The sequence below is a fragment of the Neospora caninum genome, chromosome IX, assembly GCF_000208865.1.
Source record: "Neospora caninum Liverpool complete genome, chromosome IX".
NCBI lineage: Eukaryota > Apicomplexa > Conoidasida > Eucoccidiorida > Sarcocystidae > Neospora > Neospora caninum.
The window spans coordinates 4,092,588-4,160,241 of NC_018390.1; the positions used below are offsets into that span (position 1 = coordinate 4,092,588).

Here is a 67,654-nt window from a genome sequence, read left to right on the forward strand (position 1 = left end):
CCGCTGCCTCTTCTTCCGCAACCGCAGAATCGAGGAGAGACAGACTGCAGCCTGCAAACAACAGGTCAAAGAAGAAGAAGAAGCGACTGAGAACGCGACTCGCAGGCCGAACTTGTGCCTGCCGGGTTCTCGCCTTCGAGAAAGATGTGTGAGCTCCAAGATTCGAATTAAAGAAACTCTGAAAAAGGATATCGACATTCCTAGACCGATGGTACACTTCGCTTATCCCCCTCCCCCCCCCCCCCCCCCTTTAGCCAGGGGGGAGAAAACAGCCTGTCTCCGTGTGTGTCTTTTATCCTGCGAGCGTCGACCCCCCTCGGACAATTTCTCGCGGGGTTTCGCGCGTCTCACCCTCTCTTTTTCCGCGTCTTCGTCTGCCGGGACCAGTCCAGGACTCGCGAGGCTTCGTTCGCCGTCTTCGCCGCTCTCCCTCGCGGGCTGTCGGCGGTCTCTCTGCTCAGACATGTCCGCGCCCGAGCGGAAAAAAGAATCTCGACTGGCGACGGTGGGCGAGGAGGCGCTGCCTTCTCCTTCGCGCGGCTTGTCCTTGCCCCGCGGCGAAGAGATGCCCGAGGCGTGGGCTGACGAGAGCGAAGACGATGAGCGCGGCGACGAACACGTGAGCGAAGCCGCAGGCGAAAACGAGACGAGCGACGCAACCTCCTTCCAGCGAAGTTCCAGCTCTTCCCGCTGAACACACGGCGACACACACACGCATGCGCAAGGGGTGAAAGGCGCGTCCGCTCTGTCCTAAAGTACGTGGTGGTTTGAGTCAGCGCGATCGCCCGAGGCGCAACCCGCAGCACGTCCTGAACACCGGTTCCCCCCCATGAAACGTTGGAGACTCCCAGAAACAGGAGAACCGATTTGACAGCGAGAACGACGTCTGCAGTCGTCCTCAGCCGCTGCTCCTCGGCCTAGTCCCCCACCACAGCCTCGTGATCTCGAGCGAAATTGCCTCCGCGTTTTCGCGGTTCCTCCTTCTCACCGCCGCGGCGACTTCTGCTTCGTCACCCGCCAGCGCAGCCTGCGCCGCGAGCATCCACCTGGCGACGAACTGCTGAACGTCTTCGCCTCTCTCTCTCTCGGGGCCTTCGCTCGCGCCCTTCTTCTCTCCGTGCAGCGCGAGGACGAGCTCGGCGAGGAGCGCACCGGCGGCCAGCCACGCGCGCGGCTCCGACGGACACGCCTGCAGTCTCCCGACGAGACTGAGCGCGGTCTGGACCGCGCTCGTCGCCTCGAGACCGACCCGAGCCTCCCGGCAGACGTGCAGGAGCTCGGCCTCGCCCTTGGCGTGAGCAACGAGAGCCGCCGGAAGCAGCTGAGAGCTCCCCGCCGAGCCGGGCGGCGCCGGCGACGCACTCGCAGGCTCTGCGTCCACAGAGAGAGAAGCAACACTCGGTGAGGCTGAAGACGCAGGGGCGGCGGCGCGCGTCTCCGCCAGAGTTACTGCGAGGCAGAACGCATCTCGCGCGCGGTGAACGAGGGCTCGGAGCGACTCCCTCGTAGACGCGGCGGCGCCTTCCGCGGAGCGCCGCTGGGCTTCCCCGTCGTCAGCAGCGAGGCGCGCCGTCACCCGCCTCGCGACAGCCACCAACCCCTTCGCAAAGGCCAGCTGCATTTCCACGGCGGCGCCATCCGCGGGGGAAAAGGAAGGTTTTGGAGAGCGAGGCGTGGCGAGCAGAGCAGGCGGGAGGTTGAGAGCCTTCACACATGCAGTGTCGCGAATCGTCTGAAGCTGGTCAGCGTTCGCAACGAATTCCGCCTGGAGAAACAAGACACGCAGACACCCTCGCCAGATGAGAGACGCTCCCACTCGCTCTCGCGAGAAGAAGAGGGCGCTTCGGCGAGCCCCGCGACGAGAAGTCGGGGGGACCCGAACCGGCGCACTGGAGATGCCACAGACAACAAGACGAAGCATATCGCTGGAGAGACACGCACAACCACACCGAGGGAGAGATGGAAATAAGGCTTCATACAGAGAGAGATTTGGGGTGGGGGTGGGGAAGAATCCCGCGGAACACCGAACGGCCGCCACCAAGTGTCGCCTCCTGTTGAGCCCGGTCGTGGGTCGGTCGCAGGCGTTGCGTTTCCCTTCGAGACGTGTGCAGGCACGACGCATCTGTCGGTTCGGACCGAACGGCTTACCGAGCACTGGATGTACCGAGTCCAGAGCGAGCGGTCGCGCGGGAAGTGGCGAATGCCTCTTTGGAGCAGAACCAGTTCCTTCTCGAGCAGCCAGCGGGAACAGACCACTCGTTCTCGACCCTCGTTCGGTTCTTCGTGCTCCTCGTCTGGGAGGAGACACCAGCCCTCGGCGAGCGCCCACTTCTTCTCCGCGCCTCGCCTGCTTCGCGGCTTCCTCTCGGATTTCGTGTCCTCTCCGTCTTTGTCCGTCTGCGCGCGAGCGGCGAACTCGAGGGAAAGCGAGTAAAACGCGTCCGCCGAGTCCTTCCACAGCTGCAGGTGGACCGAGCCGAGCTCCTCGAGCGCACGCAGCGTCGTCGCGTAGAACCGCCGCGGGTCTCCGGAGCGCCTCTCAGAGGCCAAGTACGCTCGCCACACGCGAGCTGTGCACTGCGCAGACGGAGCGGAAACGCGCACGAGAAGTGAGGACTTCCACGAGACGAAGTCACACGAGGCGAAACGCGAGGGAAACAGAGAGAGATGCGAAAGACGGCGGGGAAGAAACAGGACGGCTGCACCAGGGGAAGGCAGAGCGCGCAGAAAACACCACGCAGAAGTCTCGAGGCAGACGAAAGAGAAATCTCCAGAGCACCAGACGGCAGGCAGGAGAGATCAACGCGACAGCGAAGACGACGAACGTCGCGTGCACGTGCGGCCGTTGCAGAGAAGGCCAGCAGCGCGAAGGTCCCCGGCTTCGATTTCGACACCTTTCAGCTTCGATTTCGACACCTTTCAGCTTCGATTTCGACACCTTTCAGCTTTGAAATTGACATCTTTCTCCCTCCAGAATGGGAGAAAGCGGCAACTCTCTGAACAAACCCCAACGGTCTCTATCTTCGGCGCGCGTGCCGTCGCGGAACTCACCGAGATTTGCTTGTTCGCCTGGTCGTCGTCGAAGGCGCTTTGTACCTCAATCTCGAAATCCTTTCGCTCGCGCTGCCACACCGACAAGCCGACTGCATGCGCCGCCTCCGCCGCCCCCAGCCACTCGCGGCGACTGCGCGCCTCCTCGCCTTCCGCCTCGCCGAGGGGCCGCGGGAAAACCTCAGAATCCCACAGACTGCATGCGCAGCAAAGGAAGCCCGTGGGCACAGAAAGAAGAGACACCGTAAGCTCAAAAGAGGACGGACAGCTTACCGGCAAGGAACGGAGACACCATAGGCAAGGAAAGGAGACACTGCAGACAAGGGACGGACAGATTACCGGCAAGGAACGGAGACACCATAGGCAAGGAAAGGAGACACTGCAGACAAGGGACGGACAGATTACCGGCAAGGAACGGAGAGGACTGGGAGAAAAGAGAAACAGGGAGAACAGAGGGACACAGAAGTGGAGAGAGCGGAAAAGTGAGTGAAAGAGATTAGGGCAGGGAAGACGAGGGGAGATAAAAACTGCATAGACGAGACGAAATGGGACTGCCGATGCTTGAAGGCAACAAACACGAAGAGCACTAGCAGACAGACGTCAAAGTTGCAGGAAAAGGAGAAGACCGCCTCCCCCTCCTCTTTTTCGCTTCGCCTTCTCTTTCTCTTCCCCCTATCCCTGCGCCTCTCTCGTCTCTTCCTCTGTGTCTCTCTCAATCGCGTCTTCTTCCCTTTTGGCCTTTCTTGTGGGTGTTCATTTGCTGTACCGGTATTCGTCGAGGAGGTCTCCGAGCCCGGCCAGCGGGAGTTGCAGCTGCCTGCAGAACAGGCGGTGGATTCTTTGCATTTGCTTGGCGATTTCTTTGTCCAGTTCGCGCGCGTCCTCTCGCGCGCCGTCCTTTCCCGCGCGCTCCGCCTTCTCGCGCGTCTTGCTCTGTGCGTCCAGCTGTTCTCTGCGCCTGCGCAGCTGGTCGAGAACGGCGCCCTCAAAGTGGCGGAACGCCGCCCAGAGAACGGGGCCCTCGAGCGCGTGCAAGGCAAAGTCGTCTAGCGCCTCTTCAAACATGTCGCGGATCTTCCGCGTCGACGCCCCCGACGGCGAAGAGGACGAGCCGGAGACCGCGCCGGGGAAGGCGCCGGGAAGAGACGCGAAGACTGCAGCCTCCTCGAAGCGCAAGTGGCTCAGCGCGAGCGAGACAGACGGCAAGACGAACCGCGACAAACGGTAGAGGCGCTCGATGTGCCGGTGTTGCTCGCGAGGAAGCGGCTGGTGCGAAGGAAAGGCCGCGGAACACGAAGACTCAAAGGAAGAACTGGAGAGCAGACGCGCGACGCGCTTCTCCTCCTCTAGCCACGAAAGAAGAAACTCCTCGCCCACTGGGCAGTAGACGCAGCACAGGCGCGCCGTGCGATTCAGCTGAAAAAACACAGAAGTACAAAGACATGCACATATGCATGTACTGAGGTGTATGTACAGTCGAGAGGTGTCCGCTTTGCTTTCTGCGTGCTTGCTCACTGCAGCGGTGTCTGTAGAGATGCAAAACGAGGCAGCCTGGACACTCTGCACGCATGCGCACACACCTAAGTGTATCTGTTTGCATGCCTCCTTGGAGAAAGTCGGTTGCCTCACCTTTTCGTATTCGCCGAGGTGTCTGTACAGCTCGGTGAGCCGCTGGAAGGTCAGCGCGCCGTCTGCGCCCCGCCAAGGATTTTGTTTCACTTCCGCGGAGAGGTTTTTGGCTTCCGCAAGCATAAGGCGTTCCTGCGCCTCTTCGTCATCTTGTTCTTCACTATCTTCTTCCATTTCTTCTTCTCTCTCTTCGCTCTGCTCTTCTCGGCTTTGCATGCCTTCCTCGCTCCCCATTCCTTCTTCCGTCCCCGAGCCCTCTTCTCCGGAAGAAGAAACCGTCTTTCTTCGCGCCTCACTCTCGCCCCCTGACCGCTCGCCTGTCTTCTCCATCTTTGCCTCTCTTCTTCTCCGGTTCCCTTGCGGTGCCGCCCTGGCCCTTTGCTCCTCTCAAGCCGCAGAGCAATTGCCGGCCCGCCTCTTGGGTCTCCGAGTCCCTGTCCCCTTACTTCTCTATTCTCCTTCTCTCTATGCCACAAGCTGCGTTAGTATCGTGGCGAATCCTCGGCGGTTATGAAACTTTCCTTTTAGAGGCGAAGGACCGGCGGCGAGAAATTGGCCTTCCTCCCGCAGACAGGAAGGGACGCGGCGTCCGCGTAACGGATCTGCACGCGGAAAAGAGAACGAGCGAGAGCACGAGGCGAGAGGAAAAAACGGAAAAAAAGGACAGTTTGGGGTTTCCCTGTGCTCACAAGGAAAGGCGTGAGGAAAGGAAAAACAGCCTGCACGTCGCAGTCTCGTACCCAAGAAGAGAAGGGACGAGAGAAGAAAGGAAGAGGAAGAGAGAGAAGAAAGGAAGGGGAAGAGAGAGAAGAAAGGAAGAGGAAGAGGAAGAAGAAGATGAGTAGAGAAGAAGACGATGAGTTGAGAAGACGACGATGAGTAGAGAAGAAGACGATGACTAGAGTAGACGATGACGAGAGATGGCGAGACGAATGACAACGAACGCTTAGACAGAACTTGCGGCCGATGTATCTTCGAGGGGTGTTCGCTGGAGAGACGAGAAGGACCGCGAGAGAGAACAGCGGCTTGGAGGAGCAAAAAGGAAGCAGCCCTTTTCGCCGCCTGATCGACGAGTGCGCGGCGGGCCTCTCCTTCTCTCTCTTCTCGCGTTTCCCTCTCTCTCGCTCTGTCTCCTGACTCGGTTTTCCAGCTGTCCAAACAGGCACCGAGTTTGCGCTTGAAAAGGCGGCCTTGTCGCCTTCTTCGCTGCTCAGGTTTCCCAGCCTCGCCAGTTTTTTCTCGTCTCTCTGCACAGCTCTCGGCCTTTTTCGTCGCCTCTCGCCATCCTCGTTTCTACAGTCGCCAGAAAACTCGGCGCGCGTCGCGGAGAGACGGCGGCCGAGACAGAGCAGCTGACGCTCTCTCTCCTCTCTCTCGCTCCAAAAGCGGACCTGGAAACGCGGAGATGATCCTCAGCCGTTCCGCCAGGCGCGAGCGCTTTCGCGGGTCCAGCCTGCGTTCAAAAACGACCGGAAAGCGACAAAACCTCACAGGGCTTGCGCGCTCGGCCTCGTGTGCGTGGAAGACGCGAGAGCCGTGGACTGGGCGTTTCCCCGTGAAACGGTTTTTTTCATGAACATGCAAAGATCGCTGGTCCTCGCCGAGCTCGCGACCGGTCGATATGCTCTCTGCCCGTGTGCACGGCTAAAAGAAGGAGAGCGAGGTGGTGACCACGGATGTGCGAACGGAGCGCGGCGAGAACAGAGGGGAAGACGGAGAGGAAGAGGAGACGAGCTTTACAGCGCTTAAAACCAACGCGAAACACATCGGAAAGGAACAAAACCAGGCGCGTTTCCGCGGTGATCCGCGCGAGGCGAGAGAGCGCGCACAGGAGCCGAGAGAGGTTCCAGCCTTGCCGTGTCGCGCCAGTGGCTGGTTTGAGAGCGCGACGTCTAATCTTTTTTTCACGTTTGTCGGCTGCTCGCAAGGGGGGTGCGCATGCACCTCAAAAAAGCGCGAGGACGCGACGGCTCTCTCGCAGTTTTCTCGGCCAAAAGCGACGAGTCTTGGAAGACAGAGGGGCAGCTGTGAGGCGAAAAGACAGTTTTCCGAAAGCCCGGTCTCTCTCTCGCGGATAGGGCCCAGTTCCTCGTCAAACAGTCTCTGGCGCGAGCAGCCTCTCTCTCGCGCGTGAATCTGCGAGGCACAGCGAACTCCCGCGCGTCTATCCTTTTTCTTTTTCGGGAAACGCCTCTCCACACAAGACACACACTCGGACGCGAGAGCGGCAGTCTCTCAATCCACACACAGACTGCGACCGCGCACAGAAAAACCCCGCTCGCGCTGGGGCGCTCCTGTGTCTTCTCGGTCTCAGTTTCGCGGTTTGCGGCTGCTCGATTCCTTTGTTTCACAAATTCGCTCCTTCGTCTCACGAGCATTCCTCGACTGCTTCTCGCCGGCCCAGGTTTTCTCTCCCGTCGTTTCGTCTCTCCCCCTCCTTCTCTCGCTTGTCTCGCTGTCTCGCGTTTCTCTCCTCTCGCTGGCCGATCTTCTTCCGCCCTCCGCCCCGTAAGCCGGTCTCTCTTTTGCTTTGCTGTTCTTCTGTCCCTCTCGGAACGGGCGCGTGCCCCGGCGTTGCCTCGTCTGGTGTCGTGTCTCTCCCCGCTGCTCTCCCGTCTTTTTTTGCTGGCTTCGCGCGGCTCTATGGCGAAGGACGCCGCGACTGCGCCCGCTTCGCGAGGCGAGAACGCACCTTCCTCGGAGAAGAAGTCTCCGGCGCCTTCCCCGCTGCTGAGTCTCTGCCTCGCCCTCGAGCAGCTACGCCAGGGCGTTGAGCAGCAAGACGACCGGCCGATCACGCGCATGTTTCGGCAATTCAAGACGCTCCGCACCGCCTGCAGTCCGCAGATTTTGCTCCTCGTCTCTTCGCGTCTCCTCTGGGACGCCGACCTCTCCTCGCCTGCGAGTCCAGACGCTGACAAAGCTGCCCCAGGCTCGCCCCCAAAGAGCTCCGATGCACCACCTGCGAGACAAGACGAGGCGACGCTCGCCTTCTGGAAGGCCATGAAGGACGCCCTCGAGGCCTCCGTCTCCGAGGAACGCAGCCAGGCGATGGACGTCGATGAAACGGTACAAACGCGGGAAAAGGCGTGCATGCGCCCAGCCCCCTTTAGGTTCCTTTGCAGCGCCGCTCAAAAAGCAAGTGGAGGGCCAAGACGGACACCCCTGGGCCTGTGCCGAGAATGGCACAGACAGGCAACCCTTCCGATGCAAACACTGCATCTTCTTCTTTCTGCACTCTTGTTCTCCTGTTCTCTCTCCTGCTGCCGTTCTGTTGTCCTCTCTCTCGTGTTCTCTTTCTTATTCTGTCGTCTCTCCTCTCTGCTCCCTCTCTTGTTCTCTCCCTTGTTAGCCCTCGCGCTTTCTCTCGTGGTCTCTCTCTCCCTTGTTCGTTATCTGGTCCTCTTTCGGTCTCCTGTGTTCTCTCTCCTGTCTTCTCTCTCTTGTTTTCTTTTTCTCTCCCTCGTGTTCTCTCTCTTTTGCGGCCTCGTTTGTTCTCTTGTTCTTCATCCCTGTCGTCCTCTCTTCCAGTTGTTTTTTCTCTCTTCACGCGTTTCGTGCTTCCGTCTCTCGCTCTCCGCTCTGTTCTTTGCAGCCGGCCGCGCCTTTCCCTCTCGCTGCTCGGGAGTTCGCCTTCTGCTCGAGCGAGGTGGAGACGCTCCTGGCGCTCTTGCTCCTCGTGCGCCTGATCGACTCGCGCCGCTACGCCCCCGCGGTGGACTTCGGAGACCGGTTGGTTGACCGCCTTCTGGGATCGACGGGCGTGGACGAGCCGCCCTCCGCTTCGCCCGACTTGCCCCGAAGAAGAAAACGCCTCGACTTCATTGGCGCAAAATGCATCTTCTACTGGTACAGGGCGCGAGAGCTCAGCCAGTCCCTCAACCAAACCGTCCGAGCGTAAGTAAAAAGTTCCCCGAAACTTCACACAGACACACCTTTCCACATAAGGAGACAAAGAGAAATGCAGAGATACATATTTATATATAAATATATCTATCCATATATCTATCTATATATATATATATATATGCATGGAGGAGGTAGTCCTAGGTGTTATTGGATAGGCATATACGGCTGCCACATGTGGGGCTTTAAATGGGGGCGTTTTGGATAAACAGATTCTGTTGATTCGCTGATGTGTTTTCGGCTGTCCACTGCTCTTCTGCGAGAGAGTCTCTGAAGCCGGAAGCCGTTCAAAATGCTGACCAGTTCACGCATCTACCTGTGTATGTTTACGTAGACACGTTTCCACCGACATCTGTGTAGCTGTCTTCAGCTGTATCTGTCGATCTCTGCATAAATACACTAACACATTTAAGTTGGATTCTCTGTAGAGATCTGTTCTCCCGATCGTTGTCGATCTGTCTGTATCTCTATGTCTCTGCATTTGCATATGTACGTCTACCTAAGCGTCGGCCGCCGTTTCTCTGAATCGTGTTCAGAGAGTCGCAAAGGACGAGCCGTAGACGCTTCGGCTTCGTGTCTCTGCGAGGGAAAAAGAGAAACGGTGGCAGTTTGTCCCGACAGTGAGGTCTGTCGCCAGCGAAGAGAGAGTGGGCATGGCGTGGATCTCTCGTGGGTTTGCAGAAAACTTCTCTCTGCATACACGGTCGCAAGTGTCCAGCACGACACCATGTCTCAAGCGACGGTGTTGAATCTTCTACTCCGAAATTACATTTCCTGCAACCAGTACGAACTCGCTCTGAAACTCGTAAGTGCCTCCCTTTTTCTCCTGACGCTTTTGGAGCGGGGTCTCGGAACTTGGGGAATCCCGGACGGCTCCCCGTTTCCGATTTGCCTCTCCATATCTCGCTTTCTGTTCCGATATTCCATGCTCGTGCAGAGCGCTTCTGTCTCCTGTCGCGGGCTCGCGCGCTGTGTCTCTGGCCGCGTGCAACGAATGCGTTCCTCTGGACATACATCTGAAGTCGGCTGCGTCGCCAACGCCGTTCCGGGTTCTGGTGACTGCCTGCACCATTGGGTGGGATGCATGGATGCGTACAGTCGCCAAGTTTTGCAGACAGTTGCGTGGATGCCTGTGGATGCGTGCCTGTTGACGATTGCGGGAAGGTTTTTCTCGCGTCGTTCTTTTTGTTTCACTCTGTGGCGTGCTTGGAGGAAACGCCAAATCGGGGCTGGCGGTCGTCGTTGCTTCGGCTTCTCTACTTTGTTTTCTCGCGCCTTTGTCTTCTCTGCGTAGAATTCCAAGGCATGCTTCCCCGAGAATCTCCGCTCGAACGCGCAGCAGGCTCGCCACCTGTACTACCTGGGTGAGATTTGTTCGTGGCTTAGCGGAAGCCGTGAGAGACGGCGAAAACTCCTTCAAAGCGCGCCTCGCGTGTTTTCAGATTTTCTCAGTCGCGATAAAGGAGGAACGGAGTTTTGAAGTGATCCTAGCCCTGGGTTCTTACGTCGCGTCGGACGGAGAAGAAGCGGCGGGAAAGCGGAGTGATTCGCGCGCGTCTTCTCTCAGTTGGCGGGTTCTCATCTTCCTTGCACCACGCCGCTTCGGTCTCTTCGGTCTCCGTTGCTCATTGAGAAAGCGAGCACGAGAGAACGTTTTTTCCGCACGGCCTTTGCTTCTCGCCGTCCTCGTTTTCTCCATGCCTTTTTTCTGCCTCTTCCACCTTTTCATTTTTCCAGGATCTATTCAGGCTGTGCGCCTCGAATATAGTGCGGCCTTCGCCAAGCTCCAAATGGCTCTCCGCAAGGCCCCTCAGCAGCCGCGCGTCGCTGCCGGCTTCCGCTTAGCGGTGAGGGAACAATCTCTGCAACCATATATAAGGGAGTTAGTCCCGAACAAGGCTGTGTCCTTGCACCCTGTCTCTTTCTTCTCTCTTCTTTGCATCTGTGCATGTGCGGGAAACTCGCACTGCCGGCTTCGCACGAGAAACATGAAAGGCACAATCGCACTTGGATCCGGCAAACAAAGACATTTGGGTGTGTGGTCCGACCACCCGAAGAAGCACAAACAGCAAACGCAGGGTACACAAACGAGACAACTTGGGCGCGCTGCCGTTCTCTCTCCTCTCTCTCGTTTTCTCTCCTCTCTCCCGTTTTCTCTCCTCTCTCTCGTTCTCTCTTCTCTCTCTCTTCGCTCTCGCTGTTCCTCTCTGGTAGAAGCATGCAACGAGTATGACCTGAGGAGGGATTGCAGAAGAGGAAGCGTGTGTCTCTTTGTCTCCGTTGCCTGTGTCCCTCACTCTCCTGGGGGGTTTCGAGCCTCTCCGTACGTCTTTTGAGAGAGACGGACCGCTTCATTCGGGCGTCATTTCCCCGACGATTGTGGGCGAGTCTCTCAGGAGCGGACCTGGCGGCGCGTGCAGTTCGTTTTTCTCCGCTTTTTCGGTCTGCGCACAGGTGCTGAAGAAAGCGATCGTCGTAGAACTGTTGATGGGAGACATCCCGGAGAGGGCTATCTTCAGCCGCAAAGAGACGCGCGCCGCTCTCTTGCCGTACAAACACATTGTGCTGGTGAGGCGCGAAACGGCAGTCGACCATTCTGTGTAGATGGTGTACAGACACAGCAGCATGCGTCAATAAGTGGGCATGAATGCAGGCGCGTGAATAAACCTAGACATACGTGCAGAGCGCGGAGCAAAGAACTATATATATAGACAAATCTATACCATTTTTTGTGGTTTCAATTCTCTCTTTCTTAGGCAGTGCGGAGCGGCGATTTGCATGCGTTTGCGCGCGTCATGTCCGACTTTGAGAAAGCATTCATTAAGGACGGGACGCTCTTCCTCATTCGGCGACTTCACCACAACGTCATTCGCGCCGGTCTGCGTCTCATCTCTCTCTCCTACTCTCGCATCTCGCTGGTGAGCTCTACTTTCTAGTGCGCAAGAGGAAGTTGGCGCCTCTGCGCTCTCAACGCTTCGTCCGAAAACACCTTCTCCAAGAACCTGCAGGATGAAGAGAAGCTTTTCAAATCTTTTTCGCATGCCGCCAAGGCGGCCTAGGCAGTCTCGCCAACGAAGAGAAAACGGGAGAGAGAAACTTGGCGCCTCGGTCCCTCTCGTCACTTCTCGGATGGTCGGCGAACTAGCCGTCCTTAGACTGGAGGGGAGGTCAGAGAGAAAGGGAAAGGGAGAGAGGCAAACGGGAGAGATAAAGCAAAGGAGCGGGATGTGCGTTTTGCCTTTTTGGTGCAGGAAGACGTCGCGCAGAAACTCGGGCTCGACAGCGCAACTTCTGCGGAGAACATCGTGGCGAAGGCGATCCTCGACGGCGTGATTGAAGCGACGATTGACCACGAGAAAAAATATGTTGAATCCAAGGTGGGGAGCAGAAGGCGATGATTTGTGTCTTTCTCCGGAGCCCATCATCGGATTTACGCCGAGATCTCAAAGTCCACGCTTTCAACTCTTTCCGCGATCGATGCACACGCAAAGCAGTGTAATGGAAGCGCAGGGCTCTCAATCCAGAGAGACACACATCCTTCGTGGCGCATTTTTTCTCGTTTTGCCCCTCTTTCCCCTCCAGGCGAGCGTCGCAATCTACTCGTCGACGGAGCCGCAAAAAGCCTTCAACAAGCGCATCACTTTCTGTCTCCAGCTCCACACAGACGCCGTTAAGGTTCGTGCTTCACAGGAGACGAAACAAAAGAGGTGGAAAGCGTTTCGGAGCTGTCGAACCCATGGGCCTTGTCTGCGGCAAATCTTTACCTTCTGCACGCTGCCCGACACCGACGGCCGCGTCTGCGTGGCCCAGTCTGTTTTTCCTGTCCGTGTGCATGCGTTTGTGTCTAGAATTGCGGCTTCGCACCGAGACCTACATATGTGCATGCAACCCAGTGCCAGCATGTGTGTATCCGTTGCCGTTCCTGTGATCCTTTCCGATTTTCGGCCCAACCCAGGCGATGCAATATCCCGAGGCGGAGGAGACTCAAGGACGCGGCAACGACGACGCCGATGAGCGGCGCAAAGCCCTGCAGGAGGAGATGGCGCGGGTGAGTGCGGACGTTCAGAAAGCAAATGGGCGCCAGAGAAGCAAAACTCGTTCAGCCTCTTCAGTCGACTTGCGGTGCACAAAATATATACCCGCACCTATATGCACACTTACATGTATATATATATATATATATATATATATATATATGGGGATAAGTGTGGATGTGTCTCCAGATGCAGCAGTTTGTGCGTATCGATCTGCATGGATTTGTGTGGTGTCGTGTGTGACTGGTGCGTTTGTTCATGAGGGCGAGGATGTATACATGCGCTCCGTGTTTTGTTTCGGGAGGGTTTTTTATCTTTTTGCGTCGCCTGGGCTCGTCTCGCGACTTTCTGCGCAGGTGGAGGATGAGGAGTTGGATGATGACGACTCGGACATGCTGTAGAAGACACGAGAAACGTGGGGAGGGAAGAGGCATCTAGGAAAGGCCTCAGGGTAGGCGCCACGTTGGGCGTGCCCGCGGTCTTTCTCCGAGATGAGGGATCTCTGGAGAGTGCGGCAGTCGCCGGCCTAAAACGAGAGAATGTGAGAAGGGACAGTTTTCCACGGTCTGTAAATAGGTTACAGATGGAAGGGGCTCGGGAGGGAAGAGCAGAAACGAGCGAGTGCTTGGTGATCTCGTGTCTGCGGTCCTGTCGACGAACAGGAACGTTTAACTGGAGATACCGAGATGACGTTCCGAGAGAGAGAGTGTCCCTGCGCCTGCTGTAGACCGTATTGTGGGTGTGCATGCACCCAGTGCGTACCTTTATTTTTTGAAGAAAATATCGTGAATTCAAGCAACCCCAACAAATGTGCCTGACTGGCTAGCCGCTGCCAAAAAGACTGCCACAACAAACCCAAGTCTGAGGCCATCAAGGCGTGTGGACTCTCCCCGAAAGCGACGCAATGGTACTCGGAGTTGCGGCACTGTTAGAACTTGTCGTGAGAGCGTGGAGAGTAAACAGCACGTCTTTCCGTGTGCAGGGAGAAGTCGATCAAACTTACCAGCGTTCGAGGTCTATGAATGAAGGCAGAGAGGGACTTCACACGGAACGACTCGAGCCTCAGAGTGGAACTCACACGGTTCCAGTCGTACTTGGAGCACGCGCGCTCCAAAAGTTCGGATTCAGTGAAATTCAGATAGGAGACGCCTGGTAATCTTATCCACTAGCTTTTTGCGGGCCCAAAGATCCGGGTACGCCTCAACTCTCAGTCGTCCAGAAACAGCAGGACTTTCGGTTCCAGGAGTTTCTCCTGTTTCACACCTCAGGACTGGCCTACAGGTGTTCCTCCAGATCGGCCCCGCTCCGTGTCAAGCGGCGCAAATGTACAACACACGTTTTCCCCATACCCTTCGACCACACGCCTCTTTTTTGTGGTTTTCCCATTCTTTGCGCGCCTAGCCTTAAAAGTAGGAGTTGTGCAGTCTACAGGCGGTCTACGGCATGGGCTGCCGGTGCATGTCGACTGTTGTGCGTTCGCCTGTTTTATAAACGCTAATATGTTTAGCAAAACAAATAATTACACCACAAGTAATTCCTTCTGTAGTGTCGGTAGTTCTTTCATGTAGAAATCCTTCCAGCTTTTCCAATCCGGACCGGCTCTAAGCAATCCCGCCCTCGGGAAAGCTGTGGCTGTACCTAAAGCTGAACTACGAAAATCACGTTCATCGACGAGTGCCGACCCACGTATGTCGTGGCAAGGAAGATTCCTTCCGCAACGAATTCGATGAAACGAAACGTTAAAAACCCGAGTTTAGACCGGGGCTGAAAGATCCTGAAATCCGTGCCGCAAATTGAAACTGGAACCGAAGTAGAAGACAGTCTCAACGGAACCTTGTGTGGCGTCCCGATTTCCCCTGATAGCGATGGTCGAGGTCCTCCCAGAGCTTCTCTCAGGTGCAAAGACCGTTTTGTATGGCGATTTCAAGGTAACTGTTTTCCCACGACTCCTGCTCTCTATACCCAGGGTCTATCGTTCCGGTGGCAGGCTCAGACGGACACTGGGTTGGCTCCGGATTCGATTCCGGCTCTTGGCCTCGAGGCTCTGCCAAGAAGATCCTCGCCATCGGAAGACTCCATGTTTTTTATACCTGAACGAAACACGACAGTTTATCGCATGTCTTTGCCTCTTCGCTCTTCGCTCGCGTTCTTTTCAAGCAGGGACAGCCGTACGGCTTCAAAAACCTGTTCTGGTGTCGGTTGAAGCAACTCTGTCTTCCGAGGTACAAACCGTGTGGCGATGTGCAGTTAGGGTCTATATTTCTTTGCCTTCCTCTCAGTTTTCCGTAAGCTCGCAGGCTGTACAGAATGACAAGAGAGGCGTTGCGGATGCGGCTACAGGGGCTGTGAATACGGGGACATGCAGTTCACCTGCTTTTTGTCACCTGAGAGCATTCCCATACGTTGTAATTCATAGGAATTATTCTAGAAGTCACCAGGCATTTTGTCACCGCAGCAAACAGGAAACGTGGAAGGAAAGTGGAGCCGTATGATGGCTAAGGTTAAGCGAAATGCGATCTTCCCGGGTTCCGGAAGGACACGTGTAGCGTGTGTCTTCGCCTGCTTGCTGACGACTTCAGCCCGGTAAATACCCCGATTTCCACTCGCCATTTCGTGTTTTGAAAGAACAGTCGCATGCGCTGGCTTAAGGGTCACACGTGGGACCAAAGGAGGGTGTCGAGAACAAGAAAAGAACGGTTGTTCTGTTCAGCGGTTGGGCGTCGCGACTCTCTGGGAAGGCATGTAAGTCCACACGCGGTCCTCACCGTCTACAAACACGCAAGTGTGGTCAGGATTTTTCAGTGCTCTTCGCGTCTCTCAAGATCACTCTCCCCAGTTGCCAACTGTTTCTCTCAAATGGAAACAAGCGACGCGCCCTCTCTGAGGGAAACAGGTCGTGTGCACAAGCTTCTCTTCACGAAGAAAGGTTAGTCCGTGGGGGCCCACGGCGTCGCGCGGCCTCTCTCGCTCACCGTCAGGAGCGGGCTCTGTGCCGCCTCTCTCTGAAAAAAGTGAACGCGCACAGATTCGGGGTTTGGTGATGAGATAATGCAGGCGCTGTGGTGCCGGAAAGAACGCGAAGGTAATTTCTCTGGAAGGAAAGGGGCGCAACCGGAGGTTTTCGGACCTTAGGGGGGCTTTCTGCAGGCAACCTACGCGGTTGCGTTCCTGAAGCAGAAATCAGACAGGCCTTTAGACGAGAAGACACGAAAGCACACGGACGGAGCACGAAGAAACGAACTGACAGAAGACCTCAAAATCGGTGTCTCACAAAAAAGTCGACAACAGCCCGTCTAGAACCTATTTGTAGAGGCAGAAACACGTAAGCACATCTTCGTGTATCTGTAAGGAGAGGTACGTGAAGTGAGACGGCGATATGTCGTCATGGCAGGCAAGTCCTTCGATATACGGATATATACGTATAAAATGAACGGATTCGTCACTCGAGCCGCAAAAAACGAGTGAAAGCAGTTCTCAGCTGGCATGCCTTCGAGGAATGCACGGCACTGAATCAGTCCCAAACTGCTCGACAGTGACATCTACCATCTGTGTCTAAAATTCTATATCTATCTACATCTCAAAAACACGTGAGTACATATCTGTCTCTTCCTGTATGCATTTAAGCGCCACAGACACCAGCTTGTGATAGTGGGACTTGGCAGAGAGCTCGGTCGGGAGTTCTTCGCGGAGACGAACTCTGGCGCGCCACGCCCAAACGTGGGGGAATCTCAGGTTGCATAGACTCAACCTGATCTATTTCCTGGACCTTTTTGTGTGCAGAGGCGTGCACTTCTGGGCATTCGTGTGTCTTTCTCGCTCCTGCAGAACGGCCGAAAAACATTCGCGTCGCCACCGAAAGTGCTCCCCCCCCGGCGAAACGGCGGCGTCGACGATTTTAGGGTTGTCGAACTCTATCCGCTCGCTTCTCCAGCTTCTTCCTCGGAATCACCTGCTTGCCTCTTCTCGGTGTTCTTCCAGAATGTCGATTTCTTTTGAAAGCATCACATTCCCTTCCTCGCTTAAACCAGGCACGGACCGGGAGGCCACCTCGGCACACCAGGAGCTACGCAGGCAGCTACAGACGCATCGGCCTCTGTGAGGAAAGGAAGACTGGGAAAGCAAAACGGAGCAAAGAGCGCCACACAAGATGGTATAAGGAGGAACGGTTTATGCGTGTGGAAGAGAGATCCAAACTGGCGAGGGCGTGCGCTCCCAAGAAGTCCAGAAACGCGTTCACCGGCGTTTTTGGTCTTCGTTTTCCAGTGTTTCGTAATGGAGAAAGGAAACAGAAGCTGCGGCGGAGAAGGGGAGCAGATGTCGCGAATGAGAGACACAAAAAGGGACAAAGCCGCAGGACTACATCGTAGAAAAATCCATAACGAGATAGGCACAGACACAAAGCCATACACATATCCCGAGGTATATCCGTATATATGCATTATAAGTTTTTTTGTTATGGAAAAGATAGGCAGAGGCTGTAGCTAGTCGAGCGGGAGCAGACACACAGAGTTGAATACAGTTAGAGGTGGGGCACTCACAACGGGTCAGTCGATGGGAGGAGATGCTTGAAATCTCCTCAAAAACAAAGATATCTACAGAACCTTGAAGACGAAGGAGATCCATATATCCACTTCACTCACGTATCCATATACGTACATAAGTATATATATATATATAGATAGAGAGAGAGAGAACGTTATATATTTGCATATTCAAATTGGTGTGCGTTGGACAGAGTGGTGTGTCTCCTTGTTTCAGGCCTCCACCATCCCAGCTCTTTTTTCTGACAGAGTACAGTCGCATGGACGGTATGTGGCGGCTTACGAACGCCCCAAGAGCAGACAGCGCAGACGTGCCTTCAATCGGCGAAGCGTTGGCCCGTGCGAGTGAGCGGAAGATCCAACCCCCGAAGGTTTTTGTGACGCTCGACGACTGCCCCATCCTGCATGCGAAGGCCAGAGAAGCCCTTGCAGCTCGAGACGCATGCGCGGGAACGTAGGTTTGGTGGCCCAGCAGACACTGCAAAGCGAGAGAAACCAGCACGCACCTGCGCCTGCCTCGACAGATGTCAGTCTCGGCCCGCTTCCTCTCTCTCTCTACACCATCATATCTATATCTATATACCTATATCTATATATCTATATCTATATATACATGTATGCATACAATTTTTCGGCACAGAGATGCACATATAAATATACATATAGATACGCATGTGCGTGTTCGACATGCCTCTCTCTATATTTGTTAATCCTGGTGTCTTGGTGAGAGACGTGAGGGGAGAAAGGCGGCTTGGGCTTTCGCCCAAAAAGGCGCGAGGCGGGGTTCCGAGAGAGATCCCCGACGGCGCTCGGCGCCTCGGCGTTTTCTCGCGCGACCTGTTTTAGAGTGCAAATGCGTGAAGGCGAGGTGTACCCACAGGAGTGAGACGCAAGAAATCGACACCGACTGCACTCGCAGTGCCTGGGGGGGGGGGGTCGTCTTGAGGCTCAAAAGACGCACGCCTTTCTCGATCTGCGCGCGCAGTCTGTCGGTTTTCTCCCTCTTGGTTGCTAAAAAGACCTCTCGAAGAGACGCCCAGGGAAAACAGGCTTTTCATTCCTTTTATGTCCATGAAGCCGATTCTCTGCGAGCGCCTCTCCGGGCGCCGAGACGCCTGGCCTTTCTGGATTTCCCCCGCTCTTCTGCGTGTGCGCCTCCTGTTCAGCGGCATCGGCATTTCGGCGGTCCCCTTCCCGGTCAAAGCAGTGAGGTGGCGGCATCCCTCCCCCGATCCCTCGTTGGCCTGGCACTGTCGACGAGGCGTCGTGGGCGCAGAGACAGCCGCGCCGCAAAACGGAGGCTCTGGAAGAGACAGCCTCGGAAAAGATGACGCACAAGAGACAGGCGGGACGCAAAAGACAGGAGCAACGATGAACCGCGACGAGCTTGGAGGGACGGAGGCGCGCGGCGATGCCAGGGCCGACGAAGAGAGCGCTGAGAGAGCGAGGATCTCAAAGCTGTTGTGGCGAACAGAAGCGAGCGCGTCCTGGGGCTCTGTTCTCCCCACAGACCTCCACTTTCCAGCGCGCTTTCACCCGACTCGAAGGGAATTCTCAGAGAGCTTTCCGCTCCAGAGGGAGCGACGGAGCGGCCTGTGTACATCCATCAAACGCAGTCGCCTGCCGCGGGGACTCGAGCCCCTCGGAGGCGTGTGAAGCGGCGAGAAAACGGAGACAGCGAGGGCAGCGAGGCACGCAGATGCAGGCGTCTCTGACTTTTTTTTTTTGGGCGAGAGACGCGCGCCTCGTCGGAAGAGCGCAGCCCCTGGAGGGACCAGAGCCGAGGCGGTCGATTGGGTTAGTTCCTAAAAGGAAACCGAGACTTGCGAGACGCCCACGTCACGAAGCGACAGAGGAATGCCTCCAAGGAAAATCGCACTTTCTCGCTCGACAACATGTATATATTTGTCTACACATGTGCATGTGGGTGCAAATGGATTGGCGCATGTGAACAGGGAAATATGAAAGCGCCCTGGTGGTTGTCCAGGGTATGTGTTGAGGTTCCAATTTGTTCAGACTCCCGTTTATTTCCGCCCTTTTGGGCCCCAAGTTTTCTCCGAGTTTCTCTGGGGGACAAAGATATCGCAGTGCACAGGCACGTGCCGGGTTGTGGCGCGTTTGCGTGGCTCGAAGGCAGAGATCTTTGCGCTTCCGCGCCGGCTGTTTAGAGCCAAGAAACACGACTAAAACGACTTAGCGGACTTCCCTGGAAAGCGTCTCTCAGTCTCCTGCGCCTTGACGCGCCGCACCTGCGGGAGACACCTTGCAACGAACTCAAACGCCACTCGCCTCCATTCCCTCCGCACTCTCTCGCTCTTTCTGTTCTCACCGACCTTCTCACAAAAGGACTGTGTTCTGGAGAGCTCTCCAGCTGCCGCGACCTATCGGCTTTTGCCTCTCTCCGTGGACGTCTCTTGCCTCCTTTGCTGGCTAAGCGTATACCCGCATCTCCCTACTTTCCGGGTGTACGCGCGTGTGGAGATAACTGGGTCAGAGACTATATTTGAGTAGGCGGTATCTTCGCTTCTTCGTGCGAGGGAGGCGCGCGTGGCTCTGCTGAGGCGCAGCTAGCCCCCCAACAGGCACCTTTTCCTTCACAGAGAAAAGCTGTGCCTCCCGACCCGAAGGCCAGCGAAGATGGCACGGAGCGGCCAGGTTTGGCCTCGTCGGAACGCGTCGAGTCTCTTTCACTTGTCTCCGTTCTCACACCGTTGCGCACTCCGTGGGAGCACTCTGCCTCCCTTCGCGCTGCCATCCCTTCCCATGCAGCGAAAGAAGCGGCTTCTCGCACACAAAACGGAAAACGGACATGGTACCTCCCTCTTCCCTTGGGGCTTAAGGCAACTTGCCATCATACAATACACACATGCATGCACACAAAAACACACACACACCTACCCCAACCTATATATATATATATATATATATATATACATGCATGTAGAAAGGCCCTACACACAGACACATCTGCCTATTCAAATAGAGGAAATCCATTTCCACATGTATGGAGTTTCACGCCGATTTGCGTTCTTTGTGGGTGTAGATGTCCTGGACGTCAAGTGTGTTGGGGGTCCAGTTTGTAAAGGGTGGCGTCTGGAGAAGCGGGAAAAAGGCTCGGCAGGCGAGACCCGCGACGAGAGTCTCCGCTGTCTCTTCTCGCGAGACATCAGAGACTCTCCCTTTCTGACAAACACCTGAGCACCCCATACGCTCGCGAGGCCTGCTGTTGAGAAAGAAATCTAGCCGAAATGAAGAAGAGTTCTCTTTCCTTTTCCGCTCTTCTTCACACTCAAGACGTGGCCGCACAGCTGACAGGATGTGCGCGTCGAGGCGTTGGCGTAGGTGCATGCTGGACATGAAACTTTGTCCTCTGTTCACACCGCACCAAAAACCGAGTTCGACGGGACAAAATCAAAAGATGCGCAAAGACATCATTTTTCTGTGGCACTAATGGGATGTTCTAGCGTATGGTGAGGTGCTAAATGCAATACACCTTCCAAAAGCGGTATATCAATATACATATATGTACACATATATATAAATGTGTATCTGCCTACATACGTGCATATACGTGAACATGTCTTGACATCCAGTGTGTCCCTTGCTGATATCTCTCTTCTGCTCTCTGATCCTCTGTTGAACATTCTCGCCCTCCCCTTTCCCAGTGCCTCCTTTTGAAAGGCGAGAAACTCTTTCCCTTGCGCAACGCCCCCCACCTTCTGTCTCTCCTCGTTCTTCGACGACGCCACGACCCCACACGTTGCCTGCTCCCGCTCGCGCGTCTCTTCTTCCGCTCTCGTCCTTCTTGCCGGCCGAGAGAGAGACGCTCAGCGCCTGGGGAGACGGCGAAGGCAGCGGCGGATACGCGGCTGCGGCATTCCATCCTGAAGCCTTTGCAGTCCCAGAAGGAGAGGAAGAAGAAGAGGAAGGAGAGGAAGAAGAGGAAGGAGAGGAAGAAGAGGAAGAGGAAGAAGAGGAAGGAGAGGAAGAAGAGGAAGAGGAAGACGACGAAGAAGAGGGCGGGGAAGAAGGACGCGTCAGACGCGTATCGGAGTCAGTCCAGAGACTTCTCGGATTGGTTCGCGCAGAGGAGGCACTTCGGGAAGACGGGAGAGCAGGGAAATGGGCAGATCGGCCTGTGGCGTCGAAGGGCGAAGATCCGGCGCCGGGGCGAACCCTGAAAAAAGCCGAGACGTCACAGGGGGAAAAGTCGCGCAAAACGAAACGGTGGTTAGTGGAGGCAAACCAGGAATCCCAGTGGGGCGCGGGATGACGCTCGCTTCAGCCCCCTCTCATTTGCGGTACAGCGCACGCCCTCAGGAGCGGACGCACGGAAACGGAAAAGAAAAACACTGACAGAAGCCTCCAGAGAACCACCTCTACAGATGCAAAGAAGGGTTTTTTGTATATCATAGACATCTGCAAGCATGCGGATCTACAAACCTACATCCATTTCTGCCATGAGGCGCGTGCGTTCGCGCGGTTCTTCCAGCTACTCTACCACGGGAAGTCGAAATCAGAGCTCCTTGATTCAAATTGCTTTACGTATTTAAAACGGAATGCACACAAATATATATATATATATATATATATATATATACGTTATTTTAATACACACAGATACACGCCCACAAAACCATATGGACCAAGATACGTATATATATATATATATATATAGAGAGAGATGTGCACATCTTGAAAACGATGTATAATTCTATAGACACACAGCCGTATATCTGTGCTGAATGCATGTGAGCGTTGCTTGTCGCGCATGCAGGAAGTCCCGGGAAATGCGTTTTCTCCGGCGTCCTCTCACCACGCTCCCTGAGACGTTCCGTCTTTCCTCCGCGCGCCCGCTCCCGCTCCTCCGGTGGTCCGCCCCCCGCTAATTGCTGCTCGCGAGACGAGCGACGGAAATTCTTCGAGGTGCTCTGAAAACACATTCGCGCGAAAGGCATGTGCGCGAAGAGGTGACAGAAGAACGCTGGGTCGGAGAGCTGTAGAGAAAGAAACGGAAAACTGAGAAAACAAGAAAGACGAAAGAGACGGCTTTGCACGCGCCGCAAAGCTACCAGAAGCACAGGGAATGCGCGTCCTTCCGCACCGCCCTTCGCGTTTTCCCGCCCTCTTCTCGCCTTCTTTACCGCGTTCGGGTCTCTGCGTGGCCGCCGCGCGGAGATACAGCAAGAGCGTTCGCGCCTCCTCGTCCGTGACGGCGCCGAGAGCCGCCTGGCAACGCTCGAACCAGAACGTCAGAGCTCCTTCCTGGTCGACACTCGCCCTCAAGCGATAAAAAGTCGGCCTGAACAAAACACGACGCAGTGCGGCCACGCGCATGCACAACGCCCGTTTAGCGCTCCCCGGAGAGGCCGCGAAGGCGCTCTGTCTCTTGCTCAGAGACTCGCGGGTCTCCCTGCCCTACCGGTGTCTCCGCTTCTCTGTATCTGTCTCCATCACCAGTTCCGTGGAGCCCTCTCTCTCCAGGCAGATCGAACTCTCTTGTCGGTGTGTGAAGAAGAGAAGAGCGGAGAAAGGAGAGGAGCGGAGAAAGGAGAGGAGTTGAAACTCTCCCCTCGGAGCGTGGCTGCCGCGCAGGCGCCACGAATTTGGTCTCAAAACAGAGACAAAGGAGAAGAGCGACTCGCAGGATTCACCGGTCCCCGCACCGCCCGCCGGCCTCCTGGTGCGCATGACGAAGCGCGGGAAAAGAGGCGAGGACGAGAGAAACGCGTGCCTACCCGAGGGCCTGGATGTCTTCCAGCAGTCGCGTGCTTTGAATGAACGGCGTCAGGTCGCGAGAGAGGAGCGCCAACTGCTGCAGTTCGGGCTGTACATACACCGGATTGACGCCACAACGTTGTTTACCGCGCCAGATCGCTTGGAAGTGGGCCTTTCTCTGTTTCCATTTTCCGATGGGGCTGTCTCTGTCCCGCTTCCTGTCCGTTAGGCTTTTCCCTGACAACTCGTCAAGTCGGCGCCTCTTCTGCGCTGGCCGTTTCAGCGCGAGCGGGGAGGCGCCACCGAAGCACAACGCGTCGACGCTTCCCTTTCTCTCCTACACTGCTCGCTTCCTTCCCGCGCCCTTTGTCTCTCTCTTATCGTTGCGCAGCTCCTCTACTCTCGACTTCCCGTTTCTCGTGTTCCTCCGTTTCCTTTCTCTCCCTCCCTCGTTTGCCCCACATTCTCTCTTTCTCTCTCCTTTCCTCGCGTTCGTTCCCCCCCGTCCCTCCTGTCTCTCTCACCTGCGTCCTGAGGGCGACGGCGTCTCGCAGCGCGGCCTGGAGGTCGTCGCGTTCCTTCCTGTTTTTGTTTTGGCGCGTGTCCCGCTTTTCGCCCGTCCCCGTCTGCTCGGCCTCGACATTCCAAGCTGCGCGCTTCGCCGTCTGCAGACGGTTCTGCGGCAGCCGGCCTCCGCGCTGTCTCCCGCCCTTCTTCAGCTGCTGAGGCACGCCCAGCGACTGCCGACTTCCACTCTCCTCTTCTTCCTCGTCCTCCACTGCGAGATGCTCGCAAAGGCGTTCTACGACCCACGTGAGGGCCTGCAAGTAGTTTTTGTCCGGTCCGAAGACCGCGTCTCCTCTTTGTGCCTCCCACAGCGGCAGGAAGTTTCTCTTGGGCGATTCAGAGCCTCGCGACGCACCGCGATCGCCCCGCTCTTCCTTCTTCGCCGTTTCCTTCCCTTCCTTCCCACTTCCTTTTCCGCGGATTCTCCGAGAGTCGCCGGCGTCGGCTCCAGCGGCGCCGCGCGCGGAGACGGGCGACGCGCTCCCGTCGCTCCTCCGTTCACCGCCCGCACCGTCCCTCTCTCCACGGCAGACGGAGTCGCGCTCGGCCTCGCCGCCGGACTCCACGCCCGCCGACACGAAGCTCGTCAACGTTTCCTGCGTCGCCTTCAGGCCCTCGAGGAGCAACTGCATGCGCCGCTCGGTCGTCTCTTCCTCGTGCCGGCCTCTGTCCGCTCTCCGCGCATGCGTGGAGGCCGAGGCAGTTGGCGCTGCGCCGAGCACGAGCAGGAGCAGCAGCCGCGCGTGGAACGAAGAAGGCGGCGAAATCGGCGCGGTCCTCCGCCCCACCGAAGAGACAGAAGACGGCAAGTGGGCGACGATGGGAGGGAAGACAATTGTCGGCATCGTTTGATGGGTTTGGGGGCTGCCCGCCGAGGACTTGTCTTTCGAAAACCCCCAAAGCGCAGCGACCAGACGCGCCACGTAGACAGAAACGGCGCCGCTCAAGTCATGCTTCTTCAGGACTGTGTCGTCTCCACACTGGGCGTCTGCTTGCGCCTTCTCGGCCTCGCGCAGGAGACGCAGCGCGTCACGGATCTGCTGCTGCTGGGCAGTCGGCAAGCTGTCTGTACACCTGAACGCGCGCTGCAAGTACGCCTTCGCTTCTTCCTCCGAACGCAGCGCATCTGCGCTCCAGGACGCGCATGCGTACGCGTGCGCCGCGCTCAAGTCGTCCGCGAGCTCCTCTTTCTCTGCGAGAGACAGGGATCGACAGAGACACTCCAGGAGCACCGACGAGGACGAAGCCGCCGCGCTGTGAAGCGGAGAAGCGTCTGAGTTCGCGGAAGCCGACAGCCCCGGAGGAAGAAAGGGAGGCGCGGTCGCGTTGGAGACACCCGGCGAAGCGAGACCCGGAGGCGAAATGAACGCCTTCGGCTGCGCAGCCTCCTCCGCTCTCTGTCTTCTCTCGCTGACTTCGCTCTCCTCTGTCGCGCTTGCCGCGTCCTTTCTCACCCGCGACGCACTTCTCCCTCTATCTCCTCGATCCACACTCCCATAAGATGAAGAAGAGGAAGACGAGGAAGAAGAGGAAGACGAGGGTGAAGGTGGATCTTCCGCTCGTTCGTCAGGGACGTCGAGGAGCGCAGGCCCTCTGCTGCAAGGCGTTTGTTGGATTCCTCTTCTCCGGTCCCCCTGGCCTTGATGTTGTCGGCTCTGCTGTTCCTGCTTGTAGGTGCGGTAGCTGAAACACAAGGCGAGAGGGACGGCAACGCGCGCGCTGCTGGCCGAGCCGCCCTCGGCTGGGCCTCGAGAAGACGAAGACGCGTAGAGGTGAGAAGAGAGCGACGCGGACGGCGCGTTGTGCCTGGTCGCGAGGTGAACGAGAAGCTCTGTTTGCTCCCGGAAAACGGTCAGCGGACAACTCTCCGTGTGTGGACACGGGAAGTGGCGCTCGCGGTAGTGCTGCTGGAGGAGAGGCAGCGTCGCAAACACCTGCAGAAGGCAGAAAGCGAGAAGCCGAAATCCAGAAAAGACGCGTCTCCCCCGAAGAAAAGCGAGCAAGAAAGATAACGCAAAACAAAGAGCAACGAGGAGGCCACCACACGGAGACACAGCGAACGAGGGGGGGACACAGCAAACGACGGGGAGACACAGCAAACGACGGGGAGACACAGCAAACGACGGGGAGACACAGCAAACGACGGGGAGACACAGCGAACGACGGGGACACAGCAAACGGCCACGAACGGAGGAGATCGGCATAAACGGAACGAGAAAAAGAGACAGAAACAAACATGCCCACATGGCTGCTGCGACTACCTATTTCCGTTGCTCTTCTTCTCTCTACCAATATATACATATATGCAAGCATGCATATGTTTATATTTATATATATATATATATATATATATCTGTTGGTGTGACACAGATACGTGTAAAAGTGTCGCGTTGTTATCTGCTCTTAACCTCTCTTTGGGTGCGCTTCCATCTATGCGCACCGGGCTGTCGTGTGTCTCGCGCGCCTTGCATTCGGATGCAAGCGACTGCGACTCTGGAGCGCGGCCTCGCGTTTCCGCTGTGACTTACCGGGATCTCGTCTGCGATTTCCCTCTGAGGTCCGCCGACTTCGGGTCTGCCTCTGCCAGCTCCTCGCCGGCCTTCTCCGCTGCCTCTCTCCTCGCGGGTCCCCGCGCTCGCCGCGTTCGCCACGTCGGCTTCGCACAACCCGCAGTGGAAGTGGTTGTTCTTCACGTGCAAAAGGAGCGCGTCTCCGTCCAAACAGCGCTCGCGGCAGACGCGGCATCTGGGGTGTACGTACACCTGGGAGTCGGCGGCCTTCGTCTTTCCGGCCGGCGGTCCAGAGTCGTTCCCGCCGTTCCGCTGGAGATGGACATCGAGGAGCGCTGAGGGGTAAAGCAGGTGTTCGAGGAGAAACAGTTGGGGCCTGCCCGTCACGCAGACCTTGCAGTAAGCGTCGCCGCTGTGGCACTGCTGCGTATGTGCTGAGAGCTGTTGGAGCGAGGGGAAGACGCCGAACGGGAGGTCGTCTGGCGCGTACGTGGCTTCGGGAAACGCAAAGAGCGGCGTCGGCGGACTGCCGCTTCCTCCCTGCTCGTTCCCCCGACTGCGCGTCCCGTCTCCGCCTCCTCTACCTCGCCGGCTCTTCACCGTCACTTCCTCTGCCTCTTGCGCGGCCTTTCTGCGCTTCAGGGCCTGGCGCACTTGGCTCTCCAGCTGATCCTGCTCCTCGCAGAAGACGAACTCGCGGAGCCAGCGAGTGCGGCAGGCCGGGACCCAGCAGCGCCACTGCAGGACGGCTTCGACGAGTCGGCGGACGGCGGGCGAGGAGAAGCACAACGCACTCGCTTCGTCTCGCAAGTGACTCGGGAGGGCCCGCGCCGCGGCCTCCGTGAAGAAAGGCGGCGCCAGGAAGCCGCGCGCGAGCACCGAGGGGATGCTGTTCCGCGCCAGAAGCGCCGAGAACCGCGCGGCCGAGGCGGCGGAGAGCGCGAGCGAGGGGAGGTAAAGGAGCAGCAGATACGGCGTGGACCCTTTGCAGAAGGGACAAACGGGGTTGTGGGGTGGGAAGAGACGAAGCCGAAGGCCACACAGCCAGCAGCAGATGTGCTGGCAGCACCCCACAGCGACGCAAGACGAGGTCTCGTAGCACAGAATGCACTCGAGCGAACTGCCTGCCCGATCCGACCCCTCCAGCGCGGAAGGCGCACCTCCCGACTCACGCGGGTTTCCTGCGCCTACCGTCGACGTCTGTGCCAGAGAGTCTCCACAGGCCTCCTCTCCATTCTCGGGAAAAAGGACGTCCGAGTGCTGATCCGGCTCAAACAACGCGCGCAACAAATACGCAAAGGACGTCGGCTGACTCCTCGCTGAAGAAGAGGAAGAAGAGGAAGAGACAGGGCGGTAGGAAAGGCCTCCGCGTCGCCCTCTTCCTCCGCGTCCACGGGAGCCTCGAGATGGACCCGAAGAAGAGGAGGAATCTGGGGCGACGGTGGAGGCACGGGTACCCTGTCCACGGTCTCTGCCTCGCCCGCTCCTGCGCGAGCAGTCGTGAGTCGGGCCGCCTGAAGCGCGAGAGGCCGCGGGCAGCGGTGCGTCGAACTCTGGCATGCTGGCGACCGGAGAGGCACCAGAAAGGAAGAAGTGGAAGAAAGAAGGAAGAAACGCAGAGGAACGGGCGACACAGCGAAGAGGAGGACGAAGAAATGAGAGTGGAGACGAGGAAGACCGGACCCGAAGTGAGGTGGAAAGCAAGAAGGCGGGAAGAAAGCAGAAACGCGAAAAGACAGACGAGACAAGGGAAAGAAGGAAGCGACAGGAAGGCGAGACGAAGCCGAAAGGGGCGAGAGCCTCCGACCGGAAGCAGACACACGGGGCGCGGGAAAAAAGGAACGCGAAACCCCACAGGCAGCGCCGTCGACGATCGTTTCCCGAGCTCTGAAGCCTCAGACGCGGAGAAGAGAAAGAGGCGAATTTCGATGGGAAGGAAAACGAACATCTGAGAAACTGGGTCTCGGCGACTCGCGCGCGTGGGCAAGGCTGGGGGGCTGAGCCTTGCACGCACAAGAAACTCGACAGTCGCGAGTGAAGATCCTCTTTGACGTTGTTCGCGATGCACAGAATGTCCACCTGTTCAGCTTGGACTTTCGGAGGGTTTTCTTCCCGAGAGAAAGAGTCGGCGGTTCGCGACCTAACCAAGAGCGGGAACACGACAGGGGCGCAACTGCAGACGGAAGGCGTCACTGCCAAACAGAGGAGAAGAGGGAAATAGAGGGGACGGGAAACAAAAGGTTCTCTCTCCTCTCTTTGGCGGAAGAAAGAAGCAAACGAACAGAAGGACGCACCCCAGCTACCCGCAGCCGTCGTGCATTCCCCGAGAAAAAGCAGAGAGAGAGCGCGGACGTGGACGCCAAACAGGAAGAGAAGCAGCCCTCTTAGAAGAAGAGATGATGTGCACAAGTGTGACCCTTGAGAAGAGACTCGAGGAAGCAAAAACACAATGCGAGGCAAAAGGCAGCACGGTGAAAGTGAAGCGCGGAACGCGGGAGAATAGCAGAGACACGGCGTTCTCGTGGCTGCCGAAAACGGCGACTACAGACAGAGGCGGAAAGGGGAAGAGTAAGATGAGATAGGAGCAAGGTGTACTGAGTAGACGCATCTCGAGGGACTCTTCTGACAGAGACAAACGTCTTCTAACGTTTCGCTTGGATTCTTCGTATCTTCGTCCCCCGGTCCAGAAGCATGGAGGCGCGCCGCGCGGGTGTCCCGCTGCATGCATGTAACGCATGGAGAGCGCAAAACGTATGAAAAAGCGCCCACGAGACAGAACAAGCAAACATGACTCGAAAAGCTCGAAGAAGCATGTGTAGCTTATGGTACACAACAAAATCTTTCAGTGAAACGGTCCACAGTTGGGTCTGTGTGATTTGGCTCGGGGGACACGCCGGACGGAGCAGGTGTATGTACACTGTCGACGAGTCAAGGGGGACGGCAAGAAAGCGGGCCGCTGGCCATTTTGTGTTTTTTCGTGAAGCCTGCGTGCCGCATTGAGGGAGACACATGGGAAAGGAGTACTGTCAATGACTGCGCTTGAATTGTCCCCAGAGAAACCCAGCAGCGGAACGACAGCAAATCGGCAATTTCATCGTGTCCCGTTTTCCCCGTCAGGCTGCAGACGTTTGACTAGCTCTACTGAAAAACACGCCGAGACGGATGACAGCAAGAAGGTTGCGGTGGTTCCTTTTTTTCCATCCCCCCCTGTTTCTCTTCAGCCTAACACAGTTTTGGCTCTCCTTTCTTCCGGCTTCGAACTCCTGTCGGTGACTGTTCGTCTCCCTCGCTGAGAGTTGGCCCCTCTCACACTCGCTGTGCCTCCTCGTCACTCTGTCTCTCAGCCCCGAACAACCGACAGCTTTTGGAAAGGGAAAAAGACAGGCGCAAAAGGGGAAGAAAAGAAGACGGCGGAAGCAGGCGAGGTGCAGAAGCAAAAGGAGGGAAAAAAACCACTGAAGTAGGTGACAGAAAGGACGAGCATGTACGTCACCAACGGCAGAAAGTCATAAAACTGCATGGGTAAAGGAGATATTCCAAACATCCGCCGTTTGTTCCTCGTTTCTTTCCTTTATTCCCCGTCTTTGAGTTGATCTTCCAAGTCTCTCACGATGTCTTTCTTGCCTCCTTTCTTGCCTTCTTCCTCATCGTCTTTCTTCCTCTCTTCCAAGGCTTTGCTTTCGTCTCTCTGTGGTCGGCGCCTCTCTCTCCTACCGTCGCCCCCCCTGTCTGCTTCTTCTTTTGCTTGTCCTCCTCGCCTTCCTTCTCGCGCTTTCTCTGCTTCCTCCTCTTCCGCCCCGTCCTCACCGGCCTCTCCTGGCTCGTCTGCCTCTCCTGGCCCGTCGGCCTCCTCGTCTTCGCGCTCGTCGGCCTCGCAAGGAGGGAGACACCGCCTGGTCCTCCCACCTGACTTGCCCAGGGGCATGAAGGGTTCACACGGGTTCCTCGACAGCGGCTCCGCGCTCGCAGCAGCTGTCGAGGCCGCCTTGGACAAGCCGTCGAGGACGAAGCGCGTGGCCGGGAAAGAGATAAGCGGGAAAGACTACTCCAGACTCATGGTCCCCAAACAGAGAAAAAAGAAAACCAAACACACTGGGGGGCAAAACGTGACCTACTGAGTTGCACGTGTCCCCCTTGTGCGATGAGGCGCATTTATACATATGTTCTGACATATATACGGCTACGCATCATACCCATACAAATACGCATGGGTAGGTATCTGTATCTTTTTCTACCAAGTACGTTTGACTGTGTATCCATACATGCATATGGAGGTGGACATGTGCGGGCATCACCCCTAGGGGATACGGGACGACAAGAAAGGAGAGAACTGGGAAAACGACTCGAGCCTCATGATGTACGAACCGAGAAAAACAAATCACACACACTGGGGAACAAATTGCCTCCTGTCGTCTGCGTGGTCACCTTTATATGCATGCGCTTCCTTGGATAGACTTCAGATTCGCTGTTTATATACGGCTACGCATGGGCGCTCTCTGGAAGCAGAGTGCGGGCATGATTTTGCTTTTCGTTCCTTCTCTCGTCTAATTGTTTCCGCAACGTGCGGTGCAAACACGCTTACACGTTTAGAACGTTTTTTAAAGAGCTGAGTCTTGCGTGGAACTTCGTCGCACGCTCCATTGTTTTCGAAGGCGAAGCTTCACGGCTTCCGGTAAGTGTTTCGGGGTCGCCGTCTCTTAGATGCCTCCTCTGCATTCGCTCTTCTTCATCCCCTTTCCCCTAGACTCCCTCGACTCTGTTCCGTCTTAAAAGTGTTCACCGGACTGCGGAAGCATTTCTTGAAACTTTTCACCGGCGAAAGACAGAACCATCGATGCAGACAAAGTCTAGACAGATTGCGAATCCCTGTCAGTAGGCCCCATGACTCTTCCCAGTCGTTTTGTCTCCTTTTTTGTATGTAACTAACTGCGACCGTCCACAGAGCCAGCCCGCCGCCGAAATGGCTGCCGGTGCTTGGCCGAAAAAAGATGTCCCGAAACCCAGTTGGGAGTAATATTTTACCAAACGCCAAAGTTATTGAACCTACGGGTGAATCTCGGACGCAGGCGACTAATCCCAAGGGCCCAGGGGTTAGACCTACTACGAGTTGGACTACTGGTTTAGATCTTGAATGTCTTTGTTTACCGGATCCAAGTTCTATTGTGCTTTTCATGACCATCATGCTAAGTGCATTAAGTATAGTGGTGTCCAGCGTACTCCCCACAAAAAGCTTATAAACAATCCTGTCTCAGACTGTATAACTCAAATCGAATAAACAGAGACGAACTTGGTTGTCTGTATCTTATAACTGGAGTCATATTCAGTATCCTAGGTTTCCAACAGCGGAATTGCAAGGTCTTAGAGCGGTGGACTTGCAGAAAAGCTTCTCCACGAGTGACCGGTCACGTAGAAGTGGGGCGGCTAAACGTGTTCGCCAACAAAACCAGCTATTCATTTCGAGGGGGGGTCGGGGGAGGAAAAGTTAAAAATGCGATACATCGACTGTACGGGTGGCAGAGGACTCTCAAGGGATTGTGTAGGCTTCGCTTGTTGTAGTGTTTTCCGGAGCCCAGAGGCAGACCGAGGTGCACCTGCTGATTAGACGTTCTTCGTGGGAACGAAGAAGAGATTTCGAGATCAGCCTCTATTCTTCGCGACATTCAACAACTGGATATGTTTCGAACGCCTTCTGCACGGCTTTTCTAGTGAGATGCGATACGTAAGTGTACAGTGTTTCTCCCGGGAAGGAACGAGTTCGCCACAGTTAGGAACGAATTTATCGGAAGTGAACTTTCAACCTGCTACCTGTTTCTGGTTTCACGTAGCCCGATTAAATTCCGGTACGGTGTTGCGCACTGGTGCTGAGATATGAGGACTTTTTTTCTGAGCATTCGGTTCCCGAGGACTGGACGCGTGGAGGACTGCGCTGACACTGCTTCAAACCATGGCACCTCTCAGCAGTTGCTCCCAATCGAAAACAGGCTGCACGTTCTCGACACAGCTCACGGAGGATATAGCGCGCTTCATCGCTTCAAATGGCATGCCCACTTTGTTTGCCTTCGCATTTCATCCGCGTGACACTCCAGTGAAGCACCGGCGGCCTTCTGGTAAGTAAGTCCCCGTGCTCCACGGCCCGAGCCAGTGGAGCACAGTTCCGTGGATACCGTTTACACTGCGTGGGCTGTCCTCGCAGTCAACTGCTCTTGAAGCACATACGCACGTAGGCTTGTCCCTAAAGTAACGGAACCGCGGCCACTCTGGCTGACTAGGGTTGGCGGCATTTCAAGTCCTGGATCGGGTCTTGTCACCCCTTCGTCGCTGTGGCGGCTTCACTCCTCTAAAGGGTCCAATGCCCGAACACTGCAACACGTGGTAGGTTGCAAAAATACAGCACTCATGTGTGTTGGCCAGATGGTGTACGCCGAAAGATGCCTTGGAAACTGTCGGCACGTCGTCTGCAAAATAAAGGATTTCCGTTCTCACTGGCCTGACTGGCGGCGAAAGAAGATGCCGACCAAGTGATATCCCGAGTTACCGATATTATATCCAGCTACGAGGTAGCTGGTCTTCGTGGTTTGCCGGACCTTCCGCTTGCCGGCAGCGTCAACTGGGTTACGTTATAGACACTACAAGCAAAATGGATAGAGAGCGGCGAAGATACAGCCTAGCAAGCGGCGATCCATTTTGGAACTGTCCAGTTGAAAGAGATCTGGAACCTCACGAGTGCGCGGCCGCAGTTGCTTGTTCGCTTTTTGGTGGGCGGGCGGGTTCAGACAGGCTGTTCCTGAAGGCCGATGTTGCTTGCTGGGGCGGCGTGTCTGACTTTCCCATTTCTACCGGTTCCACAGAAAGGGGAAGTCGGAGGTGGAGACTGAGAACAGACGTGTGGGGCGGCGGATTTCTTAAAGTCCTGGACGGCGACTTCGCTGGTGGCTATTGTTGTTTTCGTTGTAAAAGTCCGACCAGGCCGTTGAGGGGTCTACTCTCAGGAATCGCAATAACAGTGCGCTCAAGAGAAACAGTTGACTACGCGTGTATAACGGCTGGCCTCATGTGTAAGCGACTGTGACGGAGAAGGCGAAGATAAACCCTGTCCAACAGGAGTGACTGTACGCGTACGAGCAAGGGGGATCAACGAGACAGCAAGGGACGAATTGAGAGGAGACGCCTGAGACACGCGCAAGAACGCAGAGGCTCCCGCTCGTCTAACCGTAAGGAGGTTTTCACAGAAAAGTGTCGGTGGAATTTGGGGACCAGCCAACTGATGGGACTCGGACCTCTATTGGCATGCGGGCGCAGGTGGCCCATCATTTTTTTAACTGCCCCGGTTGTTGCGAACGGTCGTTCCCGGCGAGCGGAGGCGATTCCACGGATTGGGTGTGTGGCATCGCGCTCCCTGTTTAAGAATATAGGACATGAGTTCGTTGAAATCGATCATATTCGGGGAAATCAGGGTGGCGTCCTGCAGCAGTCGCGAGGGGCCACAGCGGAGGTAGCACCAGACGGCTTCACCACCGTCCATCGAACCGAGGAAGAACCAGCCTGGCCCTTCCGCACATGCTGTCCCATGATAAAAGGCTTCGGGGTGATGTGTAGCCTGGTTCGAAGTATTTTCTTCTTGTATGTGTCACGTTAAGTTCCCCCGGTCGAATAGGTTTTCCATTAGGACAGGCTTACCGAAATTTGTGAAGGATGGAGCGTAGGATATTATTCTTCATCAAGTCCTGGGCAGCAGTAGGGCTGGTGGCTGCCGTTCTTTTCGGTGCGTGTCCGAGCGGACGGTGGAGCGTTCGGGTCGAAGGAACAGAAATTACACCCACATGCACTCAAAGGAATGAGATGACCACTTGTGTCTGCTCAGCAGAGGGAGGTGTTACAGAAGAAGCAGGCGAATCAACATCCGCCGCAACGGTGTCCGAGTCAATCAACGGGATCACTATACAGTGTCCTTCCACAGAGTTCGAGTTTGCGCCCTCGAAAGCGACGGACGTATGTTTTACAGAAGACAATACCGCCAGCCTGAAAGCGTGTAAGGACAGTCAGAAGTCCTCCTCCATCAAAGAATTTTTGAACCTAGCGTCGGACAGCACCTCTCCCCAGTGGACGGAGGTCGAGAGCCACAACTACGTGAAGACTCTAACGCTTGCACCAGCAACCTTCCCCCTTACCGACAAACACTTTTTCGCCGGCTGCCTAAAAACAAAAGCCGAGAATGACGAGTGCGTGGTGAAGGTCAGCGTCAAGGCCAGGACCTCGGCTGTGAAAGACGGTGTCCTCATTTGCGCCTACGGCGAAGAGAGCAACTCGTCTGTTCCAGAAGCAGCACTGAATTCCGAGAACAACTCGCTAACGATCCTGTGTGGCAGTGAGGGACAGATGGAGCCAACCAAGGAATCCTTGACTGCCTACCACTGCACGGACTCCAACACAGATGAGTGCAAGATCGTGAACCTCACTGAGGTCATGCCGACCTTCACATCGAGCTGGTGGACAACGGATGAGCTGAACTCCAAGGCACCGAAACTGGTGATTCCGGAAGACGGCTTTCCTGCCCAGGAAGAAACGATTCTCTTGGGATGCAACCTAAACAACAACGTTGTCTCGAGGCATGAGGACGATAATGGAACCACAGCTGCTCAGCTGCCGACATGCAAAGTGAAGGTGACACTTGCCGCGAGTTCGTCCCGGTCCCAGGCCTCGAGCGTTTCCTTCCGCGGATTGTTTGTGTTGGTCTTCGTTCCCCTTGTTCTTCTTGGCACATGCTGACCTCTTGTTTGTACGCTCTTTTCTCTAATTAGCGAACTGCTGCTTGGTTTTTGCGACGGATCCCTTTCAGTGTGTGTTGTCGGTGTATGCCTGCGGAGGAATTCTGTGTCGGAGGGTGGCAGTTTGATTCGGCTGGATTCGTGCTGGTGCTTGAGATGAAGCTGTTGCGCACCAAAACTAACCAAAGGTTGGTCTGTCCGGTCCCATGCAGGTTTATTTTCGCTCTGTCCGCGGCCTTCTCTCGGAGAAAGACTTGAAGTTTGCATGGGCACTGTAGGTCCATTGAGTTCCGTGTAGTGGGAGGAGAGGCTCCGTCGCTATGCATCGGAATTCTGCTGGATTCATTGTTGCATCGCCCCTTCGCAATGTCATTCCCATCAGCTGTTGTTGCACAGCATATATAGCGTCGCGAAGGGAGAGATGCAGGATCAAAGGTACCCATAAGATCCTGGGCGCTGCCACAGACTGGGCGTTCACTCAGCCGGCGTCCGATCCAAGGCGCTGCGACATAGCAGTCTTCCATCGAGACTAGCCGTGCTTGTGGGATGTAGGTGCAATAATATTGGAGTGATTGAGATTCATACGTGCCTGTTGTGGGATAGATGAATGCTCGGCCAGAAGATGGATACCACAGTAGTCGGCGGCACCGTCCGGGGTGGGCGCTGCCTAGAGTATCTGTAGCTTATACACGCTTTCTCTTGCTCCGGCTTTACCAAGAAGGCAAGGCATTCCTTTTCGATCATGGTATCGAAAAGTGTACGAAGAACTGAGTGCGACTTGTGTGTTCTGATACTGCTAGAGAGAAGAACAATTCAATCGTTTGTACACCTTAGTGCATGCAGCTTTCATTGGTAATATGCCTCTATGGACCACGACTGATGCTGCTGATCCTGCGTCCTGGTGCCGCTGATCCTGCGTCCTGGTGCCGCTGATCCTGCGTCCTGGTGCCTCCGCGCCGCTCTGGTGGCGCCCATCCAAAGGCGTCCTGCGACAGAATCCTCACTCCTCATACTGGGACCCGTCATACTGTAGACTGCCGTTCACCGCATATTCAGTCACTGCGGTTGGTAGCCACCCGAAAGAAACACACACCCTTATGGCTTGTTTAAGCGCCTCAAGCGGTGACGTTGAACGCTGTCGTCCACTGACCTGGGAGAAAAGTGCATCCGGCCGCAACTCCGGCATACAGAGGCAGATGGTCTTCAAAACCAGAGATACATTCAGCTCTGCACTAAGAAGTCGAGAGAGTGAGCGTCCGGCAAGCAAACGAACGAACACTGTGGCGACTGTTGCCGGACACAGAGACGTGTCCCCTTCCACTGGCACCTTTGACTCTACGCTGCTCCAATCCATGTCAATCGATATGCTGTTTGAGAGGACGTAGAGAGCGTTTTGGAGACCAGGTTGCAGGACTGGTCTGGTGGTCATGGTAGCTGTTCAATCTGATGCTCTACCTCTCTTGTCTTTGTATCGCCGGTCTCCCTCCTGCGTATGGGTTGCTGTAGGCTTGCAGAAACGTACCTCTGTTTGACTCGGAGAATGTAAACAAAATGGTAAACAAAACGCCACCGATATGAGCTCTTGTGTCGGCAAGTGGGACGCGATATGGCTGCAGTCCTCTGCCGGTTGTGGATTCGCTGCTTTTCGGTTGCGCGCGGAATGGTCCCCTGTTCCTGCGCCTGAAGACGAGCAGTAAGAGACGCTTGACGGCAGCGATGCCACCAACCCATCGACTTATCTGGCCGTGGGAAGGAGCAAAAGCTCTTTTTTTCTTGTTTCTCGACACGTTTGAGGAAAGCTTGAAAATGGCGTGCTCACAGGATGCTCGCGTGAGCAGTTCCCTGTAACCGCCTCCAGTGTTCTTCGATCGAACCTGCTCTTCTCTCGATTGTTTGGCCAAGGGTGGACTGAACGGCACCTTGTCGCTTGGACGGCAAGAAGAGGCAGAATGTAAGAAAGGCAGAGTAATGGAAGCCGATCGTAGGTGAACCAAGGTCCATTCGCTTGTACAGTGGACCATCGTCGGCTCCTCGTAGCGTCCGCCCTTTCCTCACCGTCTCCTTCTTTTTTTCTGGCTTTATTCTTCGATCCCTTGTCTTTCTCTCCTCATTTACCCTGTCTGCTTTTGTGTTTGTGTTCTTTTCTAGCTTCCACATGATTATAGACAGTAGTCCGTATCTCGTGCACACTCGATGCAGAGTGTCTGTCACTTTCTTCCCGATACTGCCGGTCAGACTCCGTCGTCAGCGGCTATCGCGCTCTCCCATCGATTTCTCCTCATCTGGTCTCACCATCCTCTCGTCTCCAGATGGACTGCGCTCAGCCTTCCTCCTGTTCCCCCCCCATGGGGCCCGGTGATGCTCGCGCCTGCAACGTGATAGGCAGCGCTGAGTGACCGGCCGCCCAGCCCGACACAGTAGATACTGTGCAAGGAGGCTTCTTCCTTCGTCAAGAGGAAGCCGTAGCAGTCAGAGAAAATCGATGAAGGGAAACAACGACAACACAGAGGACCAGTGGGCGGAGAAGAGCGTGAGAGGGAAAGTCCAAACATCTGCTATGGGTGATCAGGGATGTGCTGTGCTGTGAGGGGAGACGCCACGCAGCGACACCCGAGAGAGGCAGGAGACACAACATGTTGGAGAACGAGAGAGACGACACGAGACGAATATCAACAGACATCGGGAACAGATGGAAGAGCACACAAATCCCATTTCACGGCCTTGTAGCCAACCGAAACGAAGGGAAGGTGAGGCTGAGTGCAGGGGAACCGCCAGCGAAAACACTTCCGGAACCTCAATCGGGCGGGCGCGGCGTGCCTTTATGGTGATTCCCCGGAAGCCAGTTGGCGACGCCCGCAGGCGCTTGAGGGCACGGGATGTTTAGCATCGCCCTGTGTCTGTTGGAGATCGAGAGGCCTTGAGGACACAGAGAATATTGGCGAAAACAAAGATAGCCACTGAAGGCATTCTTGACAGTTGTTTGAGAGCGAACATAGCTCGAATAGGTGGTTTTGCCGTCACTTGCTTGACTGACAACGACATGAGATTGAGAGTTTCGCACGGATGGCACAATGCTGTCTGGGGCCCCAGTAACGCCACCAGTCAACGGGTGCACTGCCGTCTGTCGAAGCGAGGTCTTCCAGCCGGGCCCTGTCGCAATTGCTGTCTCAGGACAAGAAAAGGATACTCTGCGGCATTTTGTGATTCGATACTTTTTTCTGAGTTACAATAACTGTTTGTAGTTTATTTGAAATGTTTTCCGGCTGTGCTTAATCAGTATCTTGTGTGTGTAGGATGGAACGCCGTATTTCGTTCCCCAAGTCCCGAGCTCCGGTTGGGCTAGTGGCCGCAGTTTTTTTCGTGTCATGCTGGAACGGCCTGTGGACGAGTGCGGTAACAGGAACAGCAATACAGCCGCAGTGCACTCTAGGGGAGGGGATGACCAGGTGTACCTGCAGTTCATCAGTAGGTGTAGGAAGAGGAACAGTTGGGACCGGTAGCAGCGCAACTCTGTCCGAGTCGAACAATGCAATCACTATTCAGTGTCCCAAAGCAGGCTTCAAGTTTGTACCGGCGGATCCAAATCGTGTATGCACTTTCGCCGAGGAACAAACCCCTCTGAAAACGTGCGATGAACACAAGGATGAAAAAGCCTCTCCCATCGAAGATTTTCTGGCGCACACCCCCGACACCAACCCAGCAGCGTGGAAGACGACAGAAGGAGGCACGAAGGATAATTCATTAACCATTCCACCAGACAGCTTCCCACTGATCGACAAAAGCTTCTTTGCCGGATGCCTACAAACAGCAACCAACTATGACGAGTGTTTGGTGACGGTCAGCGTCAAGGCCAGGACCTCGGCCGTGAAAGACGGTGTCCTCATTTGCGCCTACGGCAAAGAGAGCAACTCGTTTGTTCCAGAAGTAACACTGAATTCCGAGAACAACTCACTGACCATCCAGTGCGGCAGTGAGGGACAGATGGAGCCGACGCAGCAATCTTTGACTGCCTACCACTGCGCCGGCTCCAACACAACAGACTGCCAGAAGGTGAACCTGACTGAGATCATGCCGACCTTCACATCGAGCTGGTGGACAAAGGACGAGCAGAACAGTAATGCACCGAAACTGGTGATTCCGGAAGACGGCTTTCCTTCCCAGGAAGAAACGATCGTATTGGGCTGCGAGCAAATAAAACCATCAAGTGCAAGGGAAACGCAAGGTGGTGAAAGCACTGCTGTTGAGCTGCCGACATGCAGCGTGAAGGTGACACTCAGTGCCCAGACCTCGGGTTCACAGGCCTCGAACGCTTCCTTCCTCGGATTGTTCCTTTTGGCTTTCATGTCCTCTATCATGGGCTCATACTAAATTTCCGCCTCAGCTCTTTTGTACTGAATAATCAGCAGCGTGAGTTTTCTCCTCCCCTCCCGCAGTGAATGTTGTAGTTCTCTTTATGGCGGTGTATATTGTGGAGGATGTTGTGAGTTTTTGTTTGACTTCGAGACGACGCTGTCGCTCACTAGGACAACCGAAGGCTCGTCCGTCTCCCCGTTCGTGAGGCCTCACTTCTTCCCTCGAGCTTCAGTCGTTTTGGGACGTGCTGGGCTTGGGAGTGCTTCCACATGATACACAGCAGGTATTGACGGTGCATCTATCCTGTGGCTGTCGAATCCATCAGGCGTACCCACCAGTAGTTGCGTCGCTGACGGCGTGTAGAAGCTTAGCTGGATTTCCCGCTAAAAAACGTACCTGGTTTGGTCAAAGTTCGTCGAGCATATTGACTAGTAGACACTCTCACACGGCCTTGTCGGTGGTTGGGTGCAGCCGAGAGGATCTAAATTGTATTGTCGCTTTCAACTAGCTCGGACAGAATAAAAGCATGCATTGCCTTTCCACTATGCCGCAGAGGACGGCCTTAGGAACATGTTTTACCGCCATATCTTGTCCCCTCATGGGATTGTTGTAGCTGGAGGTTTTTTTCGCATTTACAGATGTAGCTGTTGCAGGCAATCTGGCTTCAGACCCTGCCTGATCCTGCAGGCCATCCTGAATCAACCGCCTCTTCTAAAAGCTACTATGCTGCAACAAGCTCGACTTTCTCCATGCACGGCACCATATTGTCGACCGCCCTACGCCAAAATCTTCAGCCACGGTGGTGCCAAGCATCCTGACAGAAACCAAAAGTTTGGGTAGTCGAACTCCAATGACGAGCAAAGGGAAGCCGTTGTCATTGACAGCAGTGCTTTGACTCCAAAATGGGAAAAACACCTTCTTTCCCACTTTCTATTTCACTTCTCGAGCAGTCGCGTGATCTCGAGGCGCAGAGGTGGACCCAGACGCTCACACGCACCTCCTGGTTGTGTGAAATATAACAAGCCGATTGGCAGCAGCATCACGTTCCTGCTCCATTGACTCTCTGGTCACCCCACTCTACCAACACTCCCGCTTATTTGTTTTCCTCTGTTTCCCCTGATTATGCCGCACTCTTCTCTCCACTGCCCCCGCGACTTTCCCCTGCTACCCCGCCTCGTCCCATTTACACCGCCGATGCTTCGCCTTCGCGGCGTGCACCTGTGCTCTGGGCCGACCAGTCAGCGACGAACAAACAGGTGAGCGACGTTCTCCCTCTTGTTCCTCTCACTGAGAGGAAGCAATGAAACAAATGGGAAGGAAGAAGGACTTTAGCGAACAGGAACTGTAGAGGCCGTTGCGCTTAAGAAGCGAGTACATCTGCTATTTGGGTTTGGAGGCCCTGCGACGGAGAGAGGCGCTGCACAGAGATACAGCCAAACAGGAGAGAAAGATGACGCGAATGGCATGAGAATGAGGTAGACAAGAAGGAACGAGAAGGGGGGAGACGCCGGAGACTCGGGCGTGAAAGGAGAGGTTCCCCCTCCCTTTGAATCAGGCGGAAGATACAGAAAAGTGTTGGTGGAGCTTTGGGGGACCAGTCAGCTGAATGGAATGGGAATCCTCCCATCAGGCGGGCGCAGCTGGCGCGTCCTCCTTTTACGGGCGCGGTTGTCGAGAATTGTACTTCTCCGGGGAGTGTGACGGCTGTTCCGGAGGCTCGGTGGCTAAGTGACGTCTTCCTCGGTGTTTGAAAAAAGATGGGGGGCGCAAATTGCTAAAATTCGGACGAAAGAGAGGGACCTGTTCTCTGGTAAGCGTGTGGATTTTGGAGAGGACGACGCATTCGACAGCAGCGGTTTCAACTTGGACTCAACTTCATCCAGGAGTCAGTCCGCTAGTCACGAGCAAGAAACGGATGCCATTCGGGGGCCCGTCCGACGGCACCAGCCGATGCCTTCGTCGCCGTCAAGCAGTGTGCCGGACTTGATGGGAGACGGGAGAATACCCTCTTTACGGTTTGCTTCCTAGAGCAGAACTTGGTTGCTTCACTGTTCCCATACGTCAGTGTACTGATTGAATGTCACGTTCTGGAAAGCGCAAGTAACCGAACATAGTACCTTGGTGGAAAATGCACATGTTTTTCAGTTATGTTGACAGAAAGCAACGACAGAGTCGACAAGTGACTCAAATAGAGAGACACTGCGAACATACAGAAGAAAGGAGAGCCCTCCTTCACTTTTTTCTAGCCAAGCGTCACGAAGGGAAGGCAAGGCTGGGAATCCACCAGCTGAATTCTTCCTGATCTTCACTGGTTCACAGGCGCGGTTGCCCCGTCCCGTCCCTTTTGGGTGTCCGTGCCCAACGGGAGTTCGCGAAGCCCGAAGGCACTCGAGGCAACGGGGTGGGCGACAATCGCTCCGACTGTCGGAAGCCGAGATGAGTGAGTGCGTGATGGAAGTTGGTAATATTGAGGAGAAGAAAGATGGCTCCTACTTGCCTAAGGCACGGATCTTTGAGAGACAACACAACTTGAATATACGGATAGGTTTTGCAGTTGGCACTACTAAAACACCTGAGACTGAGGTTCGCACAGGCAGCATGCTCCAGCGGCGGAACAAGCCGACGGGTTCGCCACCGTCCATCGAAGCGAGGTACCCCTGGGTGGCCTTGTTGCACTTGCTGTCTCATCACAAATGGCTTCGTGGCTGTGTCCTGCTTTTTTTTTGATTCGAAGTTCTCCTGAATTACCGTGACTCTTTGAATTTGAATAGGTTTTCCGGTTCACTAACTCTCGTCGAAGATGGAATGTCGCATTTCCCTGTCAAACAGGTCACGGGCACCAGTGATAGGACTCGTGGCTGCGGTTCTGTTCGTCTCATGCTCGAGCGGCCTATGGAGGAGTGAAGCAGCCGCACCACTAATAACGCCACAATGTGATAAAAATGAGGAGGTGACCTCTTGTAACTGCGGATCGGATGCAAGTTCAAACACAGGAGCCGACGGAAAGAGTATCAGCGCAACTCTGTCTGAGTCGAGCAATGGAATCACTATTCATTGTCCCCAAACAGGATTCAACTTTGTGCCCTCCGAAAAAACGTACGTATGCACTGGAGGGAAAACGGAGGGGGCTCTGAAAACTTGTGAAGGTGGCAATGGCAAGAAATCTCCCATCACGGATTTCATGATCCCCGTTACCGAGAGCAACTCAATAGCGTGGACGGAGACATCCAGTACAACAAAGGATTATTCTCTAACATTACCACCAGGCAGTTTCCCTCTTGTCGACAAAAGCTTTTTCGCTGGCTGCATGGAAACACGCCAAGACAACGGTAACCCCAAGGAGTGCTTGGTGACAGTAAGCGTCACGGCCAGGACGTCGACCGTGAAAGACGGTGTTCTCACTTGCGCCTACGCCACAGACAGCAACTCCTCTGTTCTAGAAGTAACATTGAACTCCGAGAACAACTCGCTGACTATCCAGTGTGGCAGTGAGGGGCAGATGGAGCCGACGCAGCAATCTTTGACTGCCTACCACTGCGCCGGCTCCAACACAACAGACTGCCAGAAGGTGAACCTGACTGAGATCATGCCGACCTTCACATCGAGCTGGTGGACAAAGGACGAGCAGAACAGTAATGCACCGAAACTGGTGATTCCGGAAGATGGCTTCCCTGCCCAGGAAGAAACGATTGTGCTGGGATGCAGCCACAACAACAAAGGTGTCTCGACGGATGAGGAGGATGAAGGTGATCAAACCGCCGCAGTGGAGCTGCCGACCTGCAAAGTGACGGTGACACTTGGTGCGAATACGTCCGGTTCACAGGCCCCAAATGTTTCCTTCCTCGGATTGTTTACATTGGTTTTCATTCCGCTTATGTGTTCTATGTCTTACTGAACTTCGTTCCAAGCTGTTCCGAAACGCGCAATCTGCATTTTTGTACCAGTTGGTCTACTGGTTTAGATCTTGAATGTCTTTTTTAACCGGATTTTTGGTGCTGCAGTCGCAGTGAGCGAACTCGGCGTTTGCGTGCCAGGGAGCTCTGTTTGGAGGATGAGGGTATGGCCTCCTCTGAATTCGTGTTTTGATCTCGAGAGGGAAATTCTGCACAAGTGCCCGCGAAGACACGTCTGTTCATCCGATCCGTAATGTTCATTATTGCACTCGACCCGTACCGTCTCTTGGAATATCACACACGGTCTGCCAGGGCAATGTAACTTCATTGAGTTCCGTATAATGGGAAGCGGTATTTCGTAGCGAGGCATGGGACTTTCGCCGGTACAACAAAGAAAGCAGCCTTTCAGATGTCAGGTACCCCAAACGGCAGCTTGTGGGCAGCATACCTGCCGTTAGTCGGTACATGCAGGAACTAAGAAACCCATATCTTGGGTCACGCTTCAGGATGGCGAAACATCAGCTGCAGCCTCACGCAGTTCCCGTAGCAATCCTACAGCTCAACGAGCACTAGTCGTCGCAAATGGAGCCTAGTGGATCAGGCAGATCTAGTCGTCCATCCCCTCCTGTCTTGAGAGGTCAAACCCTGGTGAGCCGTTCAGTACCCGGTAATCGACAAAACAAGGCCTGTGGTGGTAGTTGACTAAAGGAGCTGAATTTGTACATGATTTGCCTGCTCTAGAGCACATAAAAGAAACGTTATTCGCTTTCGAGTGTGGTGCAGAGCATGCCTATACGAACCCACGTTTGCGACGTTTCCTTCCTCACGCTGCTCGGGAGAAATATTGTACGACCGTGTGTACATGCTCATGCAGGCAGCCGGATTGGCAAATTTACATCTATAAAACCTGCATGAGCTTGGTGGACAGTCTCTTTTTTTCCGCTGCCCTTTTCGGATGCTTGCACTCCACTGTACTCTCCGTGAGAATCTTCATTCTCCATCCAGGAATTGATCATCCTGTCGACCGTCCTAGGTAGCCATGGCTGTTTCGGGCGCCCCGAAGGAAACAAACAACTAATATAGAATCCAGCAGCATTGAAAGTCAGAGTGAACCCTTCTGCCATAAAAAGCACCTCTTGCCAAGTAAAGGCGGATTGCGACTTTTGCGTACTCTGAAAGCCTATTGCTTACCCTCCCTTTGTCCGTCTCCCTCTCTGGTTTTTCTCCTCAATCAGTCGCGACTTCTCGTAACCCATAGAAGCATCCAGCTGCCCAGATGCTCGATCCTTGTTACGTGGAGAAGCATCAGGCTGTTGGATATAGCCTCGCATTCTCTCCCCCATCAAGTTCTTGGGAACCTCTCACTGTAGCGTAGTTTCCCACCTCATTTGGTTCACACAGGTTCCTCTTAACATGCCTCATTCTCCTCTCCACCTTCACCGCCACTTTCCCTTGACCCTTTCCCCCCTCTCCCCCAACCCTTGCCCCATCTGCCTGCCGATGCTTTTGCATTCGACGCCAAGCAAACTTCGACGTGAACGCCGACCATCCAGCCACGGAAGATACTGGTGAGCGACGCTTTCCCTCTCGTAGAGAAAGACAGAGAAGCAAAAAAAAACAGCGGGAAGGCAAGAGGGAAGCCAGCAAAAAACAGTAGAGACTGACGCGCGTGTGTAGCCCTGCATCTGCCATTTATGTTCGGCAGCGCGATGAGGATAAGAGACGGCGTAGCGACGCCGAAGTAGGAGAGAGAAAGGCACGAACGATATAACGATGAGCGAGCCAGCGGCAATAAGGGAAGGACCCCGAAAAGCCACATGGGACGAGTGGAAGAACAAATAGGTTCCCCTCCTCCTTCTGGGCATGCAAAGCCTGCAACAGACAGTTGCTGGACTTTCAAGGGGGGCGGGGGGCCGGGGGGGAACCCACCAGCTGAATGGTCTCGGAACCCTGCCGGCACCGGGGACGTAGCCGACTCGTCCCATCTGTTCGGGTGCGTTCGTCGGCAAATGTCGCTTCTCGAGGAACGGGGACGGGTCTAGCAACTTGGTGGGTGTGTCGCATCTAGATCTCCGTTTGGTGGACAAAGAAAGGTTTGCAATCACTGTAGCACGCCAGAAACGCATTTGCGCGCATGGTAGTACATATCCGAGGAACGCAGTGGCCGAAAAAGAATTCGGTGGTGTAACTCTATAAAATGCGGCGAGACACAGGGCGTCATTTTAAAGGGACTGTGAGGCTTCTGGAGAAGACGATGCAGGCAGCATAAATAGAAGACGATGCAGCCAACAGAAATGGTTTAATCTTGGTACTGGAGATCATCAGGGGTTGGCACGCGAGCGACTCGCAAGAAACAAATGCCATTCGGGGCCACTGCGGCGGCACCAGCCGACGGCTTCACCGGCGTCCATCGAATCGCGGTTGTTCCCTCTGGCCTTTTCCTTCGGGCCGTGCCAGCACAAATGGATTTGTGACAGCATGGAGCCTTGTTGCTTTTTTACTGTTTTGAGGGCGATTTGCGTGTCGCTTTGAGACATTGTTGCCGAGTTGATTTTCTGGGTGTACATTACTACTATATTTCCTGAAGGATGGAACGTCGTATTTCGTTTTCAAGCAGGTCGTGCGAGGCGGTTAGGCTGGTGGCCGCTGTCTGTTTCGTCGCGTGCCTGAGCAGGTTATCGACCGCTGCGGACGCAGAAACAATACAACCCAAATGCACTCAACAGAACCAGGTGACAACTTGTGTCTGTAGCGAGCCTGGAGTTGGTGCGAAAGAAGTACGCAATTCATCCCCAACTGTAACTCTGTCTGAGTCGAGCGCTGGAATCACCATAGAGTGCTCCCCCTCAACAACCTTCGATTTTGTGCCGGAGGCAGACACAAAAGTGTGTGTTGCGACTGAAATTGACCAGCAGACCCTAAAGTTGTGTAAATCTACCTCAAACACCTCCATTCGAGATTTCTTGACTCAGGACAACGCCAGCAGCGTGCCCTCTTGGACGCAGGTCAAGAAAACCACCACAAAGAAGTCCTTAACCATTCCACCAGAAGATCTTCCCCTTACCGACAAAAGCTTCTTCGCCGGCTGCCAAAACAGCACCAGCGCCAATGACGAGTGCGTGGTGAGTGTAAGCGTCAAGGCCAGGACCTCGGCTGTGAAAGACGGTGTCCTCATTTGCGCCTACGGCAAAGAGAGCAACTCGTCTGTTCCAGAAGTAACACTGAATTCCGAGAACAACTCGCTGACTATCCTGTGTGGCAGTGAGGGACAGATGGAGCCGACTCAGCAATCTTTGACTGCCTACCACTGCACGGGCTCCCACACAACTGACTGCAAGAAGGTGAACCTGACTGAGATCATGCCGACCTTCACATCGAGCTGGTGGACAACGGATGAGCTGAACTCCAAGGCACCGAAACTGGTGATTCCGGAAGACGGCTTTCCTGCCCAGGAAGAAACGATTCTCTTGGGATGCAACCTAAACAACAACGTTGTCTCGAGGCATGAGGACGATAATGGAACCACAGCTGCTCAGCTGCCGACATGCAAAGTGAAGGTGACACTTGCCGCGAGTTCGTCCCGGTCCCAGGCCTCGAGCGTTTCCTTCCGCGGATTGTTTGTGTTGGTCTTCGTTCCCCTTGTTCTTCTTGGCACATGCTGACCTCTTGTTTGTACGCTCTTTTCTTTAATTAGCGACGTGCTGCTTGGTTTTTGCGACGGATCCCTTTCAGTGTGTGTTGTCGGTGTATGCCTGCGGAGGAATTCTGTGTCGGAGGGTGGCAGTTTGATTCGGCTGGATTCGTGCTGGTGCTTGAGATGAAGCTGTTGCGCACCAAAACTAACCAAAGGTTGGTCTGTCCGGTCCCATGCAGGTTTATTTTCGCTCTGTCCGCGGCCTTCTCTCGGAGTCAGACTCGAAGTTCACACTGGCACTGTAAGTCCTTTGAGTTCCGTGTAGCGGGAGAAGAGGCTCTGTCGCTATGCATCGGAATTCTGCTGGATTCATTGTTGCATCGCCCCTTCGCAATGTCACTCCCATCAGCTGTTGTTGCACAGCATATATAGCGTCGCGAAGGAGATGCAGGAACAAAGGTACCCATAAGATCCTGGGCGCTGCCACAGACTGGGCGTTCACTCAGCTGGCGTCCGGTCCAGTGCACTGCGACATAGCAGTCTTCCATGGAAACTAGCCGTGCTTGTGGGAAGTAGGTGCAATAATATTGGAGTGATTGAGATTCCTACGTGCCTGTTGTGGGATAGATGAATGCTCGGCCAGAAGATGGATACCACAGTAGTCGGCGGCACCGTCCGGGGTGGGCGCTGCCTAGAGTATCTGTAGCTTATACACGCTTTCTCTTGCTCCGGCTTTACCAAGAAGGCAAGGCATTCCTTTTCGATCATGGTGTCGAAAAGTGTACGAAGAACTGAGTGCGACTTGTGTGTTCTGATACTGCTAGAGAGAAGAACAATTCAATCGTTTGTACACCTTAGTGCATGCAGCTTTCATTGGTAATATGCCTCTATGGACCACGACTGATGCTGCTGATCCTGCGTCCTGGTGCCGCTGATCCTGCGTCCTGGTGCCTCCGCGCCGCTCTGGTGGCGCCCATCCAAAGGCGTCCTGCGACAGAATCCTCACTCCTCATACTGGGACCCGTCATACTGTAGACTGCCGTTCACCGCATATTCAGTCACTGCGGTTGGTAGCCACCCGAAAGAAACACACACCCTTATGGCTTGTTTAAGCGCCTCAAGCGGTGACGTTGAACGCTGTCGTCCACTGACCTGGGAGAAAAGTGCATCCGGCCGCAACTCCGGCATACAGAGGCAGATGGTCTTCAAAACCAGAGATACATTCAGCTCTGCACTAAGAAGTCGAGAGAGTGAGCGTCCTACAAGCAAACGAACGAACACTGTGGCGACTGTTGCCGGACACAGAGACGTGTCCCCTTCCACTGGCACCTTTGACTCTACGCTGCTCCAATCCATGTCAATCGATATGCTGTTTGAGAGGACGTAGAGAGCGTTTTGGAGACCAGGTTGCAGGACTGGTCTGGTGGTCATGGTAGCTGTTCAATCTGATGCTCTACCTCTCTTGTCTTTGTATCGCCGGTCTCCCTCCTGCGTATGGGTTGCTGTAGGCTTGCGGAAACGTACCTCTGTTTGATTCGGAGAATGTAAACAAAATGGTAAACAAAACGCCACCGATATGAGCTCTTGTGTCGGCAAGTGGGACGCGATATGGCTGCAGTCCTCTGCCGGTTGTGGATTCGCTGCTTTTCGGTTGCGCGCGGAATGGTCCCCTGTTCCTGCGCCTGAAGACGAGCAGTAAGAGACGCTTGACGGCAGCGACGCCACCAATCCATCGACTTATCTGGCCGTGGGAAGGAGCAAAAGCTCTTTTTTTCTTGTTTCGCGACACGTTTGAGGAAAGCTTGAAAATGGCGTGTTCACAGGATGCTCGCGTGAGCAGTTCCCTGTAACCGCCTCCAGTGTTCTTCGATCGAACCTGCTCTTCTCTCGATTGTTTGGCCAAGGGTGGACTGAATGGCACCTTGTCGCTTGGACGGCAAGAAGAGGCAGAATGTAAGAAAGGCAGAGTAATGGAAGCCGATCGTAGGTGAACCAAGGTCCATTCGCTTGTACAGTGGACCATCGTCGGCTCCTCGTAGCGTCCGCCCTTTCCTCACCGTCTCCTTCTTTTTTTCTGGCTTTATTCTTCGATCCCTTGTCTTTCTCTCCTCATTTACCCTGTCTGCTTTTGTGTTTGTGTTCTTTTCTAGCTTCCACATGATTATAGACAGTAGTCCGTATCTCGTGCACACTCGATGCAGAGTGTCTGTCACTTTCTTCCCGATACTGCCGGTCAGACTCCGTCGTCAGCGGCTATCGCGCTCTCCCATCGATTTCTCCTCATCTGGTCTCACCATCCTCTCGTCTCCAGATGGACTGCGCTCAGCCTTCCTCCTGTTCCCCCCCCATGGGGCCCGGTGATGCTCGCGCCTGCAACGTGATAGGCAGCGCTGAGTGACCGGCCGCCCAGCCCGACACAGTAGATACTGTGCAAGGAGGCTTCTTCCTTCGTCAAGAGGAAGCCGTAGCAGTCAGAGAAAATCGATGAAGGGAAACAACGACAACACAGAGGACCAGTGGGCGGAGAAGAGCGTGAGAGGGAAAGTCCAAACATCTGCTATGGGTGATCAGGGATGTGCTGTGCTGTGAGGGGAGACGCCACGCAGCGACACCCGAGAGAGGCAGGAGACACAACATGTTGGAGAACGAGAGAGACGACACGAGACGAATATCAACAGACATCGGGAACAGATGGAAGAGCACACAAATCCCATTTCACGGCCTTGTAGCCAACCGAAACGAAGGGAAGGTGAGGCTGAGTGCAGGGGAACCGCCAGCGAAAACACTTCCGGAACCTCAATCGGGCGGGCGCGGCGTGCCTTTATGGTGATTCCCCGGAAGCCAGTTGGCGACGCCCGCAGGCGCTTGAGGGCACGGGATGTTTAGCATCGCCCTGTGTCTGTTGGAGATCGAGAGGCCTTGAGGACACAGAGAATATTGGCGAAAACAAAGATAGCCACTGAAGGCATTCTTGACAGTTGTTTGAGAGCGAACATAGCTCGAATAGGTGGTTTTGCCGTCACTTGCTTGACTGGCAACGACATGAGATTGAGAGTTTCACACGGATGGCGCGATCCTTTCTGGGGCCCCCAGTAACGCCACCAGTCAACGGGTGCACTGCCGTCTGTCGAAGCGAGGTCTTCCAGCCGGGCCCTGTCGCAATTGCTGTCTCAGGACAAGAAAAGGATACTCTGCGGCATTTTGTGATTCGATACTTTTTTCTGAGTTACAATAACTGTTTGTAGTTTATTTGAAATGTTTTCCGGCTGTGCTTAATCAGTATCTTGTGTGTGTAGGATGGAACGCCGTATTTCGTTCCCCAAGTCCCGAGCTCCGGTTGGGCTAGTGGCCGCAGTTTTTTTCGTGTCATGCTGGAACGGGCCGTGGACGATTGCGGTACCAGTAACAGCAATACAGCCGCAGTGCACAATAGGGAAGAGGATGACCACTTGTACTTGCGGATCGGCGCCGAGTTCAATCACAGGAGCAGATGGAACGCGTAGCAGCGTAACACTGTCTGATTGGAGTAATGCACTGACTATTCAGTGTCCCAAAACAGGATTCGAATTTGTACCTGCCGACGCAAATCGTGTATGCAGTTCAGGCGAGAACGAAGCCTCTTTGAAAACCTGCAAAGACCAGCAGAATGCGAAAACGTCTCCCATCAAAGATTTTTTGCCGCACGCCTCCGAGACCGACCCTCCAGCGTGGACGACGACAGACACACACACGAAGGATAATTCATTAACCATTCCACCAGACAGCTTCCCACTGATCGACAAAAGCTTCTTTGCCGGATGCCTACAAACAGCAACCAACTATGACGAGTGTTTGGTGACGGTCAGCGTCAAGGCCAGGACCTCGGCCGTGAAAGACGGTGTCCTCATTTGCGCCTACGGCAAAGAGAGCAACTCGTTTGTTCCAGAAGTAACACTGAATTCCGAGAACAACTCACTGACCATCCAGTGCGGCAGTGAGGGACAGATGGAGCCGACGCAGCAATCTTTGACTGCCTACCACTGCGCCGGCTCCAACACAACAGACTGCCAGAAGGTGAACCTGACTGAGATCATGCCGACCTTCACATCGAGCTGGTGGACAAAGGACGAGCAGAACAGTAATGCACCGAAACTGGTGATTCCGGAAGACGGCTTTCCTTCCCAGGAAGAAACGATCGTATTGGGCTGCGAGCAAATAAAACCATCAAGTGCAAGGGAAACGCAAGGTGGTGAAAGCACTGCTGTTGAGCTGCCGACATGCAGCGTGAAGGTGACACTCAGTGCCCAGACCTCGGGTTCACAGGCCTCGAACGCTTCCTTCCTCGGATTGTTCCTGTTGGCTTTCATGTCCTCTATCATGGGCTCATACTAAATTTCCGCCTCAGCTCTTTTGTACTGAATAATCAGCAGCGTGAGTTTCTCCTCCCCTCCCGCAGTGAATGTTGTAGTTCTCTTTATGGCGGTGTATATTGTGGAGGATGTTGTGAGTTTTTGTTTGACTTCGAGACGACGCTGTCGCTCACTAGGACAACCGAAGGCTCGTCCGTCTCCCCGTTCGTGAGGCCTCACTTCTTCCCTCGAGCTTCAGTCGTTTTGGGACGTGCTGGGCTTGGGAGTGCTTCCACATGATACACAGCAGGTATTGACGGTGCATCTATCCTGTGGCTGTCGAATCCATCAGGCGTACCCACCAGTAGTTGCGTCGCTGACGGCGTGTAGAAGCTTAGCTGGATTTCCCGCTAAAAAACGTACCTGGTTTGGTCAAAGTTCGTTGAGCATATTGACTAGTAGACACTCTCACACGGCCTTGTCGGTGGTTGGGTGCAGCCGAGAGGATCTAAATTGTATTGTCGCTTTCAACTAGCTCGGACAGAATAAAAGCATGCATTGCCTTTCCACTATGCCGCAGAGGACGGCCTTAGGAACACGTTTTACCGCCATATCTTGTCCCCTCATGGGATTGTTGTAGCTGGAGGTTTTTTTCGCATTTACAGATGTAGCTGTTGCAGGCAATCTGGCTTCAGACCCTGCCTGATCCTGCAGGCCATCCTGAATCAACCGCCTCTTCTAAAAGCTACTATGCTGCAACAAGCTCGACTTTCTCCATGCACGGCACCATATTGTCGACCGCCCTACGCCAAAATCTTCAGCCACGGTGGTGCCAAGCATCCTGACAGAAACCAAAAGTTTGGGTAGTCGAACTCCAATGACGAGCAAAGGGAAGCCGTTGTCATTGACAGCAGTGCTTTGACTCCAAAATGGGAAAAACACCTTCTTTCCCACTTTCTATTTCACTTCTCGAGCATTCGCGTGATCTCGAGGCGCAGAGGTGGACCCAGACGCTCACACGCACCTCCTGGTTGTGTGAAATATAACAAGCCGATTGGCAGCAGCATCACGTTCCTGCTCCATTGACTCTCTGGTCACCCCACTCTACCAACACTCCCGCTTATTTGTTTTTTTCTGTTTCCCCTGATTATGCCTCACTCTTCTCTCCACTGCCCCCGCGACTTTCCCCTGCTGCCGCGCCTCGCCCCATTTACACCGCCGATGCTTCGCCTTCGCGGCGTGCACCTGTGCTCTGGGCCGACCAGTCAGCGACGAACAAACAGGTGAGCGACGTTCTCCCTCTCGTTCCTCTCATTGAGAGGAAGCAATGAAACAAATGGGAAGGAAGAAGGACTTTAGCGAACAGGAACTGTAGAGGCCGTTGCGCGTGAGAAGCGAGTACATCTGCTATTTGGGTTTGGAGGCCCTGCGACGGAGAGAGGCGCTGCACAGAGATACAGCCAAACAGGAGAGAAAGATGACGCGAATGGCATGAGAATGAGGTAGACAAGAAGGAACGAGAAGGGGGGAGACGCCGGAGACTCGGGCGTGAAAGGAGAGGTTCCCCCTCCCTTTGAATCAGGCGGAAGATACAGAAAAGTGTTGGTGGAGCTTTGGGGGACCAGTCAGCTGAATGGAATGGGAATCCTCCCATCAGGCGGGCGCAGCTGGCGCGTCCTCCTTTTACGGGCGCGGTTGTCGAGAATTGTACTTCTCCGGGGAGTGTGACGGCTGTTCCGGAGGCTCGGTGGCTAAGTGACGTCTTCCTCGGTGTTTGAAAAAAGATGGGGGGCGCAAATTGCTAAAATTCGGACGAAAGAGGGGGACCTGTTCTCTGGTAAGCGTGTGGATTTTGGAGAGGACGACGCATTCGACAGCAGCGGTTTCAACTTGGACTCAACTTCATCCAGGAGTCAGTCCGCTAGTCACGAGCAAGAAACGGATGCCATTCGGGGGCCCGTCCGACGGCACCAGCCGATGCCTTCGTCGCCGTCAAGCAGTGTGCCGGACTTGATGGGAGACGGGAGAATACCCTCTTTACGGTTTGCTTCCTAGAGCAGAACTTGGTTGCTTCACTGTTCCCATACGTCAGTGTACTGATTGAATGTCACGTTCTGGAAAGCGCAAGTAACCGAACATAGTACCTTGGTGGAAAATGCACATGTTTTTCAGTTATGTTGACAGAAAGCAACGACAGAGTCGACAAGTGACTCAAATAGAGAGACACTGCGAACATACAGAAGAAAGGAGAGCCCTCCTTCACTTTTTTCTAGCCAAGCGTCACGAAGGGAAGGCAAGGCTGGGAATCCACCAGCTGAATTCTTCCTGATCTTCACTGGTTCACAGGCGCGGTTGCCCCGTCCCGTCCCTTTTGGGTGTCCGTGCCCAACGGGAGTTCGCGAAGCCCGAAGGCTCTCGAGGCAACGGGGTGGGCGACAATCGCTCCGACTGTCGGAAGCCGAGGTGAGTGAGTGCGTGATGGAAGTTGGTAATATTGAGGAGAAGAAAGATGGCTCCTACTTGCCTAATGCACTGATCTTTGAGAGACAACACAACTTGAATATACGGATAGGTTTTGCAGTTGGCACTACTAAAACACCTGAGACTGAGGTTCGCACAGGCAGCATGCTCCAGCGGCGGAACAAGCCGACGGGTTCGCCACCGTCCATCGAAGCGAGGTACCCCTGGGTGGCCTTGTTGCACTTGCTGTCTCATCACAAATGGCTTCGTGGCTGTGTCCTGCTTTTTTTTGATTCGAAGTCCTCCTGAATTACCGTGACTCTTTGAATTTGAATAGGTTTTTCGGTAGTGGATGTCCACTAACTCGCGTCGAGGATGGAGCGTCGCATTTCCCCGTCAAACAGGTCACGGGCACCAGTGATAGGGCTTGTGGCTGCGGTTCTGTTCGTCTCATGCTCGAGCGGCCTCTGGAGGAGTGAAGCAGCCGCACCACTAATAACACCACAATGTGATGAAACTGAGGAGATGACCACTTGTACCTGCGGATCGGAGGCAAAATCAAAAACAGGAGCAGACGGAACGGGTAGCGGCGCAACTCTGTCTGAATCGAGCAACGGAATCGCCATTCAGTGTCCCAAAGAAAACTTCGAGTTTGTTCCCTCCGACAAAAAGTACGTTTGCACTGGAGAAAAAACGGAGGGGGCTCTGAAAACATGTGAAGCTGGTACTGGCAAGAAATCTCCCATCACGGATTTCATGATCCCCGTTACCGAGAGCAACTCAATAGCGTGGACGGAGACATCCAGTACAACAAAGGATTATTCTCTAACAATACCACCAGGCAGTTTCCCTCTTGTCGACAAAAGCTTCTTTGCCGGATGCCTACAAGCAGGAGGCAACGAGTGCGTGGTGAATGTAACCGTCAAGGCCAGGACCTCAGCCGTGAAGGCCGGTGTCCTGACTTGCGCCTACGGCAAAGAGAGCAACTCGTCTGTTCCAGAAGTAACACTGAATTCCGAAAACAACTCGCTGACTATCCAATGCGGCGATGAGGGACAGATGGAGCCGACTCAGCAATCCTTGACTGCCTACCACTGCGCCGGCTCCAACACAAATGACTGCAAAATCGTGAACCTCACTGAGGTCATGCCGACCTTCACATCGAGCTGGTGGACAACGGATGAGCAGAGCAGTAGGGCACCCAAACTCGTGATTCCGGAAGACGGGTTTCCTGCTCAGGAAGAAACGATTGTGTTGGGTTGCAACCCAAACATCGCCGAAACATCGAAGGCCGAGCAGGGTGATCAAACCACAGCTGGAGCGCTGCCGACATGCAGAGTGAAGGTGACAATCAGTGCCCAAACCTCTGGTTCACTGGCCACGAGCGTTTCCTTCTACAGATTGTTTGGCTTGGTATCAGTTCCATTCGTCCTGCTTGGCGCATACTGAATATCGGTCTAACGTGCTCTAAGAGCAGCAGTTTGCTGCGTGGTATTTGTACGCGCTATTGGCGACGGGTGCTGCGGATGTCCGCTTGCGGCGGAATTTGCGTTGGTTTGTTTCTCCGCTGCATCCTCGCTCGAGATCGAATTGACGCTGTTGCGCACAATTGCCAACAGAGACAGGTTTGCCCGTCTGATCCGGCAGGTTCATTGTTTGCTCCGAACAGTACCTTATCATGGATGAACACATGAAGTGTGTCAGTTTCCTGCAACTTCGGTGAGGTCTGTGTAGCATGAGAAGGGAATCGGCCACTACGCAGCGAAATTTCGCTAGGGTCATCGATGCAACAAACATTCAATAAATGTGTGCTTCCTGGAGCTGCAGTTCCGTCGCGTATATGCAGTCGTTAGGGAGATGTAGAAACGAATACAACGATGGCGTCTGCAGTGCTGCCAGAAGGCAATTGGTCAGCTGAAGGTTGCTGCACTTCCACTATCATGTCCCAGTCACATAGCGCCAGTATCTGTATTCGTTAAATTGGGTTTCGTAGACTGGATGGATTGAGTCCATCATCCGTCCCCGTTTTGAAAAAAAAATGCAGGCTGCAATTGGCTTCAAACCATCCTGGTTGGGTGCCGCTAAGAGGCGAAAAGGTTTGTACACGACTTTGCCTGCTCCAGAGCACGGGGAAGACCAGGTATTCCTTTCGAGCAGGGTGCAGAGAACATAATGATGCAAGTAGCCGTGGCTGGCCAGTCGATCTCTCTAAATCCTACACAACACTGATGGATAGCCTCTCTGTTTCCACTACTCTCTTTTCATTTGCTCCCATTCCACACTACTCTGCGACACGATCATTCTTCTCCATACACGCCACGATCAATTTGTCGGCTACCGCACACGTCCGTCGAAGCCGTATCTCTTCCGGGTACCGGGAAAAATGAAGCATTTGAATCGCCCATCGATAACCAGAGGCATCGAATGTGAACGCTTGCGTTCACAGACTCGGGAGAATGGTATATCCTTCAGTGAATCCTGTACTCGGAGACTTGTGACCTAGACAACGAGAAACCCAGCAAGTGCTATAATATGTCGGAACAGTCAACCGCTCACGTGTGAAAAACCGAACCTTGTGGAAGAAGGACGACCCGGCACAAGAGTAAACCTAGTGTTTTGACGCAGAGAATGGGAACAAAATGAGCATTTTTGTCGGGCGAGGGAGAAGAGACACAATCCCGCTCGATGCGGTTTTTGCTGTCGCTTCTCCTTCGGCTGCACGCTTGAACGTTCGGCTCTATATACACCTCAGTTTTCGTGCGTGGCACTGGAGGGAAGGCGGACCAGAAACAAAGGATGAGAGCGGGAGACAGAAAGAGGATACGAGTTGTCTGTTTGTTTTCTACATACACGTCAGGTAAGCTGGAAGGACAGAGAGTTCGCAGAAGCCTTGCGTCAGCATTTCTCTTCGTGTGATTACGCTGCTGTTCTCGAAGAGATTTTTGTTGTCATTCTTAAAACGGAAACCGAACGCGTGACACTCTTGTGACGACCAGGCAAGGGGAGGGAGAATGGAAGAGAAGCACCGAAATGGAAGACGTTCCTCAAGAAAAGAATTGCCTTAAGTCAACCCTCCTTCAAGCACCCATTCTTCGCTTTTCTTCACTTAGTCTTCGCCTTCTCCCTTTCCTCCCTCATGCTTTCCTATCTTTTGTTCTTCGCTTCTGCCCTCTCATCTGTGTGCTTGTACATCACTACCTCTTCGTTCACGGGAAGTCTTGCTTCCGGTTCTTCAAAGCTACTGGACAAGTGATGGGCAAACCCACGATATCGAAACTGAAGACAGTCCTCGAGATATTCTTTTGGTTTGCTTCCAAATCTGTTCTTGGTCCCTTCTTTGGCTGTGCTGTGTTTTGTGGCTCAGCATCTCCTCTGGCCCCCCACACAGCTAGGGCGTTCAGTGTTTCTCTGTTCCCCCGATTGACCACCAACCGAGAGAGCAAGCAGCTGTCCGTCTCCTCAACGAAACAGAAAACCTTGCTGCGGTGCATATTCAGGTGGTCATCCCACACCACACAAGGCTGGCCGGCAAGCAACACATATGAGGAGGCGCGTAGCAAAGGGAAGAGCGGAGAAGGGGTTGCGGTTGGAAGCAGCTTCAATTCCTCTTTCCTTTTGAGGCACTAAAGTTCTCACGGTCGACTGATGCCCGTAGCCACACACTTCCGCCTACTGCAGCCCAGTCTGCCTCACTATTTCCTTCTCGAAGAAGAGGAAAGACAGGAAGAGACAGAGGAAGATGGCGGTGCTCAGCTGTACGGGCTGCCCAGGACATCTGCTGCAGAAGTGGAGGCGAGAAGAGCACCTTTGCTGTCTCCCGGCTCGTCTTTTTCCCAGCTTCGAGAGTGTCCTTTCCTTGCCGTTTTTGCTCCTCCACTGTGTCTGATTTCTCACGACAGGCTAAGTCTCTGTAGGCAGCTTTCCGTTTTCGTGACTTTTTTTCTGTCCTCATTCCCGTCATTCTCCTTCTCATCATCGTTTCTTATTTTCGGTTCTTCCTTCTCCCCTGTTTCATTCCCTTCACTGTCCGTCCCGTCTTGACCTTCGCGGTGTCGTAGTTCTTTCTTTGTCTCCGTTCTATCACGTCCGTTTTTTCCTTCGCCCACCAGAGAGGAACGCGAACCAAAAACGACGTGGCGTACCGAGAAGGGAACCTGGGGCGTCATAGAGAGAGCCCAGAACTCCTACTGCCCCCTGTTTGTGACAGGCCAGTGCAACAGGCGGTTGGATGCAGCTTCAGTTCCTCTTTCCTCTTGAGGCACTAAAGTTCTAACGGTCGACTTCTGCTCGTATCCACACACTTCCGTCTAGTGGAGCCCAGCCTGCCTCACTATTTCCTTCTCGTTCGAGTCAATGCGCCCTGACTTTGTCCTGACGCCCGCCACCCCACGCAGCCATCCCACCGCAGAAGAAGCTGTTTCAAGAGGCTTTCCATCCCGTTGGAAAAGAAAAAACACGACGAAGAAAGAGAAAACAAAGACAGAGGCCAGACAACGACAGCAAACAATAACGGCAGATTGAACAGCGCGCGGTGAGTCCATACATCTCCTATTGGTATTGGACGGCGATATTACAGAGCTGGCGAAGAGTGACACAACCTAGCAGGAGAGACAGGGGACGAAGAGCGAAGAGTATCACCGAGACAACACGCGGCAAAATGAGAAGAGACACCGGAGACAAGTGGAAAAACCGAGAGAGCCCCGTGCTCCTTCTATCCATGTGACACATAGGAGAAAACTGTTTGTGGAATTTGGCCGCATGAAAAAAGTCTCGGAACCCTATGGGCGGGCAAGCGGGCGAAGATGGCGCGTCCTTTTGTCGAGTGCGGTTGTTGAGAACGGTAGTTCTCAAAACGCCAAGTCGTGTCCGAGACCGGGTCCTGTCGCATCGCGTTCCGTGCTTGAGAACAGGGGAAAAGAGGTGTTGGAAATTGACAATCTTAGGCGAACACGGAGTGGCAGCTTAGAGGAACGGGGAGGCTCCCAGAAGATGCAACACATCCAGCCGAATTGGTTCAATTTGGACTCGACCTAATCGACAGCTCCCTCAGATGGAGAGTAGCGCAGAAAACCATGCAAGAGTCAGAGGCCGCAGCGGTGGCACGGGCCGACGGGTCCGCGCCCGTCCAACGGGCGGGGCTGCACCAGGCTTGCCTGGCGAGAGTTGCAATCAGGACAAAATGGGTCGTGGCGTGTCTTCTCACTTTTCGGTTGCATCTTTTTTTGTTAGTCGCACTGACCTGCTGCGACCGAAGAGGCTTTCTATATGTACAACTACTGATTCGTGTGAAAGATGGGGAGCCCGAATTCCCTGTCAAACAAGCCCGTTGCGGCAGTCGGGCTTGTGGCTGCTTGTTTTTTTGTCGCGTGTCTGAGCGGGTTATCGAGGGCTAATGCCGCGGGAACAATACAAGCTGCATGCACTCACGAGAATCAGATGACCACTTGTGTCTGCTCAGAAAGATCGGTTGGGCGCAAAGAAGCAAGCGGCTCAACGGACACACCAACTTTGTCAGAGTCGAGTAACGGAATCACTATAGTGTGTCCTGCATCGACATTCAAGTTTATGCCCAAGAATGCGTCAGACGTATGCGTTGCAACAACAAAACAAAAAGAGACCCTGCAGTCGTGTAAAAGCGAGACCGCCAAAACTCCCATTGAAAATTTCCTGATTCAAGCCACCCAGGGCAACGTCCCCGCATGGACGACGCCGACTCCGACAACCAGCAATCATGGTCACTCCCTAATCCTTCCCCAAGAGACATTTCCGTTGACTGACAAAACATTTTTCGCCGGCTGCCTAAACACAGGAGCCAAGAATGACGAGTGCGTGGTGAAGGTCAGCGTCAAGGCCAGGACCTCGGCTGTGAAAGACGGTGTCTTCACTTGCGCCTACGGCGAAGAGAGCAACTCGTCTGTTCCAGAAGTAACACTGAATTCCGAAAACAACTCGCTGACTATCCAATGCGGCGATGAGGGACAGATGGAGCCGACTCAGCAATCCTTGACTGCCTACCACTGCGTCGGCTCCAACACAGATGAGTGCAGGATCGTGAACCTCACTGATGTCATGCCGACCTTCACATCGAGCTGGTGGACAACGGATGAGCTGAACTCCAAGGCACCGAAACTGGTGATTCCGGAAGACGGCTTTCCTGCCCAGGAAGAAACGATTCTCTTGGGATGCAACCTAAACAACAACGTCTCGAGGCATGAGGACGATAATGGAACCACAGCTGCTCAGCTGCCGACATGCAAAGTGAAGGTGACACTTGCCGCGAGTTCGTCCGGGTCCCAGGCCTCGAGCGTTTCCTTCCGCGGATTGTTTGTGTTGGTCTTTGTTCCCCTTGTTCTTCTTGGCACATGCTGACCTCTTGTTTGTACGCTCTTTTCTCTAATTAGCGACCTGCTGCTTGGTTTTTGCGACGGATCCCTTTCAGTGTGTGTTGTCGGTGTATGCCTGCGGAGGAATTCTGTGTCGGAGGGTGGCAGTTTGATTCGGCTGGATTCGTGCTGGTGCTTGAGATGAAGCTGTTGCGCACCAAAACTAACCAAAGGTTGGTCTGTCCGGTCCCATGCAGGTTTATTTTCGCTCTGTCCGCGGCCTTCTCTCGGAGTCAGACTCGAAGTTCACACTGGCACTGTAAGTCCTTTGAGTTCCGTGTAGCGGGAGAAGAGGCTCTGTCGCTATGCATCGGAATTCTGCTGGATTCATTGTTGCATCGCCCCTTCGCAATGTCACTCCCATCAGCTGTTGTTGCACAGCATATATAGCGTCGCGAAGGAGATGCAGGAACAAAGGTACCCATAAGATCCGGGGCGCTCCCACAGACAGGGCGTTCACTCAGCTGGCGTCCGGTCCAGTGCACTGCGACATAGCAGTCTTCCATGGAAACTAGCCGTGCTTGTGGGAAGTAGGTGCAATAATATTGGAGTGATCGAGATTCCTACGTGCCTGTTGTGGGATAGATGAATGCTCGGCCAGAAGATGGATACCACAGTAGTCGGCGGCACCGTCCGGGGTGGGCGCTGCCTAGAGTATCTGTAGCTTATACACGCTTTTTCTTGCTCCGGCTTTACCAAGAAGGCAAGGCATTCCTTTTCGATCATGGTGTCGAAAAGTGTACGAAGAACTGAGTGCGACTTGTGTGTTCTGATACTGCTAGAGAGAAGAACAATTCAATCGTTTGTACACCTTAGTGCATGCAGCTTTCATTGGTAATATGCCTCTATGGACCACGACTGATGCTGCTGATCCTGCGTCCTGGTGCCGCTGATCCTGCGTCCCGGTGCCTCCGCGCCGCTCTGGTGGCGCCCATCCAAAGTCGTCATGCGACAGAATCCTCACTCTTCATACAGGGAACCGTCATACTGTAGACTGCCGTTCACCGCATACTCAGTCACTGCGGTTGGTAGCCACCCGAAAGAAACACACACCCTTATGGCTTGTTTAAGCGCCTCAAGCGGTGACGTTGAACGCTGTCGTCCACTGACCTGGGAGAAAAGTGCATCCGGCCGCAACTCCGGCATACAGAGGCAGATGGTCTTCAAAACCAGAGATACATTCAGCTCTGCACTAAGAAGTCGAGAGAGTGAGCGTCCCACAAGCAAACGAACAAACACTGTGGCGACTGTTGCCGGACGCACAGGTGTGTTCCCGTCCACTGGCATCTTTGACTCTACGCTGCTCCATTCCATGTCAATCGATATGCTGTTTGAAAGGACGAAAGCAGCGTTTTGGAGACCAGGTGACGGGACTGGTCTGGTGGTCATGGTAGCTCTTCAATCTGATGCTGTACCTCTCCTGTCTTCGTATCGCTGGTCTCCCGCTCGCATATCAGTTGCGGTAGGTTTGCGGAGAAGTGCCTCTGTTTGACTCGGCGAGCGTAAACAAAATGCTCCCAAGATGTCTCCTTGTGCCCAGCAAGTGCGAGGCAATAGGGTTGCAGCCATTTTCCGGCTGTGGACTCGCTGCTTTTCGGTCACGCGCGGAATGCTCCGCTGTTCCTGCGCCTGGGGACGAGCAGCAAGAGACGCTTGACGGCGGCGTCAGCACCAACCAATGAACGTATCTGGCCCTGGGAGGGAGCGAACAGTTCTGTTTCTGTAGCTTCTCGACGCGTTTGAAGAGAGCTTGAAGGGTGGCGAGTTCACAGGATGCTCGCGTGAGCAGTTCCCTGTAACGGCCTCCAGTGTTCTTCGATCGAACATGCTCTTCGTTCGATTGTTTGGCCAAGGGTGGAATGAACGGCGCCTTGTCGGTTAGACGGCAAGAAGAAGCAGAATGTAAGAGAGACAGAGCGATGGAAGCCGATCATAGGTGTACCAAGGTCCATTCGCTTGTACAGTGGACCATCGTCGGCTCCTCGTAGCGTTCGCCCTCTCCTCACTGTCTCCTGTTTTTCTGGCTCGATTCTTGGATTCCTTGTTCTCCTCTCCATTTTTGCCTTGTCCGTTTTTGTGTTTCTCTTCCTTTTCTGGTATCTCCGCATGATTATAGACAGTACTCCGTATCTCGTGCACCCTCGAGGCAGAGTGCTTGTCACTTTCTCCGCGATACTGCTGGTCAGACTCCGTCGTCAGCGGCCATCGCGCTCTCCCATCGATTTCTTCTCATCTGGTCTCACTATCCTCTCGTCTCCAGATGGACTGCAGTCACCCTTCCCCCTGTTCCCCCACGATGTGGCTCGGTGATGCTCGCGCCTGCAACGTCATAGTCACCGTTGAGTGACCGCCGAGCCCGACACAGAAGATACTGTGCATGGAGGCTTCTTCTGTCGTCAAGAGAAAGCCGTAGAAGTCAGAGAAAATCGATAAAAAAGGAAACAAGGACAAGGCAGAGTACCAGTGAGCGGAGAAGTGCGCGAGAGGGAAAGTCCAAACATCTGCTATGGGTGATCAGGGATGTGCTGTGCTGTGAGGGGAGACGCCACGCAGCGACACCCGAAAGGCAGCAGGCACAACATGTTGGAGAACGAGAGAGACGACACGAGACGAATACCAACAGACCTCGGGAACAGATGGAAGAGCATGCAAATCCCATTTCACGGCCTTGTAGCCAACCCAAGCGAAGGGAAGGTGAGGATGAGTGCAGGGGAACCTCCAGCGAAATACTTGCGGAACCTCAATCGCGCAGGCGCGGTTGCCCCGCGCCTTTGTGGTGAGCTCACCCAAACGGCAGTTGGCGACGCCCGAAGGCGCACGACGGCACAGGGTGTGTAGCATCGCCTGGTGTCTGTTAGAGACCTAGAGGTCGTGATGGACACTGAGCACATATTGGGGAAAACAAAGATAGCCACTGACGGCGTTCTTGGCAGTTGTTCGAGAGCCAACATAGCTCGAATAGGTGGTTTTGCCGTCACTTGCTCGATTCACAACGACGTGAAATTGAGAGTGTCGGACGAATGGCACAATCCTGTCTGGGGCCCCCACTAGCGGCACCAGTCAACGGGTCCACCGCTGTCGGTCGAAGCGAGGTCTTCCAGCCGGGCCCTGTCGCAATTGCCGCCTCGGGACAAGAAAAGGCTTCGTGACTCTGCGGCATTTTTTGATTCGATATTTTTTTTTAACTGCAGTAACTGTTTGTAGTTTACTTGATAGGTTTTCCGGTTGTCCATATTCGGTATCTTGTGTCTGTAGGATGGAACGCCGGATTTCCTTTTCCAAGTCCCGAGCTCCGGTTGGGCTAGTGGCTGCCGTTCTTTTTGTATCATACTGGAACGGGCTTTGGACGAGTGCGGTAACAGGAACAGCAATACACCCGCAGTGCACAATAGGGAAGACGATGACTACTTGTACCTGCCGATCGTCGCCAGGTGTAAGTACAGGAACTGTTGGGGCGGGTAGTAGCGCAACTCTGTCGGAGTCGAGTAATGCAATCACTATTCAGTGTTCCGATGCAGGCTTCGAATTTGTACCTGCCGCTGAAAATCATGTATGCACTTCAAGTGAGGAGGAGAAGGAGGCAACCCCTCTGAAATCGTGCAAGGAAAACCAGGGTGAAAAAATCTCTCCCATTACAGATTTTCTGTCTCACGTCTCCGACACCAACCCACCGGCGTGGACGAAGACAGACGGAGATACGAAGGATAATTCATTAACCATTCCACCGAATAGTTTCCCATTGACCGACAAAAGCTTCTTCGCCGGCTGCCGAAAAAGCACAAACAACAATGACGAGTGCGTGGTGAATGTCAGCGTCAAGGCCAGGACATCGGCAGTCAAGGACGGTGTCCTCACTTGTGCCTACGGCAAAGAGAGCAACTCATCTGTTCCAGAAGTAACACTGAATTCCGAGAACAACTCGCTGACTATCCAGTGCGGCAGTGAGGGACAGATGGAGCCGACTCAGCAATCCTTGACTGCCTACCACTGCGCCGGCTCCAACACAACTGACTGCAAGAAGGTGAACCTGACTGAGATCATGCCGACCTTCACATCCAGCTGGTGGACAACGGATGAGCAGAACTCCAAGGCACCGAAACTGGTGATTCCGGAAGACGGGTTTCCTGCTCAGGAAGAAGCGATTGTGTTGGGTTGCAACCAAAACAACAACGTTGCCTCGAGGGCTGAGGAGGTTGATGGACCCACAGCTGCAGCTCTGCCGACATGCAGAGTGAAGGTGACACTCAGTGCCCAGACCTCGGGTTCACAGGCCTCGAACGATTCCTTCCTCGGATTGTTCGTTTTGTCTTTCATTCCCTATTTGATGGGCGCATGCTGACTTGCGACCTCAGCTCTTTTGTACTGAGTTATCTACAGCGTGACTTTCTGGGTATCTTCGGCAGTCAGCGGTGTAGGTGCCTGCGGTGCCGGGTGTTCTTGGAGAATGGTGTTGTGTCGTGCGGAGAGTTTTCGTTTGACTTCGAGACGACGCTGTCGCACATTAGGACAAATAGAGGCTCGTCCGTCTGCCCGTTCGTGAGGCGCCACGTCTTCCCTCGAGTTTCAGTCTTTTTTTGGGGCCATGCTGGGTCTGGGAATGCTTCCACTGCGTGCGAAAGCAGGCGTTGACCGGTGGCGCCCCTGCGTGGTTGGTGACTCTACCGAGCTTAAGTAGCAGTAGCCATGCTGCAGTGTGCGTCGGATAGATTAAATGAGTTGATTCATTCGTTCCCATCTCTACTTTAAAAGAAAAAGGAAGGGCCGTTGAGTGCCTGGACGCCAAAGGAGTCGCAGACACTGTTTGGTCTGTGGTCGGAGGGTGCACTAGGATCTAAATTCCGTAGAGGCTCTCAGCTGCTCGAGGAAGCAAATGAAACCAGGCTCTTTGGTATCAGAATGTCCTCGCAATCGGCTGTAAGAAATAGGTACGAACATCTTTCACCGCCATTTCTTTTCTGCTACCTCGGGTGATGCTTCCAGCTGGAATTTGCATGCGTATATGTAACTATATCTGACTACCATTCTGCAACTACAAACCCTGTCGAATCTTCCTGATTCCATTAGCCTGCTACCGTGGCACAGCTTTCTGCGGCAGCGGCCTCCTTCTTCTTGCAGGACGCAATGAGATTGCCCACCGCCCTACATCGCAAATTCAGCCATGGCCGCTCTGAGCACATCTAAAGAAAAGTGGAAAAATGACGAATCCAACAACATTGACGGTCGCACTGAGCCCCTCCATGGTAGGCAGGAAGTCCTTGCAGAAAGAAAGAGAAAAAACGCGACTTCTGTATCCCTTCGAAACTCCTTGCCGGCCCTCGTCTGTGTCACTTCCTTCTCCACGTCTCTACTCGATCACGCTCGTGATCTTGCGGCCCAGTGAAGGACCCAGGCACCCACGTGCTCCAGCATTGTTATGTGAAATATCACAAGCCTTTTTTTTTGCACCAGCCTCACCTTTCTCCCTGCTCCGTTGACTCGCTGGTGGCCCCACATTACGTTGTTTCCCCTTGTCTGTGCTCCACGGGTTCGTCTAACCGTGTCTCACTCTTCTCTTCACTTCGTACACAATCCACCACCCCTTTCACCTGCTTGTTCCCCATTTTCTGTCCTGATACTATCTCCTTGGACACCGTGCGTCTGTTGATTGATCGCCGACCACCCAGCCAAGAAGAGACTGATGAGAGGGGCTTTCCTTTCCGTTGAGGGAAAGCCAAAGCACTAGAGGGACGGCAAAGACGGGCGAAAACGACGGCGAACAAGAAGGGCAGCTGTAGACGCTCGTAGGAGAAGCCTCGGCATCTTCTATTTATCTTCAGAGGCGATGAGGAAATGAGACGGCGTAGAGACGCTGAAGCAGGAGAAACAGGAGTCACGCAAGACATGAGGACGAGCTTGACAACGCGTGACACAAAGCGAGGAGTAACCTGAGACAATTGGAATCGCAGGGGGGGTTCACCTCCTCCCTTTTTTTAACCCTAAGAAATATACAGAGATGGGACGGTGGAATGTGAGGAGCAGCAATATAATGGGTCTCGGAACTCAACTGGCACGCGGAACTGTGGCTGGCTCGTCCCCCCTCGTTGGCGGGCGCGGTCGCCCTTGACGGTCGTTCCCAAAGACCGGAGGCGGTTCCTGGCACTTGGTAAGCAGTAGCATCGCCCTTCTTCTTTGAAAATTGTGAATTTAGTGGAGGAAATTGGGAGCAACGGAGAAAAAGGAGATTGCGACTGCTGACAATCTTGACGTCGCTTTGAGGGACGACATAGCCTAAAGATATATGGCTGAGTTCTGCACGTGACTTCATTGACAACCCCTCGAGAGGCATAGGCAGCATGCTCCACTGGGGGGACCACGGCGTTTTTCGCGGCAAGCCGACGGTTCGCCACCGCCGCCGGTCGAACTGAGGTGGCCTCAGGCTGGGCTGTTGCACGATAACTCAGGAGGAACGGTTTCTTAGGAATAGCTGGCCTGTGTCCGGTTTGGTTACTTTTAGATGTGTCACATTAGGTTTTTGTCGCTGAAGAGACTGTCTGTGCGTGGGTTTGCACTAAATTGTGTGAAAGATGGAAGGTCGGATTGCCTTGTCAAACAAGGCCCTTGCGACAGTCGGACTGGTGGCTGCCTACATTTTTGTCGCATGTCTGTGTGGGTCATCGAGGGTTGATGCCGCGGAAACATCAATCATTACGTGCGCTCGAAAAAGTCAGATGACCACTTGTGTCTGCTCAACAAGGCATGGTGGAAAAGAAGAAGCCAGCGATTCGACAGACACCGCAACCCTGTCAGAGTCGAGCAATGGAATCGCTATCCAGTGCCCCAAACCAACTTTTGAGTTCGTGCCCTCTGATGCATCGACCGTATGCACTGCAGAAACTGCAGAACACACCGAAAGGCCCCTGGAGGGGTGTAGCAAAAAATCCTCTAATGCGTCCATTGCAAATTTGCTGAACCTAGCCACCGACGCCCACATCCCAAAGTGGACGACGGCGACCAGCGAACACACCCTGGTCGTTCCCGAAGATGCTTTCCCTCTAGTTGACAAAAGCTTCATTGCCGGCTGCTTTAACAAAAATGGAGACGAACCAAATGGGAAAGAGTGCGTGGTGAAAGTAAGCGTCAAGGCCAGGACGTCGGCTGTGAAGGACGGTGTCCTCACTTGCGCCTATGGCACAGAAAGCAACTCGTCTGTTCCAGAAGTAACACTAAATTCCGAGAACAACTCGCTGACTATCCTGTGTGGCAGTGAGGGAGTGATGCAACCGAACAAGGACTCTTTGACTGCCTACTACTGCGCCGGCTCCAACACGACTGACTGCAAGGAGGTGAACCTGACTGAGATCATGCCGACCTTCACATCCAGCTGGTGGATAACGGATGAGAACAACGATAACGCGCCTAAACTCGTGATTCCGGAAGATGGCTTTCCTTCCCAGAAAGAGACGATCCTCTTGGGATGCAACCCAAACAAAAACGTTGTCTCGAGGGCTGAGGATGGTGAAGGAAGCACAGCTGCTCAGCTGCCGACTTGCAAAGTGAAGGTGACACTCAGCGCCCAATCCTCCGGTTCAGATGCCTCGAACGTTTCGTTCCTGGTATTGACTGTTTTGGTTTTCATTTCGCTTGTCGTTTCTAGCTCATATTGAACGCCTTTCTAAGCGTTCTGAAACGCGGGATCGGCTGGATGCATTTGTGCGCACCACTCAGTATGAGTTATGGGTGTTTGCGTGCCAGTGAACTCTCTTTTGGGAAGCTGCTGGTTTGGTCTCCGCTTTATTAGCGTCTGAGGTGGACTTTGTGCGATTCCGCACCAAGGCCCGACGAACGATGATCGGTCTATCCGATCCGGGATATTCATCCTTTTTCCGACCAGTACTTTCCCTCA

The 67,654-nt window shown here is 54.4% G+C and overlaps 12 protein-coding genes across 12 annotated transcripts in view; 10 read left to right on the forward strand and 2 right to left on the reverse strand.

Annotated features, from left to right (window-relative positions):
• The window catches only part of NCLIV_043390 (hypothetical protein), a gene marked incomplete at both ends in the record, with an annotated part of 10,826 nt that extends 5,816 nt beyond the window's left edge, over window positions 1-5,010 (reverse strand). Inside the window, 7 exons of the mRNA XM_003881255.1 lie at window positions 1-51; window positions 352-690; window positions 989-1,765; window positions 2,149-2,577; window positions 3,052-3,247; window positions 3,818-4,467; window positions 4,681-5,010. The exon at window positions 1-51 is cut by the window's left edge and continues 1,979 nt beyond it. Coding sequence (XP_003881304.1) covers window positions 1-51; window positions 352-690; window positions 989-1,765; window positions 2,149-2,577; window positions 3,052-3,247; window positions 3,818-4,467; window positions 4,681-5,010 — 2,772 coding nt within the window. The remainder of the gene's footprint in view (window positions 52-351; window positions 691-988; window positions 1,766-2,148; window positions 2,578-3,051; window positions 3,248-3,817; window positions 4,468-4,680) is intronic.
• Window positions 5,011-7,323: 2,313 nt separating this feature from the next.
• NCLIV_043400 (proteasome subunit p58, related) lies at window positions 7,324-13,021 on the forward strand (the record flags this gene model as incomplete). Its single annotated transcript, XM_003881256.1, has 11 exons — window positions 7,324-7,749; window positions 8,276-8,577; window positions 9,268-9,391; window positions 9,881-9,950; window positions 10,324-10,433; window positions 11,041-11,154; window positions 11,343-11,504; window positions 11,838-11,963; window positions 12,169-12,261; window positions 12,542-12,634; window positions 12,977-13,021. 11 exons carry the CDS (start codon window positions 7,324-7,326, stop codon window positions 13,019-13,021), a joined length of 1,665 nt encoding a protein of 554 aa, XP_003881305.1.
• A 7,379-nt stretch (window positions 13,022-20,400) lies between these two features.
• NCLIV_043410 (conserved hypothetical protein) lies at window positions 20,401-27,516 on the reverse strand (the record flags this gene model as incomplete). Its single annotated transcript, XM_003881257.1, has 7 exons — window positions 20,401-20,531; window positions 20,878-21,338; window positions 21,978-22,092; window positions 22,306-22,463; window positions 22,900-22,988; window positions 23,404-25,380; window positions 25,975-27,516. 7 exons carry the CDS (start codon window positions 27,514-27,516, stop codon window positions 20,401-20,403), a joined length of 4,473 nt encoding a protein of 1,490 aa, XP_003881306.1.
• Window positions 27,517-33,648: 6,132 nt separating this feature from the next.
• NCLIV_043420 (srs domain-containing protein) lies at window positions 33,649-34,722 on the forward strand (the record flags this gene model as incomplete). Its single annotated transcript, XM_003881258.1, has 1 exon — window positions 33,649-34,722. One exon carries the CDS (start codon window positions 33,649-33,651, stop codon window positions 34,720-34,722), a length of 1,074 nt encoding a protein of 357 aa, XP_003881307.1.
• A 3,293-nt stretch (window positions 34,723-38,015) lies between these two features.
• Window positions 38,016-39,089, forward strand: NCLIV_043430 (srs domain-containing protein; the record flags this gene model as incomplete). The annotated part of the gene is made up of 1 exon (XM_003881259.1): window positions 38,016-39,089. One exon carries the CDS (start codon window positions 38,016-38,018, stop codon window positions 39,087-39,089), a length of 1,074 nt encoding a protein of 357 aa, XP_003881308.1.
• A 2,785-nt stretch (window positions 39,090-41,874) lies between these two features.
• NCLIV_043440 (srs domain-containing protein) lies at window positions 41,875-42,969 on the forward strand (the record flags this gene model as incomplete). Its single annotated transcript, XM_003881260.1, has 1 exon — window positions 41,875-42,969. One exon carries the CDS (start codon window positions 41,875-41,877, stop codon window positions 42,967-42,969), a length of 1,095 nt encoding a protein of 364 aa, XP_003881309.1.
• Window positions 42,970-45,555: 2,586 nt separating this feature from the next.
• Window positions 45,556-46,629, forward strand: NCLIV_043441 (srs domain-containing protein; the record flags this gene model as incomplete). The annotated part of the gene is made up of 1 exon (XM_003881261.1): window positions 45,556-46,629. The coding sequence occupies one exon, from the start codon at window positions 45,556-45,558 to the stop codon at window positions 46,627-46,629; it is 1,074 nt and encodes a 357-aa protein (XP_003881310.1).
• A 3,269-nt stretch (window positions 46,630-49,898) lies between these two features.
• Window positions 49,899-50,972, forward strand: NCLIV_043450 (srs domain-containing protein; the record flags this gene model as incomplete). The annotated part of the gene is made up of 1 exon (XM_003881262.1): window positions 49,899-50,972. The coding sequence occupies one exon, from the start codon at window positions 49,899-49,901 to the stop codon at window positions 50,970-50,972; it is 1,074 nt and encodes a 357-aa protein (XP_003881311.1).
• Window positions 50,973-53,764: 2,792 nt separating this feature from the next.
• NCLIV_043460 (srs domain-containing protein) lies at window positions 53,765-54,838 on the forward strand (the record flags this gene model as incomplete). Its single annotated transcript, XM_003881263.1, has 1 exon — window positions 53,765-54,838. The coding sequence occupies one exon, from the start codon at window positions 53,765-53,767 to the stop codon at window positions 54,836-54,838; it is 1,074 nt and encodes a 357-aa protein (XP_003881312.1).
• A 3,843-nt stretch (window positions 54,839-58,681) lies between these two features.
• On the forward strand, window positions 58,682-59,758 carry NCLIV_043470 (srs domain-containing protein; the record flags this gene model as incomplete). Its single annotated transcript, XM_003881264.1, has 1 exon — window positions 58,682-59,758. The coding sequence occupies one exon, from the start codon at window positions 58,682-58,684 to the stop codon at window positions 59,756-59,758; it is 1,077 nt and encodes a 358-aa protein (XP_003881313.1).
• Window positions 59,759-63,028: 3,270 nt separating this feature from the next.
• NCLIV_043480 (srs domain-containing protein) lies at window positions 63,029-64,111 on the forward strand (the record flags this gene model as incomplete). The annotated part of the gene is made up of 1 exon (XM_003881265.1): window positions 63,029-64,111. The coding sequence occupies one exon, from the start codon at window positions 63,029-63,031 to the stop codon at window positions 64,109-64,111; it is 1,083 nt and encodes a 360-aa protein (XP_003881314.1).
• Window positions 64,112-66,335: 2,224 nt separating this feature from the next.
• On the forward strand, window positions 66,336-67,415 carry NCLIV_043490 (srs domain-containing protein; the record flags this gene model as incomplete). Its single annotated transcript, XM_003881266.1, has 1 exon — window positions 66,336-67,415. The coding sequence occupies one exon, from the start codon at window positions 66,336-66,338 to the stop codon at window positions 67,413-67,415; it is 1,080 nt and encodes a 359-aa protein (XP_003881315.1).
• Between the last annotated feature and the right edge of the window lie 239 nt (window positions 67,416-67,654).